The sequence below is a fragment of the Hyperoodon ampullatus genome (assembly GCF_949752795.1).
Source record: "Hyperoodon ampullatus genome assembly, chromosome: X".
Lineage (NCBI taxonomy): Eukaryota > Metazoa > Chordata > Mammalia > Artiodactyla > Ziphiidae > Hyperoodon > Hyperoodon ampullatus.
In genome coordinates, this window is record NC_136913.1 from 91,952,581 (window position 1) to 92,008,229 (window position 55,649).

General features: G+C 42.8%; 1 long non-coding RNA gene across 1 annotated transcript; it reads right to left on the minus strand.

Moving 5' to 3' along the window:
• Positions 1–18,515: 18,515 nt before the first annotated feature.
• LOC307068971 lies at positions 18,516–45,820 on the minus strand. Its single transcript, XR_013811476.1, has 5 exons — positions 45,723–45,820; positions 32,190–32,304; positions 27,736–27,854; positions 20,024–20,244; positions 18,516–18,719 (listed from the first exon to the last, which is right to left on the minus strand). It is a non-coding gene; the product is annotated as an uncharacterized lncRNA (long non-coding RNA).
• Between the last annotated feature and the right edge of the window lie 9,829 nt (positions 45,821–55,649).

Consider the following 55,649-nt stretch of genomic DNA (forward strand, 5'->3'; position numbering starts at 1 on the left):
ACACTCACATGCACTTCCACTCAAGTTTATTCAGGTTTCACTTACACAAATATACTCACCTGTGAACTAGCTCACCACAGTGAACCTGATACACGTTCACTTACTCATACAAACATGCAAACCCCCATGCATATGGCTGCAAATTCAAGGGTACGCTTGAACATACATTTACAGCAGTACTCAGGTACTGAAATACTAGCGCACTTTGAGATTACAAGGCCGCATATTTACTCTCACAAATGCACAAGCTCACGTACATGCTCGTTTGTTCACTCACATTATCATGCTTACAGATAACTCACTCAAACACATATACTGACAAATGTACTCACACATACTAACATACATTCACACTTGGCTCACAGTTCACAGACACACAGTGGCCCCACCTCATTCAGATTATCATCATCAATCATGCACTTAAAACATAAACATGGTTACATATTCACTCACACTCCAGGTACACTCATTTCATTTACACATGCACACACCCATTCCCTTACCCATGTAAAATATCCTTGTCACAAACAGTAACATGCTTACATATTGAGCTGCACAGGAACATGCTCACAATCAGCAAGAAGCTCACGATTTCATCCGTTCACTTAAAAAACCATTACATGCATTCCCATATACATGCTCCCTTATTCAAATATATTCACACATAAACAAGGACACACAAAAAACACATTTACCCCCAACTACTCAGAATTATGCTAATCTGCCTTCACGTGCTTACAAATTCATTCGTACAAGTGAACACACTTAAATATTAATTTTAAACACAAATTTGCACCTAAGAAAACACTCTCACCCATGAATATGTTCACACTTATAATGTCACACAGAGATATGCTTACATAGAGTCACATGTTTGCACACTCCCTAAACACGCTCGATTTGCCTACAAATTGAAATTAAAAAACACATACGTTCACATGCATCCACTTACACATTCACAGCTTCACATGAACATGCTGATATATTCAGTTAATTTCATGACCATACTCATAAGTTTACTCACATGGGGACCCGAATATAAACACTCAGATGCTTCCCGATGCTGTCACTCACACTTTCACTTGCACATGCACATTCTTGAAATCAGGAACATGCTTACGTATAGATGTACACACAGATATGCTCACATCCACTGTATAGCTCCAACATAAGCTCACAGAAGAAATTCGCTCATATGGACTCACATTCTCACAGTATCTCACATGAATATGCGGATACATTACCTAGCTCATAGCAATGATCCTGACACACATTCTCTCACTCACAGGAACATAGTAACATCAATATTGTCAATAAAAAAGTATGCCATATGGAGTTTAAGGCAAGGAAGGCTTTTTTCAGGACCATTGTGATAGGGGCTAGGGACTATTGCAATAGGGAAAATAAACTCAACTCCACATACAATAGAGACAGATGACAACTTATGGCCAACAGGGAGGGTGAGGGAGTTAGTGAATGGCAGATTACTGAGAGGAACTTAGGTATTGTGTTGGTTAATTTTAGGTGTCTATTTGGTTTGAGTAAAAGATGCCCAGATTGTTGGTAAAACATTTCTTGGTGTGTCTGTGAGCAGGATTCCGGAAGAGATTAGCATGTGAATTGGCAGACTTAGTAAAGAAAATTGCCTTCATCAGTGCAAGTGGGCATTATCACAATCTCTTGAGGGCCTGAATAGAACAAAAAGGCAGTGGAAGGATGAGTTTTCTCTTTGCTTGAGCTGGGACATCCATATTATTCTGCTCTTAGACATCACTACTCCTAGTCTTGGACCTTTGGACTTGGACCAGGATTTGCAGCATCAGCCCCCTGATTCTTGGGCCTTCAATCTTGATCTGGGACTTTCCTGTTTGTCAGGCCTTCAGACTTAGAGTGGTTTTTACCACTGGCTTTCTAGGTTTTCCAGCTTACAGACAGCAGATTGTAGGACTTCTCAGCCTCCATAATCTCATGAGCCAATTACTATAATAAATCTCCTCATCTATATCTATATCTATATCAACATCTATATCTCTATATAACAGAGAAATAGCATTAATGTAAAGATATATCTATAAATATATAGATATTAGATATCTGACATAGATATCTAGATATATATACCTACCATTGATATTGATCTGTAGATATAGATAGATAAGCTATCTATATGCCTGTCTGTTTCTTACTGGTCCTGTTTCTGTGGAGAACCCTGACTAACACAAGGATGAAGGGAGGCTGGGGGGTGGAACTTGATTAGACCTCAAGAGGAGGGATGAAGAACTTAGATACGAAGGAGGGGGGGATTCTTGCTAAACTGGCCTAGGAGGATTTTTGCTCAAACTGGGCTTGGCAGGCCAAAGATAGGATCAAGCTTGAGGCCTAGTGAAGGAGAGGACTCAGAATGGCCTCAAGTTTGGTTAAGAAGGGAGTTACTTTGAGCTCCCCTTCTTGTGCAAGGCAAGAAGAGGCATTCTTTTTTCCTGTGAACAATATAAGTCCATTTCTCATTCAGTCACCTTTTGTTCATTAAGGAACAACTGAGCCATCTGCTGATGCTTGGTAGTAGAGGATATTTGCTGGATCATGCAAGGCATGAGGCATTTAATGAGGATGATTTCTAAGAAAAGGAAAAGAAAGATTAATGTTTGTAGTGGACTATCTGAAGCCAGTTTCTGAGTCCAGAAGGACAGCCCATTGAAGATGCTGGGCTTGAAGCATGTTTAGATGGTGGAGTGAGGATGGCAGTGGCAATCTGATGGATTTCCTAGTTTACAGTGGATGTTTTCTGATGGCATAGACATCAGCTAGGTTTTGGTAAGATCATCCACAGTCATGATTATTTCGTGGAGCAGAGCATGGAAGATAAAGTGAATTTCCCGAGTGGCCCACACGGCAGCAGTTCCAGGCATGAGGATCATACATGATCTGCTGCAGGGAAGAGTCCTTTGAAGTTTACATCAAGTTGTCCAACTTCAGCTCACAGGGCTTCTTTAGATCCTGTGAAACAAAGCCAGTTAGAAGAAAACTTAAGGATCCAGTAAGAATCTGGGTGGTCAGCTTTGAGTTCTCAGCGATGTCAAATCAGGAGGGTTGGAGAAAAATTGGAAACATTAGTTTGAAGAGTTGCAGCCAGATGTTGAAGGAAATTGGAAGAATTGAGAATTTGGTAAGGACTGACAAAATGTGTGAGATGGCAGGAGCTAGTCCAATTTACATGTAGGTAACACAACCATGTAGTTTACGAAGAAGTGCAAACTAGCTGAAAGATAATGAACGGGACCAGAATCTCATCCCTCACAAGGGTGTGTTTTGTATTGAAATATAAAATTTTACTCAACCGTCACTTCCTTTTTTTTTTTTTTTTTTTTTTTTGCGGTACGCGGGCCTCTCACTGTTGTGGCCTCTGCCATTGCGGAGTAGAGGCTCCGGGCCCCTCCGCGGCATGTGGGTTCCTCCCGGACCGGGGCACGAACCCATGTCCCCTGCATCGGCAGGCAGACTCTCAATCACTGCACCAACAGGGAAGCCCCGTCACCTCCTTTTTCATCAAACATAATCAAAGTAAGATTATTCTTGCTTATAGAGTGTCTGGTCTCATTAGATTTGGCTTGCTTATTTGCACAATTGCAGCAAGAATGATAATTGACCACATAGGCCATTTTAGGTTTACTCTGCTGGAACTTTTCATAAGGAGTCTCACTCCGATTGGACTTTTAAAAGCCTCTCAAAGCTAGGAATCCAAGTCAAAATCTCACCACCACAATTCCCCTGCAGTACCTATACATCTGGGTAAATTAATCTCTTCTTGAAGGCCCCCAAAATATCCTAAGTTTCCTAGGCCTGCCATGAGGTGACCTCTCCCGCTCACCTGTAAGGCTGAGAAAGCTGTAAACCAGGTGCCAGGCCCTTTTTCCCAAGAAGACTTCGTAAGCATTGGCTCCATAAAATCACCTTTAGTTCCTTAAAACTATCTGGTCATATCTGATTATATATATTGTTCTCAACTATAATAGTCTGGGACTTCCCTGGTGGTCCAGTGGCTAAGACTCTGTGCTCTGAATGCTGGGGGCCTGGGTTTGATCCCTAGTCAAGGAACTAGATCCCTCATGCCACAAGTAAGAGTTTGCATGCCACAACTAAGGATCCCACATGCCACATCTAAAAGACCCCACATGCTGCAGCTAAAGTTCCCGCATGCCGCAACGAAGATCCCTCATGCTGCAACTAAGACCTGGTGCAGCAAGTCAATCTATCCATCACTATTTTGAAAAACACTGTATTCTTTCAAAATATGATAGTCCACTCAGAGCTTTTGTCATATAATCAAATCAATTATGTTCTGTTCCCAGGAGGAAGGATTCTTATTGAACCTAAGCAGTTCATTGTATTACTGTGAAAATAAGAATACTTAGTAAGAAGATTCAAATTCTAGAGTGATCAGGCAGGGAAAAAAGATAAATACTTCATTTCTGCTTACAGATGTATGATCTACTAAACTGTTATGAATTGTAGATAGCTGAAGTTAGAAACGAAGGCAGTTCTTTATACCCAGTAAACAGAACATTAAAGCATCCGCAGTAGTCCAAGCAAAAGCCATAATCGTCCTTGACGAATTCATTCAGCCCTATGTAATTCTTGTTCTGCTTGATCTTGGGTTAGCCATCTCATGAACTTATCAGCTTCTCCAGAAGAATTCTGGAAATCCTGACTCAGGCCGGTGGTATGGTCTCAAAGTTATTTAAGCAATGCCATTAGGAGTTCTGTGCCTCAAGACTACCTGGTATAGTCCTTTCTGTGGGACTCCCATTATGTTGAAGATATTTACTGTGGCCTGTAGGTGATTGCAAGAGCTTTCAGGGAGGCATCAAACTAAAACAAGTGTGGATGACAAAAGAGCATCTTCACACATTTGTTTTCCCTCTCCTTTCACCCTCTTTTTCCTTCTATTGCAGTAAGTGCTCTCTTCTCACTTACGGGGCAGATCCTCATGGAACTAACCCACTTACTTAGGTGGGGGATCCATGTATAACGAACCATCCCAACAGCAGTGGGTCAGTTGTGCACAGCCCTACGGCTCTTAATCCTGCACCCCATGTCTCTGGTCATCCAGGCATCCTCAAACAGACAATGCTTGCTGGTTAAAAATAAAAAGGCCATTTCAGATCAGTTTGTCCTAGCATCTGAATTGTATATGGGCGAGGAGGTGTGGGGACTGCGTAGAGAAGGAGGGTCGATGGGCCCAAGGTTACACAGTGGCAAAGAGCGAAACTAGAACCCTATTTCCCGGTTGGCCTACTTCTAGAAAAGTGTGTTTTTCCAGTGAAACTCAGCTTTGACTGCTATTTCAGGCAGCCACAGGCATGTGGGAATTGTTTTGTTTGAAAGCAGGTTATTCCTATTCCTGGAATCAAATTCTTCAATCAGTGTCTCAACTGACAGGAAAAGCAAGCCTCAAGTTTTTCTCCTAGGCATCCTTGTGACTATGGATACGGCCAAAAACTTGATGGCAAGAATGAATTTACTTCCAGAGCTTATGTCCCACACTCACATGACAAAGAGCCGAGAAGGCAGCAAGGAATATGAAAAAGCCAGTATAATTTATACTTATTGAGTTTTTGTCTAGTTCATTTATTAGAATGTACATCAATATCCAGATTGAATGCACTTAAACCTGAATATGGGATCATGGTGTAGAGGACGTAGCACTGACTTGGAGTTAGCCCATCTGTGTTCTGACCCAGCTCTGACCCATGACTGCGAGTTTTCCAGTTTGTCTAGAGTATGAGGTGGATTGGGAGGTAAGGCAAGAGGTAAAACACGTAAGAAGAAAAAGAATAGGTAGTACCTGGCCTAGTGAGGGCCGCACATTCAGTGCACAGAAAATAACTACTCAGTGAATATGTGAAGCTAAGAAAGAGAATTTTATTTTATTTTATTTTTTTTACTTATAAACAGCTAACAGTTATTTTTCACAGTCCTAGAAGCTGGTTAGTCCAAGGCACCAGCAGCTTCGGTGTCTGGTGAAGGCCACTTCCTGGATCATAGGTGGCAACTTTTCACTATGTACTCACTGGTGGAAGGGTCAAAGTATCTCTCAGGACCCCCTTAAATAAGGCCCTAATCTCATTCATGAGGGCTCCACCCTTATGACCTAGCCACCTCCCAGAGACACCACCTTCTAATACCGTTATTTTGGGGTTTAGGATTTCAACACATAGATTTGGGGGAAATGCAAGCATTCTATTTAGGATACCTACCCAATTTCCACACTGCCCACAAAATGCCATGTCTAAACCCAAATAAAATCACATCATTTTCTTACTTTAAAAAGTTCAAAGTCTTCTGATTGACTGGCAGAGAACTTTTCTTCTTCAACCTTTCTCTCCATAACCTATTCCACATACTCCATTTTTCATCTGCATCTCCTCTATTTTTCTTTTATGTTTTCTTTCTGTCTTTTTTTTTTTTTTTTTTGCGGTATGCAGGCCTCACATTGTTGTGGCCTCTCCCGCTGCAGAGCACAGGCTCCGGATGCGCAGGCTCAGCAGCCATGCCTAAGGGGCATACCTGCTCCACGGCATGTGGGATCTTCCCGGACCGGGGCACGAACCCGAGTCCCCTGCATCGGCAGGCGGACTCTCAACCACTGTGCCCCCAGGGAAGCCCTCTACTTGTTTTTAAAGTTAATTTTTATTGAAGTATAGTTGCTTTACAATGTTGTTTTAGTTTCTGCTTTACAGCAATGTGAGTCAGTTTTATGTATATGTATATCCCCTCTTTTTCAGATTTCCTTTTCATTTAGGTCACCACAGAGTATTGAGTAGAGTTCCCTGTGCTATATACTAGTTTCTCAGAAAGAGAGATTTAGATCTGATCATCCAAGCAAAGGAATTTGAATTTCATCTTACATTCAACAGTAAGGTTTTGGAGGATTTGTGCAGGAAAATGACACCATCAGGAAGAAACTTCCAGTTACTTTCTGGAGGAAGAACTAGAAGAAAGAGAGACTGGGGACAAGGAGAGAAGTTAGGAGGGTGGTGCACACCTCTGCTTCCAGTCATGGCAGGCTAAGTCATTTGCACTCACCATCCCAATGAGGACAACTAAAAAATACTGGGTGAAATGTGAAAAAGAAATTATCTTCATTAAGCGCTAAGAAACTCTGAGGCTAAAATCTAGAAGAAAGCAAAAACCCAAATAGGAAAGCCCAGCACTCAAAGCCACTTTTGCCTGAGGGCATTAGCAAATCCAGAAGAAAGAATTGTGACACTGAGCTGTGGTTTTGGTGGCCTCATGGAAAAGAGATGAAAAGTTGAAGTTCTCATCCCCAGTGAGTAGATCTGATAAGCCCTCCAGCCACTCTAAAATAAGTGGCTACCCCTTTGGGATAATGGTGAACCAGAAGCAACAAGCCCTGGCATGGAATTGCAGTCTAGATATCCATCACCAGAGTGATCCAAGGAACTTCAAGCCCTGAACTTGGATTAAAGTGGTCTTGGACAGGTAGTGACCGAGGCATTTAGCAGCAGCAAGTAAAAATGCTCTCTGCAGGAAGGTTCTGTCTTCCTATGCCTGAAATCAGTCTGATAAATAATTTTTCAATAATATATTGGCCCATAGTCAAAGATAAGTGGACACATAAGCAAAAAAATACATTGTGACAGCTGAAATAAAAATTAGACAATGAAAACAAATTCACAAATATTTCAGATATCAGAATTATGAGACACAGACTATAGTCACTATGGCCTCCTATAGTTCAAAAAATTTTTAAAAAGCTTTAAAGTATTTTCAGGGAAGAGAAAATCCTAAAAAGTGGCATAGCCAATTTGAAAAAGAATCAAATAGGACATCTAGGACTAAACAATATAACGATTGAGGGTTTAATGGATGAGTTTATCAGAAGGCTATACATAATCATTAGATGATGATAAATGCGATGAAGAGAAATAAACCTAAGAGAGAATTACTGAATTCGAAGATAGACCAAAGAAATCATCCAGACTTTTGCCTGGAGAAATGAATTATATGAAAAAGAAAAGTAGGATAAGAGACACAATGAATACAGTGAAGAAGTCTAATATACATTTAATTTAAATCCTAGAAGGACAGGAGTGAGAAATGGGAGAGAAGATGATGGCCAGAAATTTTCCAGAGCAGATGAAATGCACCAATCCACAGATTCTAGAAGCCCAGTGAATTCTCAGCAGGATAAAAAACAGATATTCACTCCTAGACACATCATAATGAAAGTGCAGGAAATCAGAAAGAATGAAGGCTATATTAATGATCCAAGTTAGAGATAATGAATCTTGACCTTGGGCAGGAGCAAAAGAAATAAAGACAAGGGGATGGGCCTCTACACGCTTGCCTTAAGAATACCTTTTGCTCAGACTTACCATGAACGACTATTTTATGAACATTCTCCATTTCATTCTTCATTAATAAAATACATTTCCTAAGAAATCTATTTATTAGAGCAACCTGACACCTAGGAGCTGTTCAAATTTTCTTAGTCATACATGAAAGGTCGTCATCTTATAAGTATGTCATCTCATGGGCTATGAAAGGGGTGAGTATTCTCCATAGGAATTATGACGGTTAATTTTATGTGTCATCTTGATTGGGCTAAGGAAGAATTTCAAGTGCATAAATCTATTCCAGAAGCTATTAGGTCTGGAAAAGCTTCTGTGTGGATCTGCAGATCCTATTTAGGAGTGAGCTATGGAAATGAAGTCAGAGTGACCTTTCTTGTGTTCCATTTAACGCAAACATATTAAGAGAGCATCTTTACACTGAAATGCATTATTATGGCAACTTGCTTATACAGAACTTCACTTTGAATTTATTAAAAATAAATGGAGATGCTTATTTCACCTTGAGGATTATGTGTAGACCTTAATTGACAAAATGTACTCTCTACCCCATCCCACTGATCAGAAAATGGCCACCCTCCTCCAGAGGACGAATAACAATAATTTAATCCTCACTTCAGCTCTGTAAGGTAGGTATTATTCTTCCCATTTTCCAGCCGGGAGGGGAGATGACATATTAGATGCCAGAGGTTAGACTCTGAAGCCAGACTGCCTGGGTTGGAATTTCACCTGTGCTACCCACTAGCTGGCGAATCTTAAGCAAGTTACATAGCTTTTCTGTGCCTCAGTTTCATCGTCTCTAGAGTAAGATAATAATAGGATTTCTTTAGAGGCTGCAATGAGTTAATTCATGGAAAGCACCTAAATTATTATGGCCAATCATACAATCAGTGCTCCAAAAATGGAAAATCTTCTTCTTCTACACTTATGTGGCCATTTGTCTCTGGCCGCTCAATACGACGAATGAGAAGGGAAAATATGCACCACTGAAGCCGACTAGAAGAAGAAACATGGGTCATGGGAGCAGCCTGGCCTTATTATCCACAGTTCCTGAAGTGAGCTGTGTGACCCTGACTGGGGGCAGGGGTAGGTGTCTACAAGGGTTGGAGAATGCACTCCAGGGGGAGCCAGTGCCTAAGATATGTCCCAAATGTGTCTGCCCAGCCAGAAGCTCCTGGAATCCCGCAGATGAGAGAAGGCCCTTTCCCACACAGGCTCCAGGAAGCGTTTAGAACCCCAAGGAATAAACAAATTACTAAGCTCAATGAATCACAATAAATTCACTTTAAAAGTACTAGTTTACCCTCTTAATTTACAAGTGGCAATGTATGAAGCAACTGATTGTTCATCATAGTTTTTCTTTGGGAGACCTGAAGCAGTTTCTGGCTTACCCAGTAGGGATGTTAAACCCCTGAGTGACACGCAACCACCTTATCACCTTACCTTATAATTTCTAATGGCTGGACTTCGTGTTCCGTTGTCATCACAGAATGTAAATGGTTTCAACTATTACTTTGTTCAAAGCCCTTAGTCCGTATCAAACTACCTTCCCCTTTACTTTTCAGTTAAGACTCTCAAGTAGTTCCTACAGTAGCTTCAGCATTTATACCTTTCTGTCAGCAGCTTTGTCTCAGATATTCATGTGGATACAGCCTTGTTCACAATGGAGCCCAGGGCAAAATGCAGAATGTCTTTGTGTTTCTGATTTACTATAATGAGGGATAAGTGTGCTTAGGGCAATCACTCCCATGGAGAGCAAAGGGGAAATTTAGTGGAACATAATGTGTGTTGACTTGAGTAAGCCTCAGTCCCGTGCCCCTCCCTTGGGGTTGGATTCCAGTTTCTGACTACCCAAATGTGTTCACAATGCACACTGGAAGATGTAGCCCCATCTGGCAACACTGGAAATAAGCAAGGAGTCATAGGGCCCCTTAATACAGAGGAATTCCCCAGGTCACTGAGTTGGTGAACTCAAGGTGATCCGGTATTTCTCCATTCCTCATGATAGCAGTATTTATTGAGAGAGAACCATATGCCAGGTCTTGTGCCATGCACAGCCACACACACGGTCTGCCCCCAGGGAAACGACACTTTAGTAGAAATATAGATGATGAGCCAAGGAATTCCAAAACACATGGTGCAGTGATATACATAAGAGGGGCTCCTGAACCAGGCTTGAGGGTTTGCAAAGAAAACTGGATGTCTGGGGCAGGAGTGAAAGGAAGTATTAATCTTCACACTTTTATGTCTTTCCCTCAACCCTGCCATAATTTATAGACAAGTCCTATTTTCTGAGTAAAATATAAATCCAACCACTTTCTAACACCTTGCTTTTGTCACTCTGGTCCAAGCTCCCATCATCTCTCAGGTGGACTACTCCAATAGCCTCCTAATTGGCTTCCCCACTTCCAGTTTTATATCCTGTGGCAAATATCGTAGGTTAGCTCACTTGACTCCATTACAATCCCAATCACAGCAGGTAAGGCTTGATCGAGGTTGCAGACCAAGTCTACATTTCCTGAACTCCCGCCCTTATGGCCTGGATTCCACATATAGCTTAGCCTCTGCCAAGCAGATAATAAACCCTCATGAGATTTGGTAGGAGCAGGAAGGTGGAGTCTATGCTGCTTCCTCTGTGGTTTCTGGTTTCTCTTAGTGAGCATGGGCTCAGAAACTTTCGCTTCTCCTGCAGCAGTAATAATAGAGGTCCCAGGGTACAGTTCCTAGTTTTGTGGCTCTCAAAGGGCAAGGCATGGGACATTAACTTGGTATAGATGGAGAAGGAGGCAATGTGGTCTCAAAGCCAAAATTTGTGATGCTCTCAGCAGAAACAGAGTGGTCCAATGTCTTCTTCACTTTCCACCCTCCTGATTGTACCAGTTCTGGGGTATTATTCAAGAAAACAATTCTGGAAATTATAACTACTACTTGAGTTAAAACAAACATGACCACCCCCCACCCCGTGCAAAAGTCTCTCGTGCTTTTCCCTCATACACCCAGGTATTTTGTAGGCTCTTGTAATTTATTTATGCATGCCTGTTTTTGTACTTTGTAAAAATGGCCTCCTATAGAATGTATTCTTGTGTGTGTCTGTTCTTTCTTTCTTTTTTTTTTCGGCTTGATATCTTGATTCGTAAGATTCATCTAACTTGTATGTAGCCAAGTTTGTTCATTTTCTTTGCTGTATGACATGCCACTGATGGATATATCACTTCATATACCTACCCAAGTAGTTTCTGAATTTGGGTTGTGTCCAGTTCTGGACAATTACAAACAATGCAGCTCTGTGCATCCTTGGCCTTGTCATCTGCTTTGCATGGGCATTCTCTAGGCGAAGCGCCTAGTGGTAGTATTAGTGGGTCCAGGGTAAATATATCTTAAACTTTGAGGGATACTGAATATTCCCGTTATTCAGTTCTACATATTTCTTGATTTCCTCCAATCCAAGGATTAGTTAGTAGTATGCTATTTTGTTTCCAAACATTTGGGTGTTTTAAAGCTATCTCTGTGTTATTACCCTCTGCGTTAAGCATTATGATCAGAGAGCCTAGATTTCATGCCAGTGATTCTTTGCAGTTTATTGAGGCTTCCTTTTTCTTATTAAGGTCTATTTCTGTAAACAGTCAATATGCTCAACAGAATTTATGTTCTCTGCTTGTTGGGTATAAAGTTTTATAGTATCTAATAGCTCAAATGTATTATTGTGTTTAGGCCTTTGATATCACTGCTTATTTCTGTTTGCTTGGACGTTCATGTTCTGAGAGTGGTGGGTTAAAATCTTCAGCTCTCATTGTTAACGTATCTATCAGTCCCTACAGTCATAAAATTTATCGTTGAGGTTTAAGCTATCCTGCTACGCCACGTTTTATAACACTCTCACGCTATCATCCACTGACCCTAGCCATCCACTGCTCTCTGCCCCATCCTACCACCTTCTACATGACTCCAACTTCCACATCAATCACTCTACAATTTGACGTTCTCATTTCCAATGGACATCTTTACAACATACTAGCCAACCCCTCTCACAGACACACTCTGGTTTATTCTTCACCCTAAACTACTCTACCTCTCACATCTAAAATGAAAATATCCCAGTGTTGGACCGCAAGCCCCTGGCCATGCTGCTCTCTCATTCTTCCACTCTCTCTACATGTGTTCTTTTATCTCACTGAGCCCTCCTATTCCTTGGCCTCTCTATTTTCTGCCCATCTGCACTCTCCCTCTTCTGTCTCTCCCTCCTGTCACTATTGATTTGGTTTGGGGTTCTCCCTATTTTTTTTTTTTCTGGCCGTGCCACGCAGCTTGCTGGGATCTTAGTTCCCTGACCCAGGATCGAACCCTGGTCCCCAGCCACTGCCGAGTCCGAACCACTGGACCGCCAGGGAATTCCCTGGGGTTTCTCCTCTTTTCCTTCTTTTCCTGCTCCCACTCAGGCATACTAAGTTCTCAATACATCTACCACCACTTATTCTTCTACACTCATAACACCTTCTGTATCTCCACATCCAGTTATCACCCACAGCCAATCAACTGTTGACTTTCAGTTCTATACACTTCTTCATGTGCTTTCAATACCCCTACCTTAGTCTAGGACTTCAGCATCTCTCACATAAATCACTGCTACAATGAGCACTCCATTCTTGCTCCTCTCTGATCCTTTCTTCACATTGCTTTCAGAGTGACATTTCTAAAACACAAATTATTTCCCAAAGTAGAGCCCCTTGATGGCTTCTTGTAGCCTTAAGAATGAAGTCTCCACTGCTGTCTCTGGGGAAATGCAGATGGCCAACAGGCACATGCATACATGTTCAACATCACTAATCATCAGGGAAATGCAAACCAAAACCACAATGAGACATCACCTCACAAAAGGACACACATAACAAATTTTGGCGAGGATGTGGAGAAAAGGGAACCATCCTACACAGTTTCGCGGGAGTGTAAACTGTTGCAGCCACTGTGGAAAACAGTATGGATATTTCTCAGAAAACTAAAAGTAGAACTACCGTACGACCCAACAATTCCACTGCTGGGCATCCATCTGTAAAACACAAAAACACGAATTCAAAAAGATGCATGCATCCCAATGTTCATAGCAGTGTCATTTACAATTGCCAGTGTATGGAAGCACTCTGTGTCTTTCAACAGATGAATGGACAAAGAAGATGTCAGGTATATATACAAAGAAATACTAATCAGCCATAAAAAAAGAATTTTGCCATTGGCAGCAACATGGATGGACTTGGAGGGTATTATGTTAAGAGAAATGAGTGAGACAGAGAAAGACAAATACTCAGTAAATTAAAAAGAATTAATAACTGGCTGAATTAACGGACATAGAAATGAATGTAGAACAGACTTAAGAAAGGGTAAGTCTTCAACAACACACATGCTGCACAGAGCAGAGAAAGGGCAGGGCTTATTTGAAAACCACCTAATAAGTTGGTATTACTAGCACTACAGAGCTAGTGGGCCCTTTTGTGTGCGTCTTAAATGCCAAGTTTATTGTGTATGCAGTAGAGTCGTCAAATTTTTCTTACAGGAATTTGGCATGGCCAGAGTTGGGTTTTAGGAAGGTTAACTTAGCAAGTATATGAAGCATGTATCTGTGGGGAAAGACACAGAGGTAGGAGAAGGTTAGGAGTCTAGGGCAAAGTTCAGGCAAGAAGTAATGAAGGTAATGATACTAAGAGTTGGCAAGAATGTGGAGCAAATAGAAATCTCATCCTCTGCTCTTGGGAATATGAACTAGTACAACCGTTTTGAAAGATAATTGGTGTTACCTAGTAAAGTGAACTTGGACAGAACCTAAGACCCAGAAATTTCATGTCTAGGCCTATATTGTAGATCAGGGTTTCTCAACTGCTGACATGTTGGAAAGATAATTCTGGGTTGTAGAGGACTGTCCTGTGCATTGTAGGATGTTTAGCAGTATCCTTGGCCTCCACCCACTAGATGCCAGTAGCACACCCTCAGTTATGTCACCCAAAATGCTTCCAGACGTTATCAAATATCACCCTGGCTGGGGCGGATGGGGAAGTGCAGAGAATTGCTCTCAACTGAGAAACTAAAGAAGCTGTTGTATAAGGGCATAGTGGGATATGAATGAGAAAGTTCATCGCAAAATGATTTGCAAAAGCATAAAGCTGGAAACAAGCCACATGTCCATCAACAGGAAATAGACATATTGTGGAATTTTCATATGATGGATAACTATAGAGCAATGAATAATGATGACAACAGTTGCACACATCAGCATGGATAAATACCACAAACACAAAATTGCGGGGGTAGAGAAAGAGCAAGACAAGTAATACATCCAGTATAATTAGATCTACATGAAGTCCAAAATGGAGAAGAAATATCATTATTTACAGGAACATTCCTCTACAGTAAATGTATAAAAAAGTGAATTATTAACAAGTTCAGGATCGTGGTAACCTCTGGGAAGGAATGAGGGGATGAACCTGGAAGGGCACAGGGGGGCCTCCAAGGCATTAGCCGTGTTCTAGTTCTCAAGCTTGGTGGTGAGTACACAGGTTTACATATTATTAAGATATACCTTACATATATGCTGTATTATCTTCTGTATACATGAAACAGTTCATAAAATTTGTCAGGAAGTGATGCGGTCTAAAATAATGCAGGAAAACGGAGAGAAAGGCAACAGAGTAAATAACTAATTGGATGAGAGACAGAGACAGAGAGAGAGAGAGAAGAGCCAACCTTTAGGTGCCTCTTTGAATCATTTTAAATTCATTTTCTTCACAGAATTGGGGATGAAATCAATTCCTTATCTATAAACACACATAATTCATTGCTCAGACTTCTACAAAATGTACACTTTATGCCTCAACACGGATCCTACTATATGACGTGATTCACAGGACTGGATAATACTACATTTCACAAAACACCATTGTCTGAGAATCCTGCCCTGTTAGACTTGTACACCTGTACTCATTTGTATTCCTTGGAGTTATAAGCATCTGAAAATAGGTGGCTTAGAGTAAAAGTGATTCTTCATCACTAACTTTAGTGTCATTAGCATACACCTAACTGGTACAGAAAACTGTTTCCAACTTCGGCACCCACCCTACCCCTCTGCTTTTCTCCCAATGGTCACCTCTCAGGTAGTGGAATAAAAGGAGAACTTTGGGATCAACTCCTTTCAGAAGATGGAGCCATAACCAAGGAAAATATCAGAACATCCTAACCTTTCCTGGACCAGGCAGAGAGGGACAAGACAGGTCTCTTCCTAGAAAAAGCACAGAGTTTTCAAGGCTGAAGGACTCATTGAAAACATATATTATACATGTGGATACAGAAAAACCCACAAACACCCAGAGAAATAGGAAACACAGGATTTGTCCCTGACCTGATTTAGGGACTGTCTCTCAGAGACTCAGAGAAGCCTGATATGTTAGAGCTACAGCAAACCCTCAGAGCAGCAAGCCTGAGCTTCCTCCCTCAACATGAGAGGCTTCAGGTGCATGCATGTGGATAACGTAGCCCACTTGTCCTGTTACCTGTATACACGGCCATCACCTCGTAGATACCTCTCAGTCCTGAGAGTATAACACTGACAGTGCAACTCACCCCTCAGAAGCACAGACTCAGTGAAGAGGAACACACATGCCTCTTGGGGCTTGGGACATGGGGCCACCTGGAGAGTAAATACAGGGCCCTAGGTAACTGGAGCTCGGTAAGGGGCAGGGATAAGGACTCCAAGCATGCACCAAAAAAGGCTTATCTCAAAAAGAGGTATGCATGCGTTTGTTTAAACTGAAACTCCGGCGACATCCCTGGCAGTCCAGTGGTTGAGACTCTGTGCTCCCAATGCAGGGGGCACGTGTTCGAACCCTGGTCGGGGATCTGATATCCTGCATGCCACATGACATGGCCAAAAATATAAATAAATATATATATAAATATATAAATAAATAAGTGAACCTCCGTAAATTCTTAAGCCCAGGTAAAGGCCTTTAATATTAACTATTAACTATAGTTAATACGCTAACTATATTAACACAGAAATACACACACACACACCCTGCTGGCATGGCATGAACCATACGGAACCAAACCAATTTGAGGTCTTTCGAGGGACCCTACATGGATAAATTTCTACTTGGACTGTTCTTTCATTAAACAATGGTGACAAAAGGCCTCGTGCCTTTTGTTGTTGTTGTTCTAAGCATGAGGAATACTGTGTTACTACATGACAATGCATTTTTAAATGTCAACCCCACTGACAGGGGAAAGGGTTGTGGATACCTTACACTCACATCACTTTAACAGACCTTTATCAAGCATCTACAAAGAAGAAAACCCAGCGATTTAGAAGAGAGAAATCAATAAAAGCCTTTACGTCCTGCACAAGTCAGAAGCTCCCATTTTAGGGAGCTGGGGCGATACACACATAAATAAATAATGTTAATCTACTCTAGGATACGAGAGGAACTAGCATGGAAAACAGAAAATGTACTGATGCTAACCAGGAAGCTCTCAAGCAGCCTTAACTAAATATAGAAATAAGGCTTTGTACCCTCAAACCCCTGGTCCTTCCCTTCTCTGATCGTCTGCTCTGCTCAAGTACCACTTCACTCTTTTCCCTTAAAGAAGTTCCAGATACTAGGCCCATTTCCTCTTTTAATTTTCTTTAAATTAGGACATATTTCAGACCTCGACAAAGGTACAGAGAATGCTACACCCATGCAACCATCAGCCGTCTTAAGAAACGTTAGCTTACAAATAAAATTGAAACCAACTGTACCCCTCCCCAACTGAATTCTCCCTCTTTTTCCATAGATTTAACCACTGTCTTAAATAGGTTTATTGTTCTCATACACACCTTTCTGCATACTACATATGCATGCATTACTCCTATGTATGCCTTTTACTACAAATAGATGTATGTATAATCAATCTAATAATTTTGAATGCCTTTAAACTTCATATGTGCATGGTATCATAATGCTTTTATCGTGTTGGAACTAGGTTCTTCCTTTATCTATTTGTCCCTTCCACTACTGAATCTTTGCCCCTTGTTATAAGCTGAATTGTGTCCCCTCAAAAGATATGTTGAAGTCTTGACCCCCGGAACCTGTAAATGTGACCTTATTTGGAAATAGGGTATTTGCAGGTGTAATAAAGATCAGGTGAGGTCATACTGGATTAGGGTGGGCCCTTCATCCAATATGACTGGTGTCCTTATAAGAAGGGAAAGAACACAGAAAGAGAGACAGGGGAAAACACTATGTAAAGATGAAGAAAGAGACTGGAAATCTGCATGTACAAGCCGAGTGATGCCAAGGATTGACAGCAACCACCAGAAACTAGGAGAGAGGCATGGAACAGATGCTTCCTCTAAGCCTCCAGAAGGAACCAACCCTGCCGACACTTTAACCTCGGACTTCTGGTCTCCAGAACTGTGAGAGAATAAATTTCGGTTGTTTTAAGCCACCTGCTTTGTGGTAATTTGTTACGGTAAACCTAGGAAACTAACACATCCCTCCGGGAGGTCTTTGTGTCTCAGGCCCCTGAGAATTCTAGTACCTTCCTCAGTCCAGATCTTACCATCCTGTTCAGTTTACCTGCAATAGTACCAAGTCAGTGAATTAAGGCTGGTTCTACTGTAGGTGTAGTTAAATGTTTCCCCCATTGCTCTAAAGCAGTGGTTCTCAAACTTTAGTGTGCTTCAGTAGCACTTGGAGGACCTGTAAAACCCTGATGGCTAGCAGCCTACCTTCAGAATATCCAATCCAGTAGGTCTGGGGCAGGGTCTGAGAATTTGCATTTCAAACAAGTTCCCAGCTGATGCTGATGCTGCTGATGATGCTGCTGCTCCATGGCAGGCCAGTAGCACCATCTGGTCCCCAGGCAAGCTAGGTCATCCATCAGTTTCTTTCAATAACATATACTAGAGGCTGGGCCACCATCTCTATCGTCACACAAGTTGTTTATAATCTAATGTTTTAATTTATTTGAGGCTGCTATAAAAGGATGTCAAACAGGCTTACCAAATACTTGAAAGGAATCCCTTTCAATGACAGTAAGGTGGGCCGAAATAAATAGAACAAAGATACATTGGAGTCAGTGTTATTTATGTTAAAAAAAATCTGCAGCTTATTCGTGTCAAACAAGCTTTTATTTTCAATGTGAACAATACTGTCAAATTTATATCTAAAAGGTAAGAATAAAGTCAGATAGCAGTTAATATCATTTTGGCATGATGAACTTTGAAACAAAATCTGTGTTGTGGGCTAATGAAAACTAGAATGTTCATGAAGAACAAATTCTTCTCTTCTTTCGCTGTCCACTTCTTTTAATGTCTTCCAACTGTAGGATGGGATAAGAGTCAATTAACAATTGTACACCAACAACATGCACCAGGGACTTTCTAAATATGAGTCAATACTATGTACATCTCTTGGCTCTCCAAGGAGAAAACAAAATGTTTTCTTCTTGTAACCCAGACCCTTGGTTGTCAGGGTGCACATCATTTCATCACACCAACCTCATCTCTCTCTTGCCAACCACTATATATGTTAGTTTTTTTTCTTGAAAGGCCACTCTGTGATTTAAATGTCTTTCCACCTTAAGAGCCTATGCTCCTTACCAAATCATAAATCCCTTATAATCCCAGACCTTCAGTTTCCGTATCTGTATAATGAGAATGAGGCTGTTATCAAACATCCACAGGTGTCAAAATTAAGAAAGGGAGAAAGAAAGAGTGTGATACTGAGAGAGAGAGAGAGAGAGATGAGAGAGAGAAAGGAAAAGATGAATGGGTAGCGGAAAGAGAAATTAGGATTGAATTACCAACTCAGTGATAGCCAATAATAATACTATGGCTCATTTTCTTTCCTTTTGAATAAAACATCTAAATTGAACTAATATTTGTGAATTACTCATGAAATGCAGTCTTATTTGAAATCCTTAACTTTTTACTACTTTGTAAGGAGTCACCTTCTCAAAGGCATTGTTATTCCAAGAGACTTCATTTCTGTGGCCAGGTGATGAAGGTACAGCTAGTGCACAGCTTAGTCACTTTAGCTGCTTCTCCTGGTGACCAGTCTCTAAAAGTATAGGTCTCTATATTTTAGACCGCTAAAAAAATATAGGTCTCTATTTCCAGGTCTGATAAATTTCCCATCTGCAGTAGACTTAAAGCTACAGGACAAAGGACTTGTGGCTGTAAATGAAATACATTTCAGAACACACTTCCTTCTATACCATCTAGAATACAAGTACATTATTAACATTAAACTGTTTTTCCAAAACTAAATTTCAACAATTTTTTCTTATTATTTTACAAAAACAATTAAAAACATGATAGATGGCTAGAGGGAAGCAGCTGCATAGCACAGGGAGATCAGCTCGGAGCTCTGTGACCACCTAGACGGGTGGGATAGGGAGGGTGGGAGGGAGACGCAAGTGGGAAGAGAAATGGGGATATAGGTATACTATAGGTGATTCACTTTGGTATAAAGCAGAAACTAACACACCACTGTAAAGCAATTATACGCCAATAAAGATGTTAAAAAGATAAACAAAAAATACATTAAGGATGTAAACAAAACAAAACATAAAGCTGTCAGTAACAGGTATATGTCAGGACCGGTTGCACTATACAATAATACCTTGTCTTCTCCAGAACTGCCCTCTGCTGAGTCCATATCCAGCTTCAGTCCTTCTTCTGCTTTTTCATCTCCATCCTCTTTCTCTTCCTCAGCATTTTCATAATGATATTCACTCTCTTCTTTAGTGTCGAATGATACGGACTTTGGCATCACAAGGTGGTGGGAAACATTTCCCGATTTGAAATCAGCAGCAGAATCTAGTTCTCTGCTCTCAGGAGGATCTGGAGAAGAGAAATATGTCCGAAAATAAATAAATAAATAAGGAGAATAGCTGGTCATGTTCCTACTGGTTGATACAGCACTTCCTTGGCCCTCACACTTCTGCTGCTTGACAGTTTTCACAACATTATCCCCCTGTTTCCAGTAGATCTCACACACTGTGCTGCTGATTTTTTCTGGCCCTTTGGAGAAGGGATGGAAATCATTTGATCCTGAGAGCAATTTTGTATGTTTCTGCCAGAACGTCACTGGAAAATGTTCACCCCATTTCAAGACAAATTCTACCGCGAACCTCATTGATTCCTCAGCCACTGAAAAGTGCCCCTGTGCCATTTCATCATTTTCTCAGGTCATCGTACTGAGAATCTTTACATTTTTAGAAGCCCGTCAGCCAAAAGTGAGGTATGCCATTTGTTTGCCCCTAGGTTGGTAGAAGGCAGCATACTTTTTCTCAAGATCCTAAAGGTCTTTAGAGAATTGGGCTTCTACTTGTGCATATCGTGGCTGAAGGTTTTTGAGAGCTTTGACCCGCTGCTTAACCGCCAGAGGCCAGCGCTGAGTGCACCCTGCCTTTGAGGCCGATGCCGCAGCAGGGGCTGCAAGGGACAGGGGACTGGGCCTCCCCTAGCCAGCCTCGGCCCCTTCGACGGGTCCACAAGTCCCAGCCACCCAGGACTCGGAGGCATCAGCCAGGACCTCGCCCGCCCAGAACTCAGCCTCCCCTGCCCCCGCCACCGGTTCCTCTGCCTTCTGGGATGCCACCCCCTCCGCAGGCTCCCGCGGCTCCCAGGGCGGGGGGCCCTCTGCCTGGCACTCGCCCCACCAGACCTCACCTGCCTCTCCCAGGTCTTCCTGCCCGTGAGGAAGCGCGGCAGCCTCTGCAGGGTCTGAGGGCCGTCGGGAGCGGCGCCTGACCATCACGCGGCCGGCGTGGGGCCCGGCCAGGACACGGTCGTTGTAGTGGCTGTGGTGCAGAAGACAATGGCCCACATCCCGGAGCAGGGAATGAAACTGCACCGCGGGCGCCCCGCGGCCTGCGACCACTCCCGCGCCTCCCTGCCCATGCTCGTCTTCCTCTTCTGTCTCTTCCTCCTCCTCGACCTCTTCCTCAGTTTCCTCCCCCTCTTCTGACTGGTACTCAGCCTCCTCCCGGTCCTCGATGTCTAATTCAAACTCTTCCTCCTCCTCGACCTCTTCCTCAGTTTCCTCCCCCTCTTCTGACTGGTACTCAGCCTCCTCCCGGTCCTCGATGTCTAATTCAAACTCTTCCTCCTCCTCCTCCACCATCTCTGCATCCCAGTCTTCTGCCACTGTGGCCTGGGCGGCCTCCTGCCCACCATCCTCCCCGTGAAGGGCTCTGGAGAGCCTCAGGGAGGCCAGAAGTGCTGTGACCCCCTCGACTCCATCCATCCCTCCAGAAGGGGAGGCACGGACCCCGAGGGGACTGGGGTCGCCACCCCCCCTGCCACCAGCTCCGTCCTGGCCACCTGGGATCGGCCCACGCTCCTCTGTGGCAGACATGGCAGGAGGGACACGCCAGACACGGATCGGGCTGCAGTGACGACCGTGGGGAAGATGGCGGCCGCTGCACTGAGTGTCGCTGAGGGAGCGGACGCTGTTGGCAGCTGGGCCACCGGGACGGGGTGGGGGCTGCAGAGAAGCCAGCTGCCCAGGGGACCAGAGTCGGAGAAAATGCCTCTGCGAGCCCCGCTACGGGAAGTGCAGACGGCCTGCCCGCGGAGCGCCCCGGCGAGACAGGGTCGCGGCCGCTGCGCACAGGGCGGGAAAGAGCTTGATTGGCTGCTGACGGGAGGCGGACCTTACAAGGGTCAACGAAGGGCCACTTCCTCCAGCGCCGACTCTAAGCTCATTTGCCAGCAGCCAAGGATTGACAGCACCACCGTCCAATGAGTGATCAAGTTCTTCACTTTCCCTGGAGGCCTTAAAGGGCCAGCTCACCCTCAGCCTCTGTGATCACACAGGAATCCCTTCTTTTCATTCCACCACTGCAAGAGCAAAACTACAATGCCCCTAAAGGCGGCGCCCTGGGGTATGGGAACCTGCATGTGTTCCCCAGTTGCCACCCTGGGGCAGCTCACGCTGATACAGACACACGTAGTTCAAAACTGAGAGAGAGAGAGAAGGTGTATAGATCAAATCTCAGCAACGCTTAAAACCTCCCACAAGAGACAGCAAGCGAATTTGGAGGTTTTAATGCTGTTAAGGCTCCTTAGAAAAGGACATACAGAGTCGATATGGATGCAGTGAGAATGGAGAGTGGAAGAAGCAGTAAAGACAGGAGCTGGAGAGTGTTTCATCAGGGCTCCCCAATTCAGTTGCAGCCTCCAAGAAATGAAGACAGACAGAGAGAGGGAAGAGAGACAGAGACAGAGACAGAGAGAGAGATTTCTTTTAAAGTCTGGGCTGAGCACCTGCTCTGCACTGGATTGTGCACACCCCTTGCCTCCCAAATTCATACGAGAAGCCCGTCCCCAGCCCCACCCCACCCCCAGGAGATGGTATTTGGAGACTGGGTCTTCAGTAGGTCATTCAGTTTTGGTAAGGTCAGGAGGCTGGGGTCCACACATTGGGATTATTGCCCTTACAGGAAGAGACCATAGATGGTACTCTCCTCCCACCATCCCAACGTGAAGCCACAGGAAGAAGGTGGCTATCTTCAAGCCAAAACGAGGGCCCTCACCAAGAACTCCACCCTCCTGGCACCCTGACTTTGGGCTTCCTAGCCTCCAGAACTGTAGGAAATAAATAACTGTCTTGTTTAAGCCGCCCAGCCCATGGCATTTTATTAGGGCAGCCTGAGCAGACTAATACAGCATGGCAGACGTTAACAGCACAGGCTTCCTAGAATCATTTCTCGGTCAACAGTCCGAGACTTTTTGTTGTACTCAGCCCCACTTAGCCGAGTGGTCAAGGGTAACGAATGCTGAAAACGAGGAAGAAATCAACAACTATTTTATGCTAATCCCAGTTACTACTGTTGATGGGCATAGAAGCAAGACTGGGTGTCAGCTGTAACTTCACGTTCAGGAGAACATAAGCTATGTCCCTTACTTCCAGTAAGCACACTGCCTTGGGATCCAGGACATCGAATTTGACACATCCTAACGTTTCACAGATGGGAAGCACACATTCTGCAGTGCGCTCCTGGGAAGGCTCAGGAGAAGAGCTGTTGTTGCCACCCTGAGTCACTATGGACTCCTCCTATCCCAAGTTGGGTTCAACGGTCAATCAAGACTGGTGACACCACACACACACACACACACACACGCACACACACACACACACACACACACACACTACCGAGACGCGATGCAAAGTGTATTCCTTACGTGAGGAGGCTTCTGGGGGGAGAGCAGGGCAGCCTTCTCAAGCTGCTCCAAAATAGACTTCAGAGAGTCAGGAATGGAAGAAATTGCTTTGGGAGTTCTACTGTGATTAGTGGATGGGGCCAGCATGACAGTTCCCTTGTGCTGGCAGTAGCTAGTGTCGTTTGATGCCCACTCCTCCTGCCCTCCACCCTACAACCGTGCCAAAGGAGAGAGTGGAGTGTGGGGCATTGGGGAAGAGGGAGGGTTGACGTTTAAAAGCCCTCAGCAGTCAAACATCAAAGGATGCAGTCAGACCCTATACTATAATTCACCTCTGGCGTGTTGCAAGCGACAGAAACGTGCCATTTTCGTGTAATGGAATCTGAACTTGTGGAAGTAAGCCACTCTGGAACTCTGAGTCCTGCAGCCTAAGGCCGGGTAGGGAGGCAAAAGGTCCACTGAAGGCTGTTCAAGAGCCCAGCGTGGTGTATCCTGAGAAGTAAAATGCATGCCTCGGTCACCATCAATAAGGCCCGGAACTCCAAACCCCATCAGGAGGGTCTTGGCGAAGCCCTGCGTAGTGGTTTTAGTATATGTAGAGACACGTGTGACCTGGATTTATAATTTGGGAGTCTGTGGGCCAAGAGATTCCCACGGCTCTTTACCCCAAAGGGGACAGTTTTACACAAGGAAACGTCGCTGCCGCCATGGGCCGGACCAGACAGCCAGACCGATGACAACGGCCTGATTGTCCATGAAAATGTGAAGATGGTGCTAACTGTTGGCCAGAGCATCCAGCGCTAAGGTGACTGCCTGAAGTTCACTCACTGGTGCTGTCTTTTCGTTGAACAGTTTTATCTATGGTTATTGTATTGATTACTGACAAGGAAAGAGTTTTCCTGACATTTTCCTATTTATTTTCCACATGTCAGTCTTTTTTGTTCCTTCACTCCTCAATTACTCTGCTTTCTGTTATTAATTACTTTTTGTAGTGTACAAAGTGATCCTTTATCTCTCCTTTTGCTGTACTTTTTTAGTTTTTTTTTAGTGCTGGAGCTTTTTGTGGGGGCAGTGTCGGTGGTTACACTGGGAGTTACAATTAGTATCTTAGCTTTATAATAATCAAGTTTGTATTAACACGGAGATAGTTGCCATAGTATTCAAAAACTCTGCTTTTCCCTAGCTCTGCCACATTTCTTTATTTAATTATGGTGACACATGGCATGTCTGTATATTTGGTGCCCATTAACAGAGATTTATAGTTAATGCTTTATACATTTGTATTTTAAATCATATATGAGAACAAAAAGAGGAGATATAAACCAAAAGTGCAGCAGTACTGGCTTCTGCGTTTACCTGTGTAGTTACCTTGGCCTTTGTGGTTTATTTCTTCATATTGCTTCAAATATGTGCCCAGCATTGTTTCAATTCAGCCTGAAGGACTCCTTTCAGTACTTTCTATAGGGCAAGCTTACTAGCTATGTACTCTCTCAGTTATTGTTTGTCTTGGAATGTCTTTAACTCCCCTTCATTTCCCCCACATATAGAATTCTTGGTTGAAAGGGTATTTTTGTTCATTTGTTCTACGCTTTTAATATGCCATTCCAATGCCACCTGTCCTGTGTGGTTTCTGTAGAGGAATGCGCACAAATCTTACTGACGATTACTTGTATATGAGGAGTTGTTTCTATTGCTGTTTTCAAGGTTCACTCTTTGTCTTTGACTTTTGATAATTTGATCATGATGTGCCTAGGTGGGGATCTCTGATTCTATCCTACTTGGAGTTTGTAGAACTTACTGGGTGTGTAGATTCATGTCTTTCCTCCGAGTTTGGAGGTTTTCAGGCATCATTTCTTCAAAGATTTCCTGCCCCTTTCTCTCTCTCCTCTGCCTCTGCAACTGTCATTATGTGTACATTGATAAGCTTGCTGATGCATATAAGTCTCATAGGATTTGCTCATTATTCTTCATTCTTTGCTTTTTCTGCTCCTCTTTTCCTTTCCAGAGACTGGATATCTCAACTAACCTTTTAAACTTTGCTGATTCTTTTTCTCCTGTTCAAATTTGCTGTTGGACATCTTTTATTAAATTTTCATTTCACTTACGGTGCTTTTCAGCTGAAGAACTTTTATTTTGTCCCTATTCATAATTTCTATCTCTTTGGGATACATCTTTCTCATTGTTTCCTAGTTCTTTGATCACTGTTTCCTTTCGGTCATTGAGTTTATTGAAGACAGCTGACTAAAAGTGTATTTTTCTAGTAACCCAAATACTGGGCTTCACCTCTGACAGTTTATAGTAATTAATTTTTTCCATGTGAACAGGACACACATTCCTCCCATCCCCTCCAACTTTATGGAAGTACAATTTACAAATAAAATTTGTATATTCAAGGGGAACAATATGATGCTTGATGTATGTACACATTGTTAAATGATTACCACAGTCAAACTAATTTATGCATCTATAACCTCACATAGCTAAAGGTTTTTTGGGGTGGTGCGTGGGATAAAACTAAGATCTACTCTCTCAGCAAGTCTCCAGCATACCATACAACATCTTAAATTAAATCTGCATGCTGTGCATTAGATCCCTAGAATGTATTCATCTTATAACTGATCATTTGTACCCTTTGATGAACCACCCCACAAATAACAAACCTGGAGGCATCATGGTTCCTGATTTCATTATTTGACAAAGGTATAGTAATGAAAACAGTATGGTAGTGGCATAAGAACAGATATATATATAGACCAATGGATCAAAATATGGAGCCCAGAAATAAACCCACACATATATGTTCAACTATTTGACAAGAACTCCAAGAACACACAATGAGGACAGGATAGTCTCTTCAATAAATGCTGCTGGGAACACTGCATATCCACGTGCAATGATACTATACTGGAGCCTTATCTTACACCATATCCCAAAATGAACTCAAAATGGATCAAAGACTTAAACGTAAGGCCTGAATCTGTGAAACTCCTAGAGGAAGAAACAGGGGTAAGCTCCTTGACATAGGTTATGGCAATGATATTTTTTTGAAATGACACCAAAACAAAGGCAACAAAATCAAAAATAAACAAGTGGACGACATCAAACTCAAAAGCTTCTGCACAGCAAAGGAAACAATCAACAAAATGAAAAGGCAACTGACCTATGAAGCAGAAGAAAATATTTGCAAATCATGTTATCTGTTGAGGGGATAATATGCAAAATATAAAAGGAATTCAATCAACTCAACAGCAAAAAACAAACCAAAAAAACATCAACCAATAATTCATAAAAGGGCACACGGTCCGAATAAACATTTTCCCAAAGAAGACATACAACTGGCAAATAGGTATATGAAGAGGTGTTCAACATCACTAACCATCAGGGAAATGCAAATCAAAGCTGCAATTAAGACATCACACCTATTAGGATGGCTATTATCAAAAGGACAAGAGACAGCATGTGTTGGCAAGAGTGTGGTAAAAAGGGAACCCTCGTGCCCTGTTGGTGGGAAAGTAAAATGGTGCAGCCACTGTGGACAACTGCATGGAGGTTCCTCAAAAGACTGAAAGTAGAACTATCAGATCAGCCAGCAATCCCACTCCTGAAAACAGATCCAAAGGAGGTGATTTCTGCTCTGCTCCCTTATGCTCATTGCAGCATTATTCACAATAGCCAAGGAATGGAGACAAGCTAAGTGTTCTGGGCAGATGAAAGGATAAAGAACATATCACAATTATATAAAAGACATATAAAAGAATTCTTCTTAAAAATTCATCAGAGGGCTTCCCTGTGGCACAGTGATTAAGAATCCACCTGCCAACGCAGTGAACATGGGTTCAAGGCCTGGTCCGCGAAGATCCCACACGCTGCGGAGCAACTTAGCCTGTGAGCCACAACTACTGAGCCTGTGCTCTAGAGCCTGTGAGCTGCAACTTCTGAGCCCGCTTGCTACAACTACTGAAGCCCGCAAGTCTAGAGGCCGTGCTGCACAAGAGAAGCCACCGTAATGAGAAGCCCGCGCACCACAACGAAGAGTAGTCCCCGCTCGCCGCACCTAGAGAAAGCCCATGCGCAGCAACGAAGACCTGACACAGCCAAAAATAATAAATCAATAAAAACAAAATAAATAAAGTAATAAAAGTTCATTTGCAAGACTATTCTTACCTTTAGGGGGTGACACAGAGAGGAACAGGAACAGAGACAAGACATGGTAGATTCTCCTTCCTTCAGACGTCTTGTCTCTCTCAGGAAATCTCTACAGGCACAGCTTAATAGTGAGCCAGCTGCAAAGGCAAAATAGGGTTGACAGAGACCCAGAAACTTAGAAAAGGTTACAGAATTTTCAGCCCAGATATTAAACAAATTTTACTTACCTCGCATCTACTTCCTCTTATATATCCTGACAAAGAATGCAAACAGTGTGCCTTGTGACACAAAATAAACACAGAAGTGACTATAACATCAGTAACACCCACTTCCAAAAACACAAGAACAAAACTTAAGACCTTTGTTAGGAAGTGTACTCATGTTTAGATAGTAAATAGGGAACCACTGACAGATTTTAATGAAATTTACATATATCATTAATTTTGATGTAGAAAATTTCATGTACATAATGACTTCTCTTCTTTCTCCCATGGCCACCTAGGAAACTCAGAGATTAGGAAAAAAGCTTCCTTCCCCATATGTTGGTTTAATATCCTAGCCTCAGATATACTCAACACCTCTGCCTGCGCCCCTGATGGAACACCACTCTCAGGTGAGGCAGTTTTTCTACCTGAAGGATTTCAAAATACCCTTAAGATTTGGGAAGAATTGGGAGGTCTAAAGGTAAAATCTGTGCAAACACTATGTAGAAGCAAAAACCTTGTATGACTCAGAAACGTATCTGGAGGGTTGAGTGGGTGTGTGTGAGTGTATGGGTAAAGATTGTTTCGGTTGAACTTTAGGCAAACTGTAAACATAAACTCTACACAGAAACACTTGCCAATCCCCTGTGTCTTTAAACTCATGAGATGAGCTGCCCTGCAGAGGCAGGACCTGGTGTCTTCGGGCAGCTGTGGCAGTTAAAGGGTGTGAGCTCTCAAACCAGACTGCCTGGATAAAAGTTCCAGTTCACTCACAGGCTGTGAGATCTTGGGCTCAGGATTTAATATCTCAAATCCTGTCTTATATAATAATTCTCAATTTCTCCATCAGTAAATGAGGTGAAAAATAGTCCCAACCTCATCGGATTGCTGTACAGATTTAATGAGCTAATACTTTACAAGGGCCTACTTGATGTAGAGCTTGGCACAGAGTAAGTGCAAATTAATGTCTGGATACATCACAAAATGAACACATTCCATGCTCACTGCTGTAGCTGCACAGATCATCTTTTACTCCTTCAAATATGCTATGTTCTCTTTCTTCTAATGGATCTTTGCCCATCTTCATTCCTCTAACTAGACCTTATGCATAGCTTTGGCCAAAACTGACTTTCTAAGCCCTAATCATCCTTAACGTCCCAAATCAGGCTTTTTTTTTTTTTTTACAAGAAGCCTCTTCTCTGTTAAGACGGGGTTGCACATTTCTTCCTTTGTTATTTTTAAACTAAAGTGAAAATAAAATAACAGAAAATTAATGATTTTAGTCACTTTAAAATGGACAAATCAAATAAAAAGTTTTAAAAATAAAATGTACAAATCAGTTCTTTTAGTACATTCACGATGCTGTGCAGTCATCACCCCTATCTAGTTTCAGAGCATCTTCATCAACTCAAAAAGAAACCCTATACCCAGGAAGCGGTCATACCCCATTCCCTCCTATCCTCAAACACTGGCAACCACTAATCTCCTTTCTGCCACTATGGATTTGCCTAATCTGGACATTTCATAGAAATGGAATCATGCCATATGTGGCATTGTGTGTTTGTGTGTGTGTGTGTGTGTGTGTGTGTGTGTGTGTGATATTTTGTAATTTTTGTTCATGGTAGTTGTTATCTTTTTTCATTATGAACTTTTTCTCATTCTAAAAAAAGATTCACTTCATGCATGATTGTGTATAACGATAGAAGAGAATCTTCCATATTGTATGAGTTTCTTGCCTGACTGAACCCGTTTTGGACTCTCCCTGAAAATGACCTAGACTCCTTGGGTATAATGCCTGTAGCAGTCCAAGAACATACACAAAGATTGTATGCCCTGACCAAAGGATTTTTATCCCAGGAATATAATGTTGATTTGGATTTGTATCCCAGGAATATAATGTTGATTTAACATTAAGAAATCACAGTGTAGGGACTTCCCTGGTGGAGCAGTGGTTAAGAATCCACCCGAAAATGCAGGGGACACAGGTTCGAGCCCTGGTCTGGGAAGATCCCACATGCCACGGAGCAACTAAGCCCGTGCACCACAAATACTGAGCCTGCGCTCTAGAGCCCATGTGCCACAACTACTGAAGACTGCGCGCCTAGAGCCCATGCTTCGCAACAAGAGAGGCCACCGCAATGAGAAGACCGCACACCGCAACGAAGAGTAGCCTGCAGTCACTGCAACTAGAGAAAGCCCGCATGCAGCAACGAAGATCCAAGAGCAGCCAAAAAGAAAGAAAGAAAGAAAGAAAGAAAGAAAATAAATCACAGTGTAGGGACTTCCCTGCTGGAGAAGTGGGTAACAATCCACCCACCAATGCAGGGTACACGGGTCCGAGCCCTGGTCCGGGAAGATCCCACATGCCGCGGAGCAACTAAGCCCGTGTGTCACAACTACTGAGCCAGCGCTCTAGAGTCCTTGAGCCACAAATACTGAGCCAACGTGCCACAACTACTGAAGCCGGCACGCCTAGAGCCTGTGCTCCACAACAAGAGAAGCCACTGCAAGGAGAAGCCCGCATACCGCAAAGAAGAATAGCCCCCGCTCAGTGCAACTAGAGAAAGCCCACACGCAGCAACGAAGACCCAACGCAGAGAAAAATAAAAATAAATAAATTTATATAAAACAAGAAATCACAGTGTAATACCTCTAACAGAATACCAGACAAATCCTCATGATCATCTTAAGAGACATTTATAAAGCCTTTAGCATAATTCAAGAAACTTCCATGATAAGAACTCTCAAAAAACTAGGATTAGAAGGTATCTTCTTCAATGCTCAACATCACTAATTATTATAGAAATGCAAATCAAAACTATAATGAGGTATCACCTCACACCGGTCAGAATGGCCATCATCAAAAAGTTTACAAACAGGGACTTCCCTTGGTGGTCCAATGGTTTAGACTCCACACTCCCAATGCAGGGAGCCCAGGTTCAAACCCTCATCGAGGAACTAGATCCCGCATGCCGCAAGTAAGAGCCCACATGCCACAACTAAAGGACCCCGCATGCCGCAAGTAAGAGCCCACATGCCACAACTAAACGATCCTGCACGCCACATCTAAAAGATCCCACATGTCACAACCAAAGATCCCACATGCCACGACTAAAGATCCTGCGTGCAACAACTAAAAGATCCCACGTGCAATGAAGATCCTGCACGGGGCAACAAAGATCCCATGTGCCCCAACTAAGAACCAGCACAGCCAAATAAATAAAGAAAATAAAATAAAATTTAAGAAAACGTTTACAAACACTAAATGCTGGAGAAAGTGTGGAGCAAAAGGAACCCTTCTACACTGTTGGTGGGAAATTAAATTGGTGCAGCCACTATGGAAAACAGTGTGGAGGTTCCTTCAAAACCTAAAACTGGAGTTGCCATATGATCCAGCAATTCCACTCCTGGGCATATATCCAGAGAAAACTCTAATTCAAAAAGATAAATGCACTGCAATATTCACAGCAGCACTATTTACGACAGCCAAGACACGGAAGAAACCTAAATGTCTATCGACAGATGAATGGATAAAGAAAACGTGGTACATATATACAATGGAATACCACTCAGCCATAAAGAATAATGAAATAATGCCATTTGCAGCAACATCGGTGGACCTCGAGATTATTATACTAAGTGAAGTATGTCAGACAGAGAAAGACAAGTATCATATGATATCACTTACATGTGGAATCTAATACAAAACGATACAAATGAACTTATTGATATTTACAAAACAGAAACAGACTCACAGACATAGAAAACAAACTTATGGTTACCAAAGGGGAAAGGGGGTGGGGAAGGGATAAATTAGGAGTTTGGGATTTGCAGATATAAACTACTATACATAAAATATGTAAACAACAAGGTCCTGCTGCATAGCACAGGAAGCTATATTCAATATCCTGTTGTTAACCATAATGGAAAAGAATATGCAAAAGAATGTGTGTGTTTGTGTATATATATATATGTATATATGAATATATATATATTTATATATATGACTGAATCCCTTTGCTGTACACCAGAAACTAACATAACATTGTAAATCAACTGCACTTCAATAAAAATATATTAAAAAATGAAACGCAGCTATGAAGCCATAAAAAAGGTACAAACTCTTAGTTATAAAATAAATGTCATGGGGATGTAATGTACAGCGTGATGACTACAGTTAATAATACTATATTGTATATTTGAAAGTTGCTAAGACAAAACCCTCTTCGGTTTGCTCTTAATAAGAGTTTATAATAGGTTTTTCCTTACCTTCTAAGTAATCTCCGTAGAAAGCAGAGATTCTGTGTCTTAGCAGAATAAATTCCTGTGCTTCTTGTTGATTTATCATGTCCTTTATTTGTAAGATAAATGAGTCTTCTTACTTCTAAAAGAGAGAAGGCTGTTTTTAATCACATTACTTCCAATATTTACTTTTGAAATCTTATATTAGTACTCTGGTTAAATAGGTGGCCAAATAGTTTCTTAGTGACCCATGATTCTATTTAGCCAAGTGTACAAATCTTTTGCCATTTCTAACAACTTGTGATATTGGGTCTTTCCAAATTCAAATCCTAAATGAAATCTTCTTGACCTCATACGGACACTGATATTTCCAAGAGAGCCTGCGGAAAATCCAGAGTTTGTTCTTTCACCTTGTAAATGAGAGATGTTACAATAAGTAGCTTTATTTGATAAGTTGAGTTGCACAGGAAGCACTGCCAAATATAAAGAGATGCTTAACCTTCTCTAGTTTATATTTCTATGGGTAAAATGTTATTAATACAAATACTTCAGAAATTGTATTGATTCCTATAAATGTCAGTGCCCTTGCTGTCCATGACGTATCTTGGTGCTGCTTTGCCTTCGAATTAGACAACATCAGCATAATGTTATCAGCTGTCATGCCAGTTAGTGTCTTAAAATGTTGTATGCCACAGAAACAACCAACTGTCCTTGGCAATTGCATCATTTTTGTGATGAACTTTCATCACGTCTTTTACTATGGCCATTTTCACTCTTTTGTCATCCACACTTGTTTTAGTTTGATGCCTCCCTGAAAGCTCTTGCAATCAGCTACAGGCCAGAGTAATTATCTTCAACAAAATGGGACTATCTTGGAGTCCCACAGAAAGGACTATGCCAGGTACTCTTGAGGCACACAACTCCTAATGGCATTGCTTAAATAACTTTGAGACCGTACCACCGGCCTGAGTCAGGATTTCCAGAATTCTCCTGGAGAAGCTGATAAGTTCATGAGATGGCTAACCCAAGATCAAGCAGAACAAGAATTACATAGGGCTGAATGAATTCGTCAAGGACGATTATGGCTTTTGCTTGGACTACTGCTGATGCTTTAATGTTCCGTTTTCTGCATATAAAGAACTGCCTACTTTTCTAACTTCAGCTATCTACAATTCATAACAGTTTAGTAGATCATACTTCTGTAAGCAGAAATGAAGCATTTATCTTTTTTTGCCTGACTGATCACTCTAGAATTTGAATATTCTTACTAAGTATTCTTATTTTCACAGTAATACAATGAACTGCTTAGGTTCAATAAGAATCCTTCCTCCTGGGAACAGAACATAATTGATTTGACTATATGACCAAAGCTCTGAGCGGACTATCATGTTTTGAAAGAATACAGTGTTTTTAAAAACAGTGATGGATTGATTGACTTGGCTGCACCAGGTCTTAGTTGCGGCACGAGGGATCTTCGTTGCGGCATGCGGGAACTTCAGCTGTGGCATGTGGGGTCTTTTAGTCACGGCATGTGGGATCCTTAGTTGTGGCATGCAAACTCGTAGTTGTGGCATGTGGGATCTAGTTCCCTGACCAGGGATCAAACCCGGGCCCCCTGCATTCAGAGCACAGAGTCTTAGCCACTGGACCACCAGGGAAGTCCCAGACTATCATAGTTGAGAACAATATATATAATCAGATATGACCAGATAGTTTTAAGGAACTAAAGGTGACTTTATGGAGCCAATGCTTACGAAGTCTTCTTGGGAAAATGGGCCTGGCACCTGGTTTACAGCTTTCTCAGCCTTACAGGTGAGCGGGAGAGGTCACCTCATGGCAGGCCTAGGAAACTTAGGATATTTTGGGGGCCTTCAAGAAGAGATTAATTTACCCAGATCTATAGGTACTGCAGGGGAATTGTGGTGGTGAGATTTTGGCTTGGATTCCTAGCTTTGCGAGGCTTTTAAAACTCCAATCGAAGTGAGACTCCTTATGAAAAGTTCCAGCAGAGTAAACTAAAAATGGCCTATGTGGTCAATTATCATTCTTGCTGCAATCGTGCAAATAAGCAAGCCAAATCTAATAAGACCAGACACTCTATAAGCAAGAATAATCTTACTTTGATTATCTTTGATCAAAAGGGAGGTGACGGGGCTTCCCTGGTGGTGCAGTGATTGAGAGTCTGCCTGCCGATGCAGGGGACATGGGTTCGTGCCCTGGTCCGGGAGGAACCCACATGCCGCGGAGCGGCCCGGAGCGTGTGCTCCGCAACGGCAGAGGCCACAACAGTGAGAGGCCCGTGTACCGCAAAAAAAAAAAAAAAAAAAAAAAAAAAAGGAAGTGACGGTTGAGTGAAATTTTATATTTCAATAGAAAATGCACCCTTGTGAGGGGTGAGATTCTGGTCCTGTTCATTACCTTTCAGCTAGTTTGCACTTCTTCGTAAACTACATGGTTGTGTTACCTACATGTAACTTGGACTAGCTCCTGCTATCTCACACATTTTGTCAGTCCTTACCAAATTCTCAATTCTTCCAATTTCCTTCAACATCTGGCTGCAACTCTTCAAACTAATGTTTCCAATTTTTCTCCAACCCTCCTGATTTGACATCGCTGAGAACTCAAAGCTGACCACCCAGATTCTTACTGGATCCTTAGGTTTTCTTCTAACTGGCTTTGTTTCACAGGATCTAAAGAAGCCCCGTGAGCTGAAGTTGGACAACTTGATGTAAACTTCAAAGGACTCTTCCCTGCAGCAGATCATGTATGATCCTCATGCCTGGAACTGCTGCCGTGTGGGCCACTCGGGAAATTCACTTTATCTTCCATGCTCTGCTCCACGAAATAATCATGACTGTGGATGATCTTACCAAAACCTAGCTGATGTCTATGCCATCAGAAAACATCCACTGTAAACTAGGAAATCCATCAGATTGCCACTGCCATCCTCACTCCACCATCTAAACATGCTTCAAGCCCAGCATCTTCAATGGGCTGTCCTTCTGGACTCAGAAACTGGCTTCAGATAGTCCACTACAAACATTAATCTTTCTTTTCCTTTTCTTAGAAACCCTCCTCATTAAATGCCTCATGCCTTGCATGATCCAGCAAATATCCTCTACTACCAAGCATCAGCAGATGGCTCAGTTGTTCCTTAATGAACAAAAGGTGACTGAATGAGAAATGGACTTATATCGTTCACAGGAAAAAAGAATGCCTCTTCTTGACTTGCACAAGAAGGGGAACTCAAAGTAACTCCCTTCTTAACCAAACTTGAGGCCATTCTGAGTCCTCTCCTTCACTAGGCCTCAAGCTTGATCCTATCTTTGGCCTGCCAAGCCCAGTTTGAGCAAAAATCCTCCTAGGCCAGTTTAGCAAGAATCCCCCCTCCTTCGTATCTAAGTTCTTCATCCCTCCTCTTGAGGTCTAATCAAGTTCCACCCCCCAGCCTCCCTTCATCCTTGTGTTAGTCAGGGTTCTCCACAGAAACAGGACCAGTAAGAAACAGACAGGCATATAGATAGCTTATCTATCTATATCTACAGATCAATATCAATGGTAGGTATATATATCTAGATATCTATGTCAGATATCTAATATCTATATATTTATAGATATATCTTTACATTAATGCTATTTCTCTGTTATATAGAGATATAGATGTTGATATAGATATAGATATAGATGAGGAGATTTATTATAGTAATTGGCTCATGAGATTATGGAGGCTGAGAAGTCCTACAATCTGCTGTCTGTAAGCTGGAAAACCTAGAAAGCCAGTGGTAAAAACCACTCTAAGTCTGAAGGCCTGACAAACAGGAAAGTCCCAGATCAAGATTGAAGGCCCAAGAATCAGGGGGCTGATGCTGCAAATCCTGGTCCAAGTCCAAAGGTCCAAGACTAGGAGTAGTGATGTCTAAGAGCAGAATAATATGGATGTCCCAGCTCAAGCAAAGAGAAAACTCATCCTTCCACTGCCTTTTTGTTCTATTCAGGCCCTCAAGAGATTGTGATAATGCCCACTTGCACTGATGAAGGCAATTTTCTTTACTAAGTCTGCCAATTCACATGCTAATCTCTTCCGGAATCCTGCTCACAGACACACCAAGAAATGTTTTACCAACAATCTGGGCATCTTTTACTCAAACCAAATAGACACCTAAAATTAACCAACACAATACCTAAGTTCCTCTCAGTAATCTGCCATTCACTAACTCCCTCACCCTCCCTGTTGGCCATAAGTTTTCATCTGTCTCTATTGTATGTGGAGTTGAGTTTATTTTCCCTATTGCAATAGTCCCTAGCCCCTATCACAATGGTCCTGAAAAAAAGCCTTCCTTGCCTTAAACTCCATATGGCATACTTTTTTATTGACAATATTGATGTTACTATGTTCCTCTGAGTGAGAGAATGTGTATCAGGATCATTGCTGTGAGCTAGGTAATGTGTCTGCATATTCACGTGAGATACTGTGAGAATGTGAGTCCATATGAGCGAATTTCTTCTGTGAGCTTATGTTGGAGCTATACGGTGGATGTGAGCATATCTGTGTGTGCATCTATACGTAAGCATGTTCCTGATTTCAAGAATGTGCATGTGCAAGTGAAAGTGTGAGTGACAGCATCGGGAAGCATCTGAGTGTTTATATTTGGGTCCCCATGTGAGTAAACTTATGAGTATGGTCATGAAATTAACTGAATATATCAGCATGTTTGTGTGAAGCTGTGAATGTGTAAGTGGATGCATGTGAACGTATGTTTTTTAATTTCAATTTGTAGGCAAATCTGAGCCTGTTCAGGGAGTATGCAAACATGTGACTGTGTTTAAGCATATCTCTGTGTGACATTATAAGTGTGAACATGTTCATGGGTGAGAGTGTTTTCTTAGGTGCAAATTTGTGTTTAAAATTAATATTTAAGTGTGTTCACTTGTATGAATGAATTTTTAAGCACGTGAAGGCAAGTTAGCATAATTCTGAGTCGTTGGGGGTAAATGTGTTTTTTGTGTGTTCTTGTTTATGTGTGAATATATTTGAATAAGGGAGCATGTATAAGGGAATGCATGTAATGGTTTTTTAAGCGAACGAATGAAATCGTGAGCTTCTTGCTGAGTGTGAGCATGTTCCTGTGCAATTCAATATGTAAGCATGTTACTGTTTGTGACAAGGATATTTTATATGGGTAAGGGAATGGGTGTGTGCATGTGTAAATGAAATGAGTGTACCTGGAGTGTGAGTGAACTTGTAACCATGTTTATGTTTTAAGTGCATGATTGATGATGATAATCTGAATGAGGTGGGGCTACTGTGTGTGTGTGAACTGTGAGCCACCAAGTGTGAATGTATGTTAGTATGTGTGAGTACATTTGCCAGTATATGTGTTTGAGTGAGTTATCTGTAAGCATGATAATGTGAGTGAACAAATGAGCATGTACGGGAGCTTGTGCATTTGTGAGAGTAAATATGCGGCCCTGTAATCTCAAACTGTGCTAGTATCTCAGTCTCTGAGGACTGCTTTAAATGTATGTTCAAGCGTACCCTTGAAATTGCAGCCATATGCATGGGGGTTAGCATGTTTGTATGAGTAAGTGAACGTGTATCAGGTTCACTGTGGTGAGCTAGTTCACAGGTGAGTATATTTGTGTAAGTGAAACCTGAATAAACATGAGTGGAAGTGCATGTGAGTGTATTTGCTTCTTTGAGTAGATATTCTGAGCTTCATGGAGGATGTGAGCGTGTTTGTATGTGAATACCTATGTGAACATGTTCCTGATTTTAAGAGTGAAAATGTACATGTGTAAGTGAATGTGTGAGTGGGAACTCCTGAATGTATGCATTTGTGTCCCTGTGTGAATGAATCTCTTGGCATGGTCATGTGATTGAGTGTTTGAGCACGTTCGTGTGAAGGAGTGAATGTCAGTATGTATGTGTGAATGTATGTGTGTCTGTGAGTGGGAGTGAATTGGTGGGCAAGTTTGAGAATGCCTCAGTGTTTAAGTGTTTTGTGAGTGAGTGAATGTGTGAGTGTATGTATGTGAGCACATCTGTCTGTGACAGTGTGTAGGTGAGCCTGTTTGTGGGTGAGAGTGGTCTCTTGGATCTACATTGGCACGCTTAAAGTGAACACTTTTGTATGCTCACCTGTATAAATGAACTTGTAAGCCTGCGAATCATGTTACCATATTCATGTATAGTGGATGAGCAAGTATGTTTTCTTGTGACCTTGTTAATATGTGACTACAGTAGTTGCAGACTATTCATGGGGGACTGATTCCAGCAGCCACCAAGGATACCAAAATCTGAGAGTGTCCAAGTCCCATAGTCAGCCCTCTCTATCCCTGTAGTCTGCATTCGCGGACTCAACCGACTGTGGATCATAAACATAGCACGTGATATGCAGCTGGTTAAATCTGTGAAAGCAAAACCCATTGATACAGAGGGCTAGCCATAAATTTATTGAAAAAAATCTGCATATAAGTGGACCCACACAGGTGACACTCTTGTTGTTCAAGGGTCAGCTGTATATTCGAATGAGGTCATTCATGCCCATATGTGTGAGTCAATGTAAGGGTTTTTATATAAATGAGTGAATTTGTGAGCTTCTAAGTCAGTGTGAGCATGTTTGTGTGCAATTGTATTTGTGACTATGTTAATGTTTATGACCAAAAATGTGCATGAGTAAATGAATGTGTAGGTTTGTGCATACACACACAATGAGCATGTCTGGAATGTGAGCGAATTTGTAATCACTCTTGTGTGTATAAGTGAATGTGTGCATTTGCTCACAAGTGTGACGTGGGAAATTTTGGGTAGGTATATGAATGCCTGAGTGTCTGAAGGGGAATATATGTGCATATGTGTATATGTGTACGTAAATGTGTCACTACACGTGTTTGAGTAGTGAAATTTGAGCATGTTAATATTAGTGAATTAATGTTTGAAAGTATGCATATATCTGAGTTCGTCCACTCACAACACTGAATATATGAACATGTAGATCTGAGACAATATTTGTGTTGATGTACATGTTCGTGCGTGTTCAAGTGCATTTTTTTTTCTTTTGCGGTACGTGGGCCTCTCACTCTTGTGGCCTCTCCTGCTGCGTAGCACAGGCTCTGGACACGCAGGCTCAGCGGCCATGGCTCAGGGGCCCAGCCACTCCGCGCCATGTGGGATCTTCCCGGACCGGGACACGAACCCGTGTAATTGAGTGAATTTGTGAGCTTGGTGTGACCATATTTGTGTGCAAGTGAATATATGAGCTTGTTACTCTTAGTGACAATAATAATGTGCATGCGTGAATGGGTGTTTATAACTGCAATGAGCATATCTGCAAGTGAGTTAATTTGTACTCACTTTCGTGAGTGAATGAATACGTAATTCAGCTCATGAGAGTGAGTGAGGTGTGGGATACTTTTTGTGAGTGTGTGAAAGTATGAACATTTGGGTGTGAATGTACGTTAGTTACCATGTGTATGGATGAGGGTAAGTTGTCACTATATGCTTTTGCATAGTGAATGCAAGTGGTAATGTGAGTGAATGTGTAACCACGTGCTTCTATGTGAGCATCTATCTTCTTTAGAGTGAATATGGAACCTGTACATCTGTGTATGCTGACATGTTTGTGTGTTCAACTGTATGTTTAAATTTGTGACCATGTGTACAGCTGTTATCATGTTTCTCTGAGTTAGTGAATATGTATAGTTTATTACTGTGAGTTGAATCGTTCAGTGTATTTCTGCGAGTGAAATACGAACATGAGTGTAAGTGCATGTGAGTGTATATTCTTCTGTGAGTGACTACTGGACCTTCACCTAGAAGTGAGCACACTTATGTGTAAGTGTCCATGGGAGCACGTTCCTGATTTTCACAATATTAATGTGCATGTATAAGTGAATGTGTTCGTGGGAGCATCTTAGTATATATGTTTGAGTCCCCGTGTGAATGAATTTGTGGGTACGCTCATGTGATTGAGTGGCCGTTTGAGTAGGTTTGTGCGAAGGAGTGAATGTGTCAGTATGCATGAATGTTTCTATGTCTTTGAATGTGAGCAACTTTGTGGGCATATTTGAATGAGTATTTGAGTATGTTTTGTGAGTGACTGTGTGAGCATGTTTATGTACGCAAGCATGCCTTCTATGACGGTTTAAGTGTGAGCCGGCTCATGGGTGATTGTGTTCTTAAGTGTAAATTTGTGTTTACAAAGTGAATATTTGTGTTCCCATCTCTACGCGTCCATTTGTTAGCATGTGCAATCCTATTAGCATATTAGTGGGTATGAGCAGGTGGTTTTCATGTGATCTTGATAACGTACAACTATATTTGAATAACCTACTCTGAGAGCATGTGTGAGTGAATGGGATTTTATGTAACTGAGCGAATGGGTGAGATTCTTAGTGTACGTTCTTGAGCAAGTGAGTCTGTAAGCATGCTGTGTTTGTGACAATGATAATTTGCATGGAAAAGTGAATGTGTGAGTGTGTGCAGATACATGCAATGAATGTGTCTAGAATGTGAGGGAATTTGTAATCACTTTCGTGTGTATAAGTGAGTATGTGATTATGCTTATGCGAGTGTGGTACGAGCTACTTTGTGGGAATGTTTGAGGATCTGAGTGTGCATATGTTAGTATGGGTATGTGTGTGAGCCAGTTTGTATGTGCATTTGAGTGAGTGAACTATAAGCATGTAAACAGGACGAGGGAATGTTTGAGCGTGTGAACATATGTAAGCATGTACACTCGTGAGAATGAATGTGTAAACTTATACATGTGACAGTGTGTTAGGATGGCATTTGAAAGTTGACATATGTGTGTTTTAAAGTGTATGTTTCATAGTGGATGTGAGCATGTTTTTGTGTGAGGGTTCTTACAAGCATGATCCTGATCTTCTCAATGTTAATCTGCATGTGTAAGTGAATGTCTCAGTGGGAGCCTCTGTGTGAATGAATGTGGGCATGGTCATGTGGCTGAGTGAATGTCACCATGTTGTGTGACTGAATGTGTCAGTCTGTGTGTGTGAATGCATGTCTTTGAATATGAGTGACTTTGTGGGCATATTTCAATGCGTGAATGCTTAAACTTTTTGCTGAGTGATGAATGTGTGAGTGTGTGTATATACGTATGTCTCTGTGTAAGTGTATGTGTGAGCCGGCTCATGCTCCTTCATTGTGAGCAAGCATTTTTCAAGTGATGTTTCGTTGCACTCATTGTATGTCTGGATGGTGAGCATGTCCAGACACGTTAGCATGTTTCTGTGTAGTGACTATATGGTGGGTTTCTTTTTTATCTTGTTTATGTGGGAGTACATCTGAGTCAGGTCATGTGTGAAAGTGTGTTGTAAGGGAAAGTGTTTTACGTGTTGTAAGATTTTGTGAGATTCTTGGTGACTGTAAGAAGATTTCTGTGCAAGTGAATGTATAAGCATGTTTCCGTTTGAGACAATGAGAATTTGCATAAAATTGAAAGTGAATGTGTGATTGTGGAACTCTAAACCTAATATGTATGGCGTATGAATGAATTTTTTATCATATTCATCTGTGTGAATGTGTGGTAATACTTCTGTGACTCACTGAGTTGTCGGCATGATTGTGTGAGTGAAGGGAAGTGTGTGTGTGAGTGCGAATGTATGCATGTTTACGTATGTGAGGAACTCGTCAGGATGTTCACTGCAAGAAGTGAACTATACTCATCTTAATGTTGGTCAGCCAGTGTGTGATCCTGTGCGTATATGTGAGGATGCACATTTTTGAAAGTGATTATGTGAATGTGTACATGTCTTGGAGTATGATCACGGAAGAATATTTGAGTGGTCAAGTAAATGTTTGTTGGTGTTCATGTGTATGCATTACCTTGTGACCATATGCTTGGATGAAAGCATGTTCACGGGCGTGTATGAATGTATTTTATGCTCATATTCATGCATGTATACTGTGTGGGTGAAATGTGAGCGCATGACTTGAGTTCATGTGAGCGTATGGATTAATGAATGCGTGAGCTTTGTGGTGAGCATGAGCATATTTGTGTGCAAGGGCGTACGTGAGCATGTTCCTGATGGTGAGCATGTTAATGTGGGTAGCTAAATGGGAGCACTGGAGAGTATATTTTTGGGTATCCCTGTGAGAGAAACGGTAATCATGGTATGCGACTGAGTGAAGGTGTCAGCTCATTTTTATGGAGTGAATGTATCAGTGTGTTTGTATGAGCAGCTCTGAGTATGTACATCAGTGAAATTGTGAGCATGTTCAAGTGAGGGAGTCAATGTCTGACCACGCTCATGGAAATGACTGAAGTTGTGAGCATACCTGAGTAAACGTGCGAGCATATGGTGCGAATGTGAATGAGTAGTATTGAGTTTTTAGTCAGTATGTTCATTTGGATGAGTCAACACTACGTGTGTTAATGCAATTGTGTGTCTATAGGTGACGATGCACACTGTGAGCATGAATACATGAACTTTTACACGTCTTCAAGTGTGATTATATTTGAAATGTTTGAATTTATTGAAAAAGCATTTGTGTGTGCATGTGAATGTGCGAGCATGTTCATGAATGATAGCATATTCATGTAGGTGTGACGGCTTATTGTGTTTATTTATGTGAGCTTGTTAAAGTGTGAGTACACTGTATGAGTGGAATGTGAGCATGGGAGTATGTTTATGAGTTTATGTGAGTGAATGCTGGGGCTTCGTGACGAGTGTGACCATGTTTACGTGCAAGTGTATATGTAGGTTCCTGATTGTGAGCATGTTCAGGTGCATGAAAAGTGAATGGGTGTGTTGGGAAATGAATATAGGTCTCTATGTGCATGAAACGGTCAGCATGCTCATGTGGTTGAATGACTGCTTGAGTAGGTTTATGTGCAGTGAATGTGTCAGTGTGTGTATGTGTGCATCTGAGAGTGTTTATGTATGAGGGAATTCATCAGCATGTTCTTAGGAGTTCATGTGTGAAAGCGTCTTGTTACTAGGTGAGTGTATGTTACTGGGTATATGCAAGCCTTTCCACGGCTGAGAGTGCCTTATTGTGAAGGAGTCTGTATATTTAAGTGAATATTTTGTGTGTACTCATCTGTATGAGTGAATTGGTGAGCATCTGAGTGCATGTCAGCATATTCTTATGTGATGATTGTGTATGTGTGTTTTTGTGTGATATGTGAATGTAAGTATACTTGTATAAGGGAATGTATGGAAGTATGTGTGTGAGTGTACTTTTTTCTGAGTTTGAGATAACTTGTGAGCTTCTTGGGAGGTGTGAGCATGTTTGTTTTGACGTGCCTACGTGAGTTAATTCCTGTTTGTGACAATATGGGTAAGTGAATGTGTGATTGTTTGCACATAAATGTAATGAGTATGTTGTGACAGCACTGTGGCAATGGCGACCTACAAGAATGTCCTGGGCTTCCCTGGTGGCACAGTGGTTGAGCGTCTGCCTGCCGATGCAGGGGACACGGGTTCGTGCCCCAGTCCGGAGAGATCCCACATGCCGCGGAGCGGCTGGGCCCGTGAGCCATGGCCGCTGAGCCTGCACGTCCGGAGCCTGTGCTCCGCAACGGGAGAGGCCACAACAGTGAGAGGCCCGCGAACCGAAAAAAAAAAAAAAAAGAATCCGCCTGCCAATGGAGGGGACACGGGTTTGAACCCTGGTCCGGGAAGATCCCGCATGCCACGGAGCAACTAAGCCGTGTGCCACAACTACTGAGCCTGAGCTCGAGAGCCCGCGAACCACAACTACTGAGCCCACATGCGGCAACTACTGAAGCCCGGGCACCTAGAGCCCGTGCCCCACAACAAGAGAAGCCACCGCAGTGAGAAGCCCGTGTACCTCAACGAAGAGAAGCCCCCACTCGCGGGAACTAGAGAAAACCCGCGCACAGCAACGAACACACAACACAGACAAAAGTAAAAAAAAAAAAAACAAAAAAAACATGTAATGGACTGAATTCTGTTCCCCCCAAATTCGTATGTTGAAGCCCTAACCCCACAGTGACTATATTTGGAGATATGGCCTTAAGGTTAAACGAGGTCATAAGCTTGGAGGTCTAATCCAATAGGGGGGTATCCCTATAAAAAGAGGAACAGACGCCACAGAGCTCTCTCTCTCCCCACACTGAACAAAGTAAAGGCCATGTGAGGACACAGTGAGAAGCCAGCTGTCTGCCAAGAACAAAGGTCTCACCAGGGTATAAATTCTTTTAGCAAATTCTAGACTTCCAACTGGATTGAATTGTGGACCTTTGTATCAATTTAAATTGTTTCCTCCCTCTGCATTCAAGTTTTCTGATTTCTTTCTCTCTGATTCTTTTTGCTTGTTTGTTTGTCACTGGATGTACTTTGTGTGTGTGGGTGAGGGTGTGTCCTCTCTAATCTGCTCATATTTATAGATTTCTTCCTTCAGAGAGCATCAAACCAGTTTCATTAGGGATAGAAGCCACCCCTATGGCAATGGTTGCTTAATAAGTCTTAAGGACTCTGGCTTAAGTTGGGGTTAATTTCATCACTGTGTCACAAAAGTGCCATGGTTGCTTTTCCCTATCATTAGGATGATCAGGATTTTTACTGCAACAGAGGCATACGCAAAGGAGTGGCACAGCAGAAGATTGCTGGGCCCCCAAGCCAGAGGTGGGTGGACTGAAACCATCTTCTCCTATGGTGCTGCCACTTGCGCTGCATGGAATTATTATTATTATTATTTTGTCTTTTCTCTCTATACAAATTCCCTCAGAATATTTTAGATTTCTAGCAGGGCAAATTTACAGCTGTGGGTTTTATCTCCATTTAATCATGAGTGGTCCAGACCTTTTCGGTGCTTATGGGGACAGGTTCGGAGGCACACTGACCCACCTCTTGGGCAGCCCAGGAGAGGAGGACATCGCAGGCCATGCAGGACACGTGGGGGTTGCATTCTGGAACAGCGTGAACCAGAAGGCTCTGTGGGAGGCGGGCTTTGCAGTACTAAGAGGGTGAGGTACGCCCTGGTGCCTAAGCAAGGATGTGATTGGCTTGTTTGAATCGTTCTGCTGGCTGACAAGGAAACACTATTCAGGGGTAAGAAGCAGGAATGCATCCGGTGCATTTAATAAGAAGGGTTGTTGCTAGAGGACCCTATCTGGCGGAGCAGAGTGGGGAGCGGAATCTGGGATTAGGCCGTTCGAGGCCCTCCCAGTTTTACCAGCCGTCAACTCAGCACGGAATACTAACTTTAGCCCTCACCGCACCATCACCCCCTCCCCCCGCGCACTCACACACAGGGGCCAGTATACCTGGCTGAGGAGAACTCAGGCCCTGGAGACGGAGGGGTGGACCCTGGGGCGGTAGCTCCCCGACCCCCGCCATTTCAGCGCTATTAGGTACCACAGCAACACAGGGGCTGAAACAAGGGGGCTCCATCGCAGCTGCACGTGCCCAGCCCCACCACCAACTCCTCTACGGACTGGCCAGCAGGCAGCGCGCGTGGGCAGCGGTTCAAAAGCCCAGGCCCACGTCTGCTCCAGCCGCCTCCTTCTAAGAGGTCGCCCACTCACCCTCTGCCCGCCCAGCTCACGGCAGCCTGGCGACCCCGCTCACCAATCAAAGAAGTCCAGAACGACGTCAGGAACATCAGGCGAGGAGAGGTCAGAAGCCAAAGTGGAATTTCCAGCTGGGATTGGGGTCGTCGCCCGCCAAGGGCCGGGTCCTGATGAGGAGTTAGGCGCACAGCGGCCCGCCGCATGTCGGGACGCCATAGCTCCGACCGTCCGAGGACGCTCGAGAACGCTGCGGAGCGGGAGGCCGACAGACGACGGGGGGCGCGGGATAACCAAGAGGAGCGGGGCGAGGAGGTCGTGCTTCTGCAAAGAGCCGCCTGTAAGGTGCGAACATCGAGGCAAAGGGGAGCGCGGAGGGTGCGGGTCGACCAGCGGCCCTGAGCCAGGGAGCGGCAAGAAGAGCAGCAGCCCAGCAACTTCACTCCACGCAGCACCCCGACCACAAACCCAGCCGCTGCAGACAGCTCGGGGTCGGACGCACTGCTGGCGGCCGCTGGGCGGGCCTGAGGCCCGGCGCACAACTGGCTCCGCCCACCCCGATGGCAAGCGAGCTTCGCCAATCAGGCAGGCGCCGGGAGACTTTCAACGAGCTGCACGGTCCCGCCTCCTACCACAGCCTGTGTGCCGCCCAGCCCTCTGCTCCTTCTGGCGTCTGCAGTCATTCCCGGGTCAGCCGCAGTTCCAGCTCCCTGGCAGCTGGAGAGCTGGGCCGGGGGTCGGCGGCGCGGGGCACCCCGCCCTGCACCTCCCCTCTGCAAAAACGCAAAATGTGCTTTTCACTTGGAACAGCGTATCCCCAAGAGTTTGCTTTTTGTGGTGAAAGTAGTAATTTGACCACCCGGGCTCAATCTGCGTTTTGAAAATACTGGACACCTTTGAGGAATCAGGACCTAGTTGACTGGTGGTCATTCCCTGACCCTCGGGCCTCCAGTGAACCAGACTGCCTGTCCTCTGGAAGGCATAGAGGAGGTTCAACCAGTGCGTCTTGTGACACGGTTCTGGCCCATCATCAGGACCGAAATTGGGCTCCAGGAGCCCCCCTCCCATAGCTAAGGGATGCACAGTTGAAGTGAGGGTTCTTGGCTGACAGCATTGAAGGGGAAAAGAAGGCAACGGTCAGTGTATGGGATCTTCAAGGCAGTGAGCCCCCGGAGAGCAGGCCACTCTAATGCTCCAGCATTCTGGCCCCGCATGTGGGGGAAAAAAGCCTTACATTTTTGCTAGAGGGCTTCTCTTCTTTCCGCTACCCTGAACATTGCCACATAGAGTAGAAATATCTCAGAGAAAGAGGAAATGCTTCCACTCATTCACTACCCTTCATCCTTCCCATCTCAGGTACCTTGATGAAGCAAGGTCAGAAAGAGGCTTCTTCAGAGCACATAAGCCACATGGGCAATGAACAGATAGACCTCAGTCATATTCACCAGCGCTGGACCTCGTGAGGCATGCCATGTAAAAGTGTTGAAATCAAAATGGATTTCAGGTTCACTCTTGGTCAACTAGAATATTCAAACAAACATTCCCCCCCTTCCCCTTTCCTTCAGTATTTGGTGAAAAGAGCTGGGACCGCTTGTGTCCAGCATATTGCACAGCTTTACTTGCATGGAACTCTCTGGGGTGGCTGAGTGTTTTGTACAGCTAAAAAATTAACTCTTTACCCCACCTCGACCTCTTCTCAAGCACCCTCTTTCTTCTTCTTTTTTCTAAACGATTTTAGAATCACACGTGTTTAAAATGTGTCTCTTAATTTCCTTCCTTCTCTTCACCAGCAGAGAATCTTCACACATTCGTTTTCCCTCTCCTTTCCCCCTCTTTTTCCTTCTATTGCAGTTAGTGCTCTCTTCTCACTTACGGGGCAGATCCGCATAGAACTAACCCACTTACTTACGTGGGGGATCCCTCTATAACGAACCATCACAACAGCAGTGGGTCAGTTGAGCCCAGCCCTACTGCTCTTAATCCTGCACCCCTTGTCTCTGGTCACCCAGGCATCCTCGTCCAGCCAATGCTTGCTGGTTAAAAATGAAAAGGCCATTTCAGTTCAGTTTGTCTGAGCATCTGAATTGTATATGGGCGAGGAGGTGTGGGGACTGCCTAGAGAAGGAGGGTCGATGGGCCCAAGGTTACACAGTGGCAAAGAGCGAAACTAGAACCCTATTTCCAGGTTGGCCTACTTCTAGAAAAGTGTGTTTTTCCAGAGAAACTCAGCTTTGACTGCTATTTCAGGCAGCCACAGGCATGTGGGAATTGTTTTGTTTCAAAGCAGGTTATTCCTATTCCTGGAATCAAATTCTTCAATCAGTGTCTCAACTGACAGGAAAAGTAAGCCTCAAGTTTTTCTCCTAGGCGTCCTTGTGACTATGGATATGGCCAAAAACTTGATGGCAAGAATGAATTTATTTCCAGAGCTTACGTCCCCCACTCACATGACAAAGAGCCGAGAAGGCAGCAAGGAATATGAAAAAGCCAGGATAATTTATACTTGTTGAGTTTTTGTCTAGTTTATTTATTAGAATGTACATCAATATCCAGATTGAATGCACTTAAACCTGAATATGGGATCATGGTGTAGAGGACATAGCACTGACCTAGGAGTTAGTCCATCTGTGTTCTGACCCAGCTCTGACCCATGACTGCGAGTATTCCAGTTTGTCTAGAGTATGAGTATGAGGTGGATTGGGAGGTAAGGCAAGAGGTAAAACACGTAAGAAGAAAAAGAATAGGTAGTACCTGGCCTAGTGAGGGCCGCACATTCAGTGCACAGAAAATAACTACTCAGTGAATATGTGAAGCTAAGAAAGAGAATTTTATTTTATTTTATTTTTTTACTTATAAACAGCTAACAGTTATTTTTCACAGTCGTAGAAGCTGGTTAGTCCAAGATCAAGGTACCAGCAGCTTCGGTATCTGGTGAAGGCCACTTCCTGGATCATAGGTGGCAACTTTTCACTATGTACTCACTGGTGGAAGGGTCAAAGTATCTCTCAGGACCCCCTTAAATAAGGCCCTAATCTCATTCATGAGGGCTCCACCCTTATGACCTAGCCACCTCCCAGAGACACCACCTTCTAATACCGTTATTTTGGGGTTTAGGATTTCAACACATAGATTTGGGGGAAATACAAGCATTCTATTTAGGATACCTACCCAATTTCCACACTGCCCACAAAGTGCCATGTCTAAACCCAAATAAAATCACATCATTTTCTTACTTTAAAAAGTCCAAAGTCTTCTGATTGACTGGCAGAGAACTTTTCTTCTTCAACCTTTCTCTCCATAACCTATTCCACATACTCCATTTCTCATCTGCATCTCTTCTATTTTTCTTTTTTGTTTGCTTTCTTTCTTTCTTTTTTTTTTTTTTTTTGCGGTATGCAGGGCTCTCACTGTTGTGGCCTCTCCCGCTGCGGAGCACAGGCTCCGGATGCGCAGGCTCAGCGGCCATGGCTAAGGGGCATAGCTGCTCCATGGCATGTGGGATCTTCCTGGACCGGGACACGAACCCGAGTCCCCTGCATCGGCAGGCGGACTCTCAACCACTGCGCCACCAGGGAAGCCCTCTACTTTTTTTTTAAGTTAATTTTTATTGAAGTATAGTTGCTTTACAATGTTGTTTTAGTTTCTGCTTTAGAGGAAAGTGAATCAGTTTTATGTATATGTATATCCCCTCTTTTTCAGATTTCCTTCGCATTTAGGTCACCACAGAGTATTGAGTAGAGTTCCCTGTGCTATATATTAGTTTCTCAGAAAGAGAGTTTTAGATCTGATCGTCCAAACAAAGGAATTTGAATTTCATCTTACATTCAACAGTAAGCATTTGGAGGATTTGTGCAGGAAAATGACACCATCAGGAAGAAACTTTCAGTTACTTTCTGGAGGAAGAACTAGAAGAAAGAGAGACTGGGGACAAGGAGAGAAGTTAGGAGGGTGGTGCACACCTCTGCTTCCAGTCATGGCAGGCTAAGTCATTTGCACTCACCATCCCAATGAGGACAACTAAAAAATACTGGGTGAAATGTGAAAAAGAAATTATCTTCATTAAGCGCTAAGAAACTCTGAGGCTAAAATCTAGAAGAAAGCAAAAACCCAAATAGGAAAGCCCAGCACTCAAAGCCACTTTTGCCTGAGGGCATTAGCAAATCCAGAAGAAAGAATTGTGACACTGAGCTGTGGTTTTGGTGGCCTCATGGAAAAGAGATGAAAAGTTGAAGTTCTCATCCCCAGTGAGTAGATCTGATAAGCCTTCCAGCCACTCTAAAATAAGTGGCTACCCCTTTGGGATAATGGTGAACCAGAAGCAACAAGCCCTGGCATGGAATTGCAGTCTAGATATCCATCACCAGAGTGATCCAAGGAACTTCAAGCCCTGAACTTGGATTAAAGTGGTCTTGGACAGGTAGTGACCCCAGGCATTTCGCAGCAGCAAGTAAAAATGCTCTCTGCAGGAAGGTTCTGTCTTCCTATGCCTGAAATCAGTCTGATAAATAATTTTTCAGTGGTATATTGGCACATAGTCAAACATAAGTGGACACATAAGCAACAAAATACATTGTAAGTGACAGCTGAAAGAAAAACTAGGCAATGAAAACAAATTCACAAATATTTCAGATATCCGAATTATGAGACACAGACTATAGTCACTATGGCCTACTATAGTTCAAAAAATTTTTAAAAAGCTTTAAAATATTTTCAGGGAACAGAAAATCCTAAAAAGTGGCATAGCCAATTTGAAAAAGAATCAAACAGGACATCTAGGACTAAACAATATAACGATTGAGGGTTCAAAGTATGCGTTTAACAGAAGGCTAAACATAATCATTAGATGATGATAAATGCGATGAAGAGAAATAAACCTAAGAGAGAATTACGGAATTCGAAGATAGACCAAAGAAATCATCCAGAATTTTGCCTGGAGAAATGAATTATATGAAGAAAAATGTAGGATAAGAGACACAATGAATAGAGTGAAGAAGTCTAATATACATTTAATTTAAATCCTGGAAGGACACAACTGAGTAATGGGAAAGAAGATGATGGCCAGAAATTTTCCAGAGCAGATGAAATGCACCAATCCACAGATTCTAGAAGCCCAGTGAATTCTCAGCAGGATAAACAACAGATATTCACTCCTAGACACATCATAATGAAAGTGCAGGAAATCAGAAAGAATGAAGGCTATGTTAATGATCCAAGTTAGAGATAATGAATCTTGACCTTGGGCAGGAGCAGAAGAAATAAAGACAAGGGGATGGGCCTCTACACGCTTGCCTTAAGAATACCTTTTGCTCAGACTTACCATGAACGACTATTTTATAAGCATTCTCCATTTCATTCTTCATTAATAAAATACATTTGCTAACAAATCTATTTGTTAGAGCAACCTGACACCTAGGAGCTGTTCAAATTTTCTTAGTCATACATGAAAGGTCGTCATCTTATAAGTATGTCGTCTCATGGGCTATGAAAGGGGTGAGTATTCTCCATAGGAATTATGACGGTTAATTTTATGTGTCACCTTGATTGGGCTAAGGAAGAATTTCAAGTGCATAAACCTATTCCAGGAGCTATTAGGTCTGGAAAAGCTTCTGTTTGGATCTGCAGATCCTATTTAGGAGTGAGCTATGGAAATGAAGTCAGAGTGACCTTTCTTGTGTTCCATTTAATGCAAACATATTAAGAGAGCATCTTTACACTGAAATGCATTATTATGGCAACTTGCTTATACAGAACTTCACTTTGAATTTATTAAAAATAAATGGAAACGCTTATTTCACCTTGAGGATTATGTGTGGACCTTAACTGACAAAATGTACTCTCTACCCCATCCCACTGATCAGAAAATGGCCACCCTCCTCCAGAGGACGAATAATAATCATTTAATCCTCACTTCAGCTCTGTAAGGTAGGTATTATTCCTCCCATTTTCCAGCCGGGAGGGGAGATGATATAGTAGATGTCAGAGGTTAGACTCTGAAGCCAGACTGCCTGGGTTGGAATTTCACCTGTGCTACCCACTAGCCGTGGAATCTTAAGCAAGTTACATAGCTTCTCTGTGCCTCAGTTTCCTCATCTCTAGAGTAAGATAATATTAGGACTTCTTTAGAGGCTGCAATGAGTTAATTCATGGAAGGCACCTAAATTATTATGGCCAATCATACAATCAGTGCTCAAAATATGGAAAATCTACTTGTTCTAGAGTTACGAGGCCATTTTTTTGTGGCCACTTAATAGCATGAATGAGAAGGAAATATATGCATCCCTGAAGCCGACTAGAAGAAGAAACATGGGTCATGGGAGCAGCCTGGCCTTATTATCCATAGTTCCTGAAATGAGCTGTGTGACCCTGACTGGGGGCAGGGGGAGGTGTCTACAAGGGTTGGAGAATGCACTCCAGGGGGAGCCAGTGCCTAAGATATGTCCCAAATGTGTCTGCCCAGCCAGAAGCTCCTGGAATCCCGCAGATGAGAGAAGGCCCTTTCCCACACAGGCTCCAGGAAGTGTTTAGAACCCCAAGGAATATACAAATTACTAAGCTCAATGAATCACAATAAATTCACTTTAAAAGTACTAGTTTACCCTCTTAATTTACAAGTGGCAATGTATGAAGCAACTGATTGTTCATCATAGTTTTTCTTTGGGAGACCTGAAGCAGTTTCTGGCTTACCCAGTAGGGATGTCAAACCCCTGAGTGACGCGCAACCACCTTATCACCTTACCTTATAATTTCTAATGGCTGGACTTCGTGTTCCGTTGTCATCACAGAATGTAAATGGTTTCAACTATTACTTTGTTCAAAGCCCTTAGTCCATATCAAACTACCTTCCCCTTTAATTTTCAGTTAAGACTCTCAAGTAGTTCCTAGAGCAGCTTCAGCATTTATACCTTTCTGTCAGCAGCTTTGTCTCAGATATTCATGTGGATACAGCCTTGTTCACAATGGAGCCCAGGGCAAAATGCAGAATGTTTTTGTGTTTCTGATTTACTATAATGAGGGATAAGTGTGCTTAGGGCAATCACTGCCATGGAGAGCAAAGGGGAAATTTAGTGGAACATAATGTGTGTTGACTTGAGTAAGCCTCAGTCCCGTGCCCCTCCCTTGGGGTTGGATTCCAGTTTCTGACTACCCAAATGTGTTCACAATGCACACTGGAAGATGTAGCCCCATCTGGCAACACTGGAAATAAGCAAGGAGTCATAGGGCCCCTTAATACAGAGGAATTCCCCAGGTCACTGAGTTGGTGAACTCAAGGTGATCCGGTATTCCTCCATTCCTCATGATAGCACTATTTATTGAGAGAGAACCATATGCCAGGTCTTGTGCCATGTACAGCCACACACACGGTCTGCCCACCGGGAAACGACTCCTTAGTTGAAATATAGATGATGAGCCAAGGAATTTCAAAACACATGGTGCAGTGATGTACATAAGAGGGGCTCCTGAACCAGGCTTGAGGGTTTGCAGAGAAAACTGGATGTCTGGGGCAGGAGTGAAAGGAAGTATTAATCTTCACACTTTTATGTCTTTCCCTCAACCCTGCCATAATTTATAGACAAGTCCTATTTTCTGAGTAAAATATAAATCCAACCACTTTCTAACACCTTGCTTTTGTCACTCTGGTCCAAGCTCCCATCGTCTCTCAGGTGGACTACTCCAATAGCCTCCTAATTGGCTTCCCCACTTCCAGTTTTATATCCTGTGGCAAATATCGTAGGTTAGCTCACTTGACTCCATTACAATCCCAATCACAGCAGGTAAGGCTTGATCGAGGTTGCAGACCAAGTCTACATTTCCTGAACTCCCGCCCTTATGGCCTGGATTCCACACATAGCTTAGCCTCTGCCAAGCAGATAATAAACCCCCATGAGATTTGGTAGGAGCAGGAAGGTGGAGTCTATGCTGCTTCCTCTGTGGTTTCTGGTTTCTCTTAGTGAGCATGGGCTCAGAAACTTTCGCTTCTCCTGCAGCAGTAATAATAGAGGTCCCAGGGTACAGTTCCTAGTTTTGTGGGTATCAAAAGGCAAGGCATGGGACATCAACTTTGTATAGATGGAGAAGGAGGCAATGTGGTCTCAAAGCCAAAATTTGTGATGCTCTCAGCAGAAACAGAGTGGTCCAATGTCTTCTTCACTTTCCACCCTCCTGATTGTACCAGTTCTGGGGTATTATTCAAGAAAACAATTCTGGAAATTATAACTACTACTTGAGTTAAAACAAACATGACCACCCCCCACCCCGTGCAAAAGTCTCTCGTGCTTTTCCCTCATACACCCAGGTATTTTGTAGGCTCTTGTAATTTATTTATGCATGCCTGTTTTTGTACTTTGTAAAAATGGCCTCCTATAGAATGTATTCTTGTGTGTGTCTGTTCTTTCTTTTTTTTTTTTCGGCTTGATATCTTGATTCGTAAGATTCATCTAACTTGTATGTAGCCAAGTTTGTTCATTTTCTTTGCTGTATGACATGCCACTGATGGATATATCACTTCATATACCTACCCAAGTAGTTTCTGAATTTGGGTTGTGTCCAGTTCTGGACAATTACAAACAATGCAGCTCTGTGCATCCTTGGCCTTGTCATCTGCTTTGCATGGGCATTCTCTAGGCGAAGCGCCTAGTGGTAGTATTAGTGGGTCCAGGGTAAATATATCTTAAACTTTGAGGGATACTGAATATTCCCGTTATTCAGTTCTACATATTTCTTGATTTCCTCCAATCCAAGGATTAGTTAGTAGTATGCTATTTTGTTTCCAAACATTTGGGTGTTTTAAAGCTATCTCTGTGTTATTACCCTCTGCGTTAAGCATTATGATCAGAGAGCCTAGATTTCATGCCAGTGATTCTTTGCAGTTTATTGAGGCTTCCTTTTTCTTATTAAGGTCTATTTCTGTAAACAGTCAATATGCTCAACAGAATTTATGTTCTCTGCTTGTTGGGTATAAAGTTTTATAGTATCTAATAGCTCAAATGTATTATTGTGTTTAGGCCTTTGATATCACTGCTTATTTCTGTTTGCTTGGACGTTCATGTTCTGAGAGTGGTGGGTTAAAATCTTCAGCTCTCATTGTTAACGTATCTATCAGTCCCTACAGTCATAAAATTTATCATTGAGGTTTAAGCTATCCTGCTACGCCACGTTTTATAACACTCTCACGCTATCATCCACTGACCCTAGCCATCCACTGCTCTCTGCCCCATCCTACCACCTTCTACATGACTCCAACTTCCACATCAATCACTCTACAATTTGACGTTCTCATTTCCAATGGACATCTTTACAACATACTAGCCAACCCCTCTCACAGACACACTCTGGTTTATTCTTCACCCTAAACTACTCTACCTCTCACATCTAAAATGAAAATATCCCAGTGTTGGACCGCAAGCCCCTGGCCATGCTGCTCTCTCATTCTTCCACTCTCTCTACATGTGTTCTTTTATCTCACTGAGCCCTCCTATTCCTTGGCCTCTCTATTTTCTGCCCATCTGCACTCTCCCTCTTCTGTCTCTCCCTCCTGTCACTATTGATTTGGTTTGGGGTTCTCCCTATTTTTTTTTTTCTGGCCGTGCCACGCAGCTTGCTGGGATCTTAGTTCCCTGACCCAGGATCGAACCCTGGTCCCCAGCCACTGCCGAGTCCGAACCACTGGACCGCCAGGGAATTCCCTGGGGTTTCTCCTCTTTTCCTTCTTTTCCTGCTCCCACTCAGGCATACTAAGTTCTCAATACATCTACCACCACTTATTCTTCTACACTCATAACACCTTCTGTATCTCCACATCCAGTTATCACCCACAGCCAATCAACTGTTGACTTTCAGTTCTATACACTTCTTCATGTGCTTTCAATACCCCTACCTTAGTCTAGGACTTCAGCATCTCTCACATAAATCACTGCTACAATGAGCACTCCATTCTTGCTCCTCTCTGATCCTTTCTTCACATTGCTTTCAGAGTGACATTTCTAAAACA